The sequence below is a fragment of the Adiantum capillus-veneris genome, chromosome 28, assembly GCF_014529385.1.
Source record: "Adiantum capillus-veneris isolate H3 chromosome 28, ASM1452938v2, whole genome shotgun sequence".
Classification (NCBI taxonomy): Eukaryota; Viridiplantae; Streptophyta; class Polypodiopsida; order Polypodiales; family Pteridaceae; genus Adiantum; species Adiantum capillus-veneris.
In genome coordinates, this window is record NC_140958.1 from 107276425 (window position 1) to 107348513 (window position 72089).

Genomic DNA, 72089 nt, shown 5'->3' on the forward strand with positions numbered 1-72089 from the left:
ATGTCAAACCCAGGCAAGAAACATTGGGAGGCAGTGAAAGGAATATTGAGATACCTGAAAGCTACAAAGAGTATGCGTATATGCTATGGGAGTCAGGAGCTAAGTGTAAAGGGTTTTACAGACTCAGATTATGCAGTGACTTAGACAACCGAAGGTCTACGTCAGGGTATGTCTTTACATTGGCTGGTGGAGCAGTATCATGGCGTTCTAGATTACAAGATTGTGTTACTCAGTCTACTACAGAGGCTGAATATGTTGCAGCATCAGAGGCATGCAAAGAATCAATTTGGCTTAATCGACTAGTAACAGATTTGGGAATCAAAGAAGAGATGCCTGTGTTATATTGTGATAGTCAAAGTGCTATACAATTGGCTCGCAATCCAGTTTATCACTCAAAGACAAAGCATGTGGATGTGAAGTATCATTTCATCAGGGAAATGCTCGAGGATAAGCAACTTCAGCTTGTCAAAGTTCACACCACAGAAAATCCTGCTGATCTACTTACAAAAGGACTTCCCTCAGAGAGCTTTGCGCATTTTCGCAAGCAGTTAGGTGTAGGGTAGTACATCACTTCTCTACATCTCTTGTATATTATCTTGTATAGTAGCTTCTCTCACACTTGCATCTTTTCATCTCCCACATGAGACACACGAGGCTCTAAAATGGTATTTCAATCACATTGCAATCGTTGATGTCATTTGGAAACAAGAAGAAGGACAAAGATTCCATGTTTTAGGGCTTGGAATCAATAGTGGTTTCAAGGTATCCTCAGTTGTGGCCAGCAAGTACCCCCTAATCGAAACATGGATGATCCAGATTGGGATCCTATTCTTCCAATACCATTGATAAATGTGCATGTGTACACCCTTCATGCCCATCTACAAATTCTTGATAAGTTGCTTATGCTCCATATTAATTACGTTTGGCGTATGGAGCCTATAGAAAGAAGAGAAGAGTGTATACAAGAACTTGAATCTATTCTATTGAGTGTTGGTCTACATGGGGGTGCAATTGAGCTATCAAAGGACAAGAAGGCATCTGGAAATACACAGGATTGCCCTAGTAAAGTATGTATGGGTGGTAGTAAAGCTAGGCATTTGCTTTCAAACTATTCTGACTCCCAAAGTCCCAATGAGTTTCAGTTGTGGAAAAAGGTGTGTGTCAGGACACGGGTCCTACGAGCATGGCCCTACCCTAAAGGGGGGTCACGGACCCCGGCCACGGGCCATCTAGCAGTGTGGACATGGGATCCTAGGGCTAAGAGCCTATGAGTATGGGCGGTTGGGCGGAGGATCCAGGTCTCTAGCTCCTAGGGTTCTTATATTGGTATCAGAGCTTAGGGGGAGAGCTATGGAGGAAGGGGGCCTTGCATGGCCTCTCTCTCTCTCTCTCTCTCTCTCTCTCTCTCTCTCTCTCTCTCTCTCTCTCTCTCTCGATCACAGCATGCAGTTTGCTCTCCTTCTCTCTCTCTCGTTTTCATGAGAGTTTCCATGGCGGGCAAGAGGCCGATCCAAGCCATGGGTGGGATCCCTTAGCAGTCGAGGCCGGGAAAAGAAGAACACGCAGGACCACGAGAAAGCACCCCTAGGCGGGGAAAGCGAAGCCAGGTCGCACGCTCGACCTGCACAAAAAGGGCCGCCATGGGGCTCGTTGGAAGCGCTAGAGACGGCGCTTGCGGGCTCGTCACGGGGCTGTGTGTGGTCGACAAACCCTGCACGCGAGGAGTTCTCCTCTGCAGTGCGGCACCTGCAGCCCGCCATAGCGGCGGCAACTTCATAAGGAGCTAGGTCACTTTGACCTTTAGGAGGTTGCTCCCACACGGAAGGGACTCAAGGAATCGTGGCAAGGACTCAGGACTAGGGAGGTTGGGGGCTTCGAATGATTGCGAGCATGAGCACAAACAGGTTCGAGCTGCATGCAAGGGCATGCAAGGCATGCGGGCTGCATAGCAATACCCATGATTTTGGGGTGCATGCACACCCGGTGAAGCCGAGCAGAGTTTGGATGCACGCTTCTCAGCATGCAAAGCATGCACAGACCTAAGGCGGTCCCCATGGCATGCAAGGCATTTATCGGCCATCCTCATCAATACTATCGATTGTCTTTGCCGTTCCATGATTCTAGTGTCAATGTATCATGGCTAATTGCATGTAGAATCCAGGGAAGTCGTGTCAATCATCCTTGCCTTGCTTGTCTTCGTTCGAGCATGCCTTCCATGTCGTCGTTGTTCTTCATGGCTTCCTTGATGCAAGTTTCTTCTACGTCGAACATTATAGCCAAATTTCCATGGCAAGGGAATTCTATGCAAGTGCAATTCTTGCTTGCATTATAATTTTTGCAAATACAATTTTTGCTTGTCCAAGGCTGGAGGCCATGGGTACCATGGGGGTGAAAAATCAAGATTCTTGATTGCGACTGTACAACTGCCTGGATTGTACACATGGTACGAGAGGCTATGAGCTGCGACAACTATTCCAACTTAAATGGAAGCCTACAAGATCTTTGCAACGCGATCTTGGTGACGAATCTAGGCAGTAGATCTTCCTCCAGGAAGATCACGGATACTTGGAAACTATTGGAAAGGCAAGGCCTATTGTTCAACTTGATCAAGAGTGCACAGATGCTCGGCATGGCCGACTATTTGTTACCATTCAAGTCGTCGATAGAAGTATCACTTTTTCCATCTTCCATGAGTGGAATTTGAATTTTTTTGTTGGGACAAGGTTCCTAGGCCAGATGCTCTTGATGATCGATTCGATACTCAAGGTAGCTCGAACACATCGGCCCTGGGCCGACAAGACAAGTCAATACGCGTCGCTGATGAGGTAAGCATTACTTTTTGATTTTTTATTGGCAGTTTCAAGAGCATACAGCCTGGCTATGGCATGGACCGGTCATGTTCGGTGCCATACATATTTTTGAATGTCTGTGCAATTTAGACCAATAAGGCACAAGCACGGCTTGTGAATCTCACCATAAGCAACACAAGCAAGGCTGGTGCACGACATGTTGCTATTTGAATTAGCTACAAGCATGGCTTGTCCAGGATGGTGATTTAAAGCAGAGAGGTCCTTATGTGAAGTAAGGCTTCCATTTTGGCATCTTGCATTGAGATTTTCCCCGCTTGGAGTTTGCTATGAGCATAAATACTTGGTGGGATTTATCAATTTGCCTGCATGTTAGTTCATTACATGCAAAGAAGGTGTATATGATACACACGAAAACTCTTTCTTGCATAGTAGAATAGGGTATGAGTCGGATGGGAATGAGTTCTTCCATCAAAAGTTCAAGACAACTGGTTACAGTAGGATGACCAGGTTAGACAATTTTAAATTTTTCTTGTTTTTTCATGTTTTTACATTTACTTTGGAAAATATTGTATGATGTGCAAAGCAAAGTGCTTTGACAGTTTAACGTGAAGCAAGGCTTCTAATTCGTGCCAAGATACTGCTTCTTGACTGGGAATCAAGGACATTGGCACACAAGTTTGGTGGTTGTGGCTCTCACGTTTAGAGGCCATCACTTTTGCCAAGGGCTTAAAATTACGTATGCATGGCATGCTAGCTAGGTGGATTCAATTCTACCGCCACAGGAAACACGCTTCTGCTCTCACACCCGACATTTTGTGAAGGACAAGATACGTTCTGGATTGTTTTTGGGTTGCTGTCAACATACAACAACACTTATTTCACAGGCAAAGTGCCAATGCTAAGTCATTTTCATACAATCACGACCCCTGTAAGTAAGGTAGGTCAAGATGTGGTTGTGTTTTTTTGTTACCTCTCTCGATGAGAGAGTCACAGCAGAAAACCGTTGCATGCTTATAGGATAAGCTGCAAGATAGGCATAAGATGCACACAAGCAGGGCAATCAACTATACACGTCATAGTCGTTTAAGGAAAGTTCCTCATCCCAACATGCTCTTCTTTTCCCTCTTTCTTATTTCTCTCGAATAATAATGAAAACTTTTTAAGAATATTTTTGATACATGTTTTGCTCGTGAGTCAGCCTGAGCCAAGGTGCTCTAACTCTCAGCTAGGCATTGGGCAAGATGCCATCCACATTCGTATTCATCCGTTCGACGATTGACCACTAATTGCCCTAAGAGCTATGAGCTCCACAGCGGCTGGCTAAGAGCCACTGTCAGATCTGGGGTAAGACCCAACTGTTGACATTCTTTGGGTGATTGTTTTCAAGAGTGAACAGATCTACCCAGGGAAGTATACATCGACATTAATGGACAACAAGGGTCTTGTCATTCAGGATGTTTACAGTGTCATTTTTGCACTACATGTTTTCAGTGCAACACTCAAGTTGAGTTTTTTGTAAATATTCAACTCACAGCAGCTGATCTCTCCAAGGAAGTATAGATGCAGCAATCAGTTGAGACAGCATGGCTGTCCACCAGAGCTAGGCAGTTCACTCGTGTGGATTTCTTGCTCTCTCTATAGCACTATGGAGTGTCTATGGACATTATTGTTTGGGGTACGACCCGGAGCGTGACTACTAAATCACCCCATAGGCATTGAGGATCACAGTTTGATCTCTCCCAGGTAAAATTTCAAGGAAATAATTCTGCAATCTACCACACGATAACGAACGAATTCAACTTTTCGAGTTGATTCCAATCATTATGTACACGGTTAACTATGTTGGTTACCGTTGCCTGCTAGTTGAGCAGTTTCTACAGAGGGTCTTACCAAGGGGTTTGACTCCGTAGATGTTAACCAAAGGGGTTGGATTGCGCAGGCAACACCCACGGTTTCCAGTGCAAGTCGTCTAAATACGCTTGATTGTTTCAAAGCCATGCCAAGGGCATGTTGGAACAGAGTATTTTGGACCGTAGCGTCCACTATACCTTATGATGTTACGAACCTAGTTGTAGGGTTCGATTTGGCACATGTTGTCACATGGGATACAACATGGTCTAGGAACTCAAGGAGTTCAGTTTAGCCAGTGTGGAGTATGATAATGAGGGTCCCTCTCACTCTTGTCGCGGAGTGTTTGTAGTTACCTCCACACACAAGTACCAGCTCGTACTTGATGGATGTCTCTTTTCTAGATATCCTTGTTTGAGACATATTCCACATGTGGAGAATATGAGTCTCTGGGACTGACACTGGCGCCAACTATATAACAAAGTGTCGCGACGAAGTCCCTAGGTGCTGGTCGCATCCTTGGATTCGACCATTTTGAGCACACAGTATCAGGAGCAGTTTTCGTGGCCAGAAATTGTCGAGTACTAAGTACAAACTTGTTACGATTACAAGTGCTGTGAAACCACCTTGCTGGAGGGTTGTTTCTATATATAGCTAAGTATGCTATGTACATGAGAATGTCTCATGGTTGGTACCGAGGTGTGACCGGGTTGTCACATTCTGTTATGGTCCAACGTCTCGTCATGGAATTGCGGTTCGGATATGTTTGTGTTAAATGCATGCCCACTAGGTGTTATGGGTCCTAGTGTTTAACACATTTATTCGGAGCGGCATGAAACTTCATGGACATTATTGTTTCTGCAATTTTTTGCACTGTTAGTGCAATTTCTCTTGCAGATTTAGTATGGGTGCCATACAAGGTGATGGCTAAGTATGGGTGTTTGTGATTGGATGCTTGAAACTCCAATCTGCTTTCAACCTAGTTGGTTGTCTCCATTCCATATCGAGTATATGGCTGGATACTCAATGATTGAGTCATAGTTTGTCGTCAGTCGTGGGCGACTTTCTGTAAGTGGTTGGGGGAAAAGCACCTCACTCTTACTGCTGCTATTCATCCCGAGTAGGATGGGCAGTTTACAAGCGTTCTATTTAGTACTAAAGAATGTGCAAAGTGCATACGTTAAATCACACTAAAGGATATGCTAAGTGCATACGTTAGCAAGAAGTGAAACAATTGGATCGGTTACCTTTCTAGTTTGGAGTTTGCTTCATATGATGAAAGGCATGTTACGGCTACTTTTAGTCTCTGCTTGTTATTCTCAAGTTATCAACCTTAATCATCAGTTTTGATACGGTTGGCTACTGGCAAGAAACCATAGCTAGTCAAGGACTTGGTTGCTGCTGATGAGTATGTCAGCATAGTACTTTCATGGAAAGATGAGCCGAGGTTATATTGCACATTCAAGTACCTCTAGAAAGTCTGAAACTTGGGTATACATTTAGACACCTCTTCGTTATGATAACTCGTTTAACATACTCAAGTGATTTTAAATGGGGTCTTCACATTATGTTGGTTACGGGTCGGTTAACCAAGACGGTTGTACAGGGACAAAAATGTGGAAAATCAAGATGTTATTCTTGATTTCATTGAACCTCCCAATAAACCGGGTTCCGATTCAACAAACCGTTAGATCCATGAAGAATGCCACGGTGGAAAACATTAGTGTTCTTATGAATATAGCACCACTTGTGTTTTCGAGGACGAAAACTCTTCCAAAGGGGGGAGTAATGTCAGGACACGGGTCCTACGGGCATGGCCCTACCCTAAAGGGAGGTCACGGACCCCGGCCACGGGCCAGCTAGTAGTGTGGACAGGGGATCCTAGGGCTAAGAGCCTATAAGTATGGGAGGTTGGGTGAAGGATCCAGGTCTCTAGCTCCTAGGGTTCTTATAGTGTGTGACATTACCACCCACAAAGGTAATGAAGCAGCCCTAGGAATTTAGCGTTCTCATGTGTGGCAGTCTGCTGATGATTTCTTTGTCTTCTCAAAAAGGCAAAGCTAACCGATGATGAGATATCCACCTTAAAGTTTGTAATCAATAGTTTTACATCACAAATGGTGGATGCTTAGGGGAGACACACATAACACATTGCATGGTGTGTTGAACATTTGATTTTTGCAATCAAAATACATCTATATGCGAAACTAAAGTTTGGTTTTCTTTTCAGCACATTCCTTTTGCACATAGTGCATTTTTTTCTTGACACTCATGGTGCATTAGGCATCTGGAGTAGCCAAGGAATGGAGCACTCACACTATCACGCATCTATCATTCGATCTTCCTCCCTAGTGGAGCGGGGATCTTATAGGAGGACGAGTGCCATAGATGCTTTAGCCTGCTCATCAACCTCTTCAATAACTTCATTTGATTCCTCCACAATGGTCACAAGTGGTTTCTAGTTGGCCTTTTCCTATGATTTTCCCTTCTCCATGCTCTCAAGCACAAGCAAGACCAGAACCATGTCCCAAGAGTTGAATTGGGTGCCTATGCACCCCATACCCAAGTCTATGAGGTCATCCTCATCCTCTGTCCTGTAGTCCTGCTTAGTAAGCCCTTTAATAAACCTCAACAAGGGATAGAAAAAGTTTTTGTTGGCCGCATAGAGGTGTTTGAGAAAATCCGTTGGCAACCACGCCATGTCGGATCCCTCAAAGACTATTGCATATTCTTCCATGTGCTCTATCATATAGTCAAGAAAGCTTTGGAATCCCTCTACATGAAGGTTAACAGTGGAATGCATGTCAATCGTCCCCTCAAACACACTGGCTAGTTCATGTGCACGACTGGAAGTCGTATCTTTTTTAGTTGTGTGAGAAGTGCATCAAAAGATGTTGCCATGGGTTTGTTCGCAAAGAAGATGGGAAGAGAGCTGAAAGCTAGTGTTTCATGAATGTGAGAAATGAAGTTTTAAAACCTAGAAAGTCACTTTTATACTCAATGTCACATTTTAAAAGAACTTAAAATTAACGTCAAATTAACTTAAAACTATAATTATAAACAAAATCACACGACAAGCCATTGAAAGACACCATCATTAAAAGTATTCACGCTCCAACTTAAAAAACTTGCACCTTCCAATCAAAATCTTGAACAACTTAAAAATGAAAAAGAGATTCAAAACACTAGATGTATTAATGGGAGCAAAATTTCTTCAGTTACAAGCTTTTACATTAGTACATAACGGAAAACCAATGTTTTCACACAGAAAGCTCTTCTCTTTTTTGTAACGAACAACCTTTTCATTGATTACAAAAACATATTGATTGGGCAAGGTATGTAATGGCAGCTTAAATATTGCCCTTTGGAACTAAAATGAGCACACATGGAACAAAAAAGTACCCCGAATCTTCGGAACCATGGCAAGTTCAGAAGGCTTTGGATAAAGTGAACCTATCATTTTTCGAGGCCTGGGCGGCTTGAAGAGGGTATGAGGTAGTCTGTACGGAGCATGAATCGCCCAAGAGTGAATCGCATGAGGTAGTCTAAGAGTGAATCGCCCACCAAGTGGTATTTTTGTGTTGCTAATATTAGCCATGTAGTTCTTCGGTGTTTGATCTCCCTCCGTCCCTCTCTCTCCCCCTCGCATTATCCATACACACATCGCCATTGCTTTGGTCTCCCTCCTGTGAAGCTATGGCATTAGAGCTCTTGGATTACAAGAGCTCTCTTCCAACCTTAGAGAGAGATAGCGATGTTCAAGAGGCTGCCTCTGTTGGTTTATGAAGAGATTTAGGGTATGAAGAGATTTAGGCATTTCTTCTCTCACCAGCAAAATTTTTCTCATCCCCAGCAACAACCTTCTCTACAGGAAGCTTGTTCAAGCGCAAAATATGCGAACATAGCCAACATCTGGGCATGCTTGTTTTTGAAGATGCTCCGATGGGGCTGCTGTTTTGCTCAGTTTCGTGTTGGAGCCTTCCCTTATGGACGCACCTGGAAGCTGTAGCTCATCAGACTTGGATTCTAACAAGGGCTTGTCATCATCCTCACTAGAGTCTTCCCCGTCCATTTACACTCCCATGATGGTTGTCTCCACAGTAGTTTTGTGCAACCATAAGCTTTTCATATGAACCTTCCCAAAGCCATCTCTGGCAGGTCTAAGCAATGGTCTATCATACCTCAAAATGTTCCATTCAACTCCAACGCTACCAAATCCTCTCTTTATGGGCCTTGCATTTTAGTTTTGCAGCAACAAAATGGCTCTAACAGAAACATCCTAACCATAGCTAGTGAGAAAACATCACAACATTAGCACATCGATGACATTTCATTTGCAAGTGGAACAACTCCATATTCTGTTATTGCCTATCCCCTCTCCCTCTTAGCAAGAGAAAGTGCTCAGGTGGAAAGTCTGATGAACCCGGGAGAAGATGTCATTGCTCAAAGCGAATGTAATAGTCTCTCTCTTGTTGCTTTCGAAGTCAAACTTTTTGTCTAAGGTGGCATGATGCTCACATCTACACAGACCTAATTACTTATTTTGGTTATCTCTCCAGGATAATTAGAGTGCCTGCTATTAGTGCAAAAGCGGCATACATACTGCAAGATGATTTCTCTTGGAGGAATATGGGCAAAATCCCATAAATGGCTCGTGTCATCCTAGGTTTGTTAGCAAGTCTTTGCCCCTTACACTGAAGCCTTTTCTTTCTATGACTCATATTGGGTATTTTTTTTTCCTCAGGGGCTACTATAGATGCAGCAGCATGCCAGGTTGTCCACCTAAGAAACATGTGGATCAGGATGTGGATGACCCTAGTATAATGATTGTAACTTTTGTTGGTTATCATATCCATTAGTACGGCAGTAGTGGGGGTCACTTAGAAATAAAAATGTTAATGGCTAAAAGGCATGTTGTGTTAGTGTTGTGATAGTGTTGGTCAAGTCACCCTTAGATTGTTAATAGTAAAAGAAAGCAGCCTTTTATATCCTATATGCCATGATATTTATGCAATGAAGTTTATTTGTAAATTTTTTTTGTATAAAATGATGTGGTTCTTGTTCCGTTGTATTTGTGGCATGTGAAGAGATGCCTCCTAACAGGGCTCCGGAAAATATAAAATCTCAACAAGTAAAATATCCCCTTCAACCTTTAGATAGGCATACCTTGTTTATTATAGAATCAAGCTACATATATCTTGTGATGTGAAGAGATGTTGATGTGCCTAAGCACCCCAAAACATGATGCTATTCTCCAGCTCTGTTTCACTTCAGCTTTGAAGGACCTTCTATGTTGATCTTCAAAAGTGTATCCAAGGATTGTAACTCCATCATGTTTCGTAATATTGTCTTAATCTGTGTTCGTGCACTAAATCGTCTCTCACATATAGCATTAGAAGAGCATTCACCAAAGAAATCTGACAAACATTCAACATATTATGATACGAGTCTCTCCATGTTGCATTGCAAGCGATTGCAGCTGCAACATTTGGAAGACTAAAACGTATCCAACTAATAGCAGCCTGTTGCATGAAACTACAAGATTCACTAAAAATGTCATCTCATCAATCAAGGCAACATAATTTATAATCTCTAAAGACTTCCTTTTACCATAAAAGAAGCTATTTCTTTTGCCTCTAACTTACCATAATCTCGTAGAGCTTTCTCTAATACTGGATATTGTGCAAGAACTAAAATACCAAGCTTACCCAAAATGGGATTGTCAACAAACCGTTCTTGAAGAGAGGCGATAAACTTCTTTGAAAAAGAAACATGAAACTCTAAAGCACTCATTAGATCCATGCCAAAGATATCTCTCTCTATCTCAATATCCAAAAACTTTTTGCCACGAATAGCTCCTTGCAAGTAAAACAAAAAATGTTTATCCGGCCCGTACTCTCGCAAAAAAGTATAACCACTTGCATCATGAATAAGTTCATTCTCATCAACATCAGGAGGATGAATGTAAACCTGACGAATTAAATTCATATCTTTTTGAATGATGGCAGACACGGTAGTAACATGTAGAAGCTCTTTTTGAAATAACTTACTGACTAGAGACATACCTTTCAAAATGTTTGCTGAGTAAAAAAGACAATGAATGTTTTCAAAATTAGAAACATCAGCAAAAAGAGTTGGATATTTTTCTTTTATCTCCACTAGAATGGCATTAAGAGAAGAACATACCTTGCCTATTGCGGATGCACGACTTAGTTACCTCACATCAAATGTGTGCTCTAATCTCAAGATCGGACAACCAGATCCTTTTGCGTAATCCTTAACTTGTCAAGCCTCTTGTTAGAGTGATTGAAATGTGAAGCAATCGAATCAACAAGCTTCTCTAATGTTATTGCAATCGTTGAATTCTTTGCAACAAAAGAGGCATCCAAAGCTGTCCTATGAGCAACACAATGAATATATGTTAGAAATGGATTTCCAAGTTTTTTAAAAAGCATTACAACACCATTCTTTGACCTGTCATGGTCGAACACCCATCAGAACCAAAAGCGTTTAGCTTTGAAAGATCAAAATCATTTTTTTTCAACTCATCAAGAACGACATTGAAGATAGACTTGGAAGTTCCATCACTACACAAACTATGCCATAAAAGCTATAGGTGGGAATGCATTCATCAATGAGGTATGACAAATATATAATTAAGTGTCCATGCTTACTTATATCATTATACTTATCAATCAAGACACCAAAGAAAGGACATCGAGACACTTTTTTCAAAGTAGAGTTCATGAGACACTTACTTATACAATAAACCATCTCCACACAAGCCTTGTCGTCATTGTACAAGGATGTGGAATATGGCACTCGACAATCTTGCAAAAGAGAAATCATGTCAGTAAATCAATAAAATGCATAATTTTTCTTTGCCATATGATAGCAGTCATAAAATGAGTAAAGAGAGCCTCCTCTTTGAAGTTCTCTGCCCTCTTCATGCTGTTTTGAATGGTTTCCTTTCCTTCTAAGAGGAAAGCACCCATTGCATTCACATGACAATCAGTTTGACAATGAGCTTGTAAGTTACTAACCTTGAAATTTACACTAACCATCTCTTGAATATGCACTATGGTGATGAGGATATTTAAAAAAAAACTTACAATACAATTTAGCTTCCTCTTTGTTGTATACAAGCCAATCATAATTTTGTAGCCAATCATCTTGGAAAGCAGTACGCGCCTCAATTCTTCTTTACAGTTCTAACTTATCTGCTAAAGATAATGAAGAAATATCATCAGTAGCAACTATCTTCGGTAAGCTGGATGAATCTCCTTTCGTTTTCATAGAGTTTATCTTAGAAGGTTCAAGCCCTGCCCATTGAAGAAGTGTACCTTGTCGTTTCTTATTAATAACTTTTTACATCCCCTTTATTACTCTTTTTGAAATCATTTAAGTCCATCTAAAACAAGCTATAACAACCATATCAATACAAAAAAAATAGTTTAGGTTTACAAATGCCTAAATCTTTAAGCACAAGGATTTTCAACTTTATGAAAGTAATATGTAACAAGCGAAAAAAGTAGAGAAATATCTACCAGATTTAGGAGCTCAAGAATCAAGGTTGGATTCCCACCATTCTTGGAACAAGCTGCGGCAAGCTTTGTGAAATTTAGTAGTCGAGTATTGTTTCCAAAAGATTTTTTTCTGTGTTCTCTTTTTTTCTTTTCTTTGAAGCTTGGAAAGGATAACTGGACATTATTCTTATTGCAATACACTGGTACATTGTATAGTGTTGTGTGTACATACCAAAAATTAGTAAGCCAAGGCATAGTACGGTAGCAAGCCCTCTCCCTGAAGGCTCAAAGACTCAATGCTAGGGAAAACGCTGCATCATGCATGAAGCTCTAAGCAGGGCCGCTGTCTGAGGCTTGAAAGATGAGGGCAAGGCATCTGAGACTGGATGTTGTCTAAGCGCAAGGCTCTAAGGCTATCTGAGTGCAAGTGTAGGAGGTGGATTTGGCTTGAGAATCGACAATCAACAACTGCCCTGCTATGGGTGCACATGGGAGAGAGAAAATCGCCGCTCGATTGTGAGCTTTAGAGTACATAGTACATATCTCAAAATTTTCAACTTATCCCAAGATACCAGCCTGATTTCGAGTCTTGGTTTTTGAGCTTTGGAGTTGGATCCTGGAAGTCTCCATGCATATTACATAGGCTGGAGGACATCTTGTATAATATATACATATATATATATATATATATATATATATATATATATATATATATATACATACATACTAGTACGATCGGCTGCCTTCGACGGCCTCTCTCTCTTTCTCTCTCCCTCTTTATTGCGTGTCCTCTCTCTCCTTGTTTTGGATCATAGATATCATCTCGCAGCTCCCTCCCTTTCTCTCTCTCCCCCTCACATCATCCACACACAGGTCGCCATCGCTTCGATCTCCCTCATCTACAGCTATGGCGTTAGAGCTCTTGGATTACAAGAGCTCTCTTCAAACCTTAGAGAGAGATAGCAATGTTCAAGAGGCTGCATCTGCTGATTTAGAGGGTATGTAGAGACTTAGGCATTTCTTCTCTCACAAACGAAATTTTTCTCAGCCCCAGTAACCTTCTCTCCAGGAAGCTTGTTTGAGCGTAACAGATGCGACCTCGTAGCCAAGTTCAAGAAGTTGATTGGTTTGCTAAGCACATCTGGGGATGCTTATTTTTAAGGATGCCTCATTGGGGCTGCTGCTTCTCTCGGTTTCCTGTTGAAGGCTTCATTTATGGAAGCACATGGAAGCCGTAGCTCATTAGACCAGGATTCTAACAAGGGCCCATCATCATCCTCACTCGAGCCTTCCCCATCCATTTACACTCCCATGATGGTTGTCTTCACAACAGTTTTGCGTAACGATAAGCTTTTCAGATGAACCTTCCCAAAGTCATCTCTGGAAGGTCTAAGCAATGGTCTATCATACCTCACAATGTTCCACTCAGCTCCAATGCTACCAAATCCTCTCTTTGCGGGCCTTGCATTGTAGTTCCCAAACAGAGCAAAATGGCTCTAACAAAAATATCCTAACCATAGCTAGTGAGAAAGCATCACAACATCAGCACATTGATGACACTTCATTTGCAAGTGGGACAACTCCATATTTTGTTATTGCCTATCCCTCTCCCTCTTAGCAAGAAAAATGCTTAGGTGGAAAGTTTGATGAACCCGGTTTTCTTGTTGCTTTTGAAGTCGAACTTTTTGTCTAAGCTGGCCCGATGCTCGCATATGCGGGGACCTAATTACTTGTTTGGGTTATGTCCCCAGGATAATTAGAGTGCCTACTATTAGTGCAAAAGCGGTAGACATACCGCCAAATGATTTTTGTTGGAGGAATATGGGCAAAAGCCCATAAAGGGCTCACCTCATCCTAGGTTTGTTAGCAAGTCTTTGCCCCTTACACTAACTCCTTTTCTTTTGTTGACTTATATTGGGTATTTTTTTTTTCTCAGGGGCTACTATATATACAGCAGCATGCCAGGTTGTCTAGCTAAGAAACATGCAGAACGGGATGTGGACAACCCCAATATGTTGATTGTAACTTTTGCTGATTATCATAGCCATTAGTACGGTAGTAGTGGTGGCCACTTAGAAATACAGATGTTAATGGCTAAAAGGCATGTTGTGTTAGTGTTGTGATACTGTTGGTCAAGTTAACCTTAGATTGTTAGTAGTAAGAGAAAGCAGCCTTTTGTAACCTATATGCCATGTTATTTGAGCAACAAAGTTAATTAGGAAAAAATTGTTTTATAGAAAGATATAGTTCTCGTTCCATTGTATTTGTGGCATGTGAGGAGATGCCTCCTAATAGGGCTTGGGAAAATATAAAATCTCAACAAGTAAAATATCTCCCTCAACCTATCCGACCCGGCTTTCCCGAATTTGAAGAAGTTGAATCCTTTTCGAACCCAAATGAGCCGGATTTTTTTCCTTCCAATGAGTTTTCAAAAATTTTGTTGTGAAAAAAAGCCGATTACTTTGTCTTGTAATTACAACTAAGTTTTAACGTTTCTCCTTCACACCTAAAGTCCAAATTGTGTTTACTCATTACTACAACTCAATGTTTAAGACTAGTTTATAGTGTCGAATACACAACCAAAAGTTTGACAAAGCTCAAAACAACTATCAAAGAGCTACAATTGACACAACATTAAAGAACAAAGACAACCTGTCGCAAACAATCAGGCACTTTTGACTCAATTGAAGATGTCTACAATGGCTCTTGACAACCGACTTTGATAAAATACAGCAAAATTGCAAATTTAAAACATAGAGATATTTGTAAAAATAATAAGCTGTATATTCATTGTCATGCATTATAAAAATTCAAAAAGCTTGAATTTGACCTTTTTGGTAGAGAATTAAGATTCATAATTGTCGTTTCCTCAAACTGCAAGACTCTACAAAGAGACGTTTAAAAAAACCCAGAGTAGAACTTATAGTAATTGGCATAAATGAGAGAGTAGGGGGAGTGAACCCCATTACCATCGATGATGATGGCTACAGCAAGATCTCTTGGGGGAGAAGAGAAGTAAATACTCTCAGCCAAGACCAATGGCAGATTGGATTTACTCCTCTACTCTAGATGAAAAATAAATAATCAAAAGTAACAAATAAAAGTAGTAGATAGGCATACCTTGTTCATTGTAGAATCAAGCGGCATATATCTTGTGATGTGAAGAGATGTCGATTTGCCTTAGCAGTCCATAACATGATGCTCTTCTCCAACACTGTTTTAGTCAGCTTTGAAGGACCTTCTATGTTGGTCTTCAAATTGTATCCAAGGATTGTAACTCCATCATGTTTTGCAATTTTGTCTTAATCCTTGTCCGTGCACTTAATGCTCTCTCACATATAGAATTAGAAGAGCATTGCACTAGAGAAAGCTGACAAATAGTCAAAATATTATGATACGAGTTTCTCCATGTTGCGTTGCCAGCGATTGTGGCTGCAACATCTGGAAGACTAAAATGTATCCAACTAATAGCAGCCTCTAGCTTGAAACCACGAAATTCACTAATAAAGTCATCCTTATCAATCAAGGCAGTAGAATTTATAATCTCTAAAGACTTCATTTTACCATAAAAAGAAGATATTTATTTTTCCTCTAACTTACCATAATCTCGTAGAGATTTCTCTAATACTGGATGTTGTGCAAGAACTAAAATACCAAGCTTACCCAAATGGGATTGTCAACAAACCGTTCTTGAAGAGAGGCGATAACCTTCTTTGAAAAAGAAACCGGAAAGTCTAAAGCACGCATTAGATCCATGCCAAACATATCTCTCTCTCTCTTGATATCGAAGTTACCTCTCCCTTGAAAGTTGGGAGTTGAACTTGTTTTAACATTAGTTTTTTTTCCTGGGTGGGAGTGTAGAGACTTTTTGCATTACTATGAGTTTTTAATTAATGAAAATCTTTTAGTGATAACAATAATTTTTTTTTGTCATGCAATTAGTTTTCTAATCTATATACTTTTGAAATTTTGAATGAAAACAGAAATCCGACAATCACTATAACCATCTCGATTAAACTACACAAAGCATGTCATAAAACCATGGTATGTACAAGAGTTAATACAACACTGACTCATACTATGTACAAGATGGACTCATACTATGTACAAGATGGACTCATGCTATATACAAGATGGACTCATACTATATACAAGATGGACTCATGCTATATGCAATGTGTAACTCTCAATATCAAAATCCTCTTCACCACTGGTGGGTCTGACAGGGGATCAAAAAATATGACATCTTTTGGTCCCCTAAATTTTGGGCCTACTCTCATGGGTCTGATCCTACCTGGATATATTACTTTGGCTACCTGATCTACCCCATCTATAGTAATGGTCTGATCTAGATCTTCACTCCACTGAAAAAGAAAACTTCGATGGTTCGAAGTGTTTCTGTCCACTTGAGTCTTTTCAAATTGAGTGCCAAACCTTCTACCTGTCCCGCATCAATCAGGAAAATTCCGCCAAACTGTGACCAGCTGATTCCCCATGTAGGAGGACGGGAAAACATTACATCTAATAATTTCATGATGCTCTTGCAAAATAAAAAGTTATTGGAGTTGCAAGCAGCCTTGAACATGATGTTAAAAATCACAAACTTTCGGTAAGCTTGGCGGATATTTTCCTGTATTGATAGGGAATTTCTCATTTCACAATATACCATAATTAAAAATTCAATATAACTTATGCCTATTTTTTCAAAATTTTCCCTCCTAAGGTCAGAACCTTGTTAAACCGTGCTCTGATACCACTTGTAAGGACCCCAAACCCGCCGACACCAAAAACGGGATGGGACCATTGACAGGTCTCTAGGCCTACTATAGTTAGAGTCCTTAAACAAGAAAAATTTCAGGGAATTCACCCTTACCATTGACAATGGTTTAGGTTTATAGCCCTAGAAGGAGACCTAGTCCTGTCTCTCAGTGGAAACGGGACCACTAAAAAAAACCATTCCGGCCCTATAACTTCCATCATTCAGATTAAGGTTTCCCTAGCCAACGTTTTTTTCCCCCTAACATATGTGAGGGCACAGCCGTTGGTGGATTCCTCTTCCAAGTGAAGAAGTTTCTAAATGTTTTAGTGTGCGAGAATGGATAGTTACTTGACTAATCAGGTCCACCCGTCCATGATTGACAACCTTAGTCAATCCCCACTTACCACCCCGCACTCACACATGATTTCTGTGTTGTTTAATTACTACCACATTCTTTACACAATTAAAACAATCATTCTTTTTTAACTTCATAACTGAATTTCATTAAGAAAACCCTTGAAAATAGTATTGAAAACATTCTTTGAGCAAACAAACATCTTTAGACTTAAGACAAGGTACTGTCATTCTGAAGTATCTTTGACTGGTACTGGCTTGTCTCAAGACCACCTATACAGGGGTGAAAAAAAATGGCACCCATTCCTTATTTATAAAACCGGGGTGGAAAAAGCCATCACCCAAAGTTCGGGCGTCCATACGCCAACCGGTTGCCCATACAATCGGGCGGTTCCTCTAGGATAAACTTGATATCTTAAGTAATATCCACAAACACAAACAAGCACGGGGTAAAGAATCCACGCTCGCTGAGAAAATCGACTCATCCATGGCCGAATCGCCATTATTACTCATTACCTGGAGTAAAATATTTCAAGGAAACAGAGGTGTCTTGAGACAATTTGTATTAAGGATGGTCAAACATTTCTTTCCTAGGTCAATCAGTCATAACCCAATCATTTTTTTTCTATTTACAATCATTGCTCATTGGTTTCTTGGAAGTTACCTTCCATGCAGTTTATCCTTCCTAACCCTTACGTATGCAATGCTAACTTAAAAATGAACTTTAAAAGATTTAAGCGAACAAAATAGAATTCCACCTGGGATTGCTCGTCCATGTGCTGCTATGCTGGAGCCTGCAGACTTTCCTCCGTCGGCCTATGGCTAGACCCAGCCTCATGGTCATAAGTGGCTTTATTTCTTTTGATACTAATATCCTTTTCTTCGGTAAGAGGATTTCCTCTGGTTCTCTTTGGAGCCATATCGGCAGTCTTATAAAAAGACCTAATCATTTAATTGAATAATCTCTTTTCTTTCTTTTTACCCAAAATAAGGATTTTTGGAGTAAGTAGGTATCCTTGATAGTTTATTGGATGAGATATTTCTCTTGTAACTTCCTTGTACTATTAGTAAATTCTCATAATTATCATCTAATTAGCGGAACTATTTTACTCGGTTTCTTCTTAGTCTATATTTCATGAATATCTTATATTTAACCTTAGTAACTTATAATTCCTATATGCTAATGGATTACTCACCCTAGATGTTCTATCTTTAGGAATTTTCATACTTTTCCCTCCTATACTTATGGTCTAATTTAGGCAAATTTTTTCGATAGTAATTTGTTATACCAACCCTTTAGTTATGGTAGTTTTCCCAACCTTAAATAGTGATTTTGGACCTCAGGTATTTATTTGGTGATTATATAAATTCATTTACTAATTTCCTTTCTCTATTTTATACACAAAATCGGTTACTTTTAATGAAGATAAGTATTTAAACTATTTATCTGATGTTAGAATATTTATCACGGACTCCCCAAGATGTGCTCTACCACTGATAATTATCTCAAAGATTTTTGAGTTGATTTACCATTTCCCCCCTTTTATTTTCTCCTAAAAGTAATGTAATTCTACTGAGATAATTAGGTAAACTAATTATCTGAGTTTAACATAATTATCACGGGTTTTCTAAGATGTTACTAACCTTTGATAAATAACTCAAAGTATTTTGAATTGATTTGATATTTTCTTCCTTTTAATTTATCCTAAAAATAGTGTAGTTTTGCTAAGATAATTAGGTAGACTAATTATCTGAGATTAACATAATTATCACGGGTTCTCTAAGATGTGATTAATGTTTGATAAATAACTCAAAGCATTTTGAATCAATTTTCTATTTTCTCCCTTTTAATTTGTTCTAAAAATAGTGTAATTTTGCTAAGATAATTAGGTAAAATAATTATATGAGGTTAACATAATTATCACGGGTTTTCTAAGATGTAATTAACCTCTAATCATTATCTTAAAGCATTTTGAATGAATTTGATCATTTCTCCCTTTATTTTTCTCTAAAAAATAATGTAACTCTGCTTAATTAATTATGGAAATTACTCAAAAAATTATAAGATAATTATCCTAGCATAATTATAGTTTAACACAGCTCTGATAATTATCTCAACTTAATCTAAACTTAATTAGTATAATTCCTATTAATTCATGGTTAAAATTGATAATTTAAACCCTAATAGGATATAATAATTAATTAGCTTAATATCCCTAAGTTTAATCACAATAATCAGCAGAGAATATTTAATTAAGAGAGGATTTTTGAGTATATCTAGGATTAATCTTTAATTAATTAAGATAATTGTAAATAGGTTAACCTAGCTTTGCTAATTAAAAGAGATTAGGACTAATTATCGTTTAATTAACCAACTAGATCTTGATCTTTAGTGATTTTTGTGTAGAGGTCTCTTTAGATGAGAGAGAATGTGCCAAGGCTCCGAGTCTAAATTTTTATGAAGAAAAGGGGGTCTTTTTATAGTTTTTCTGGGCCTCGGGCTGTTCGTGGCAGGTTCTGGCACCTCAAGCAAGCCCCCAGCTTTTAGGTAGCACCACCTGCTACTATATCTATCCCGGGCAGGTTCCCCATAGCTCCACACTGCCCCCTCATCTTCCACAATCGATTTTGATTGATTTTACTGATTTTACTAATTTTTAATGATGAAAATTGGAATATTAGTAAACTTTAGAACCTTAGGATAAGAAAGTCTTTGTTAATAATAATTACTGAAACCATCCAATTTTATTTATCTAATTGAATTCTTAGTGTAACCTTTCAGGGCCAGTAACTTTTCCAGATTTTATCGGAATCTGATTCTGAAAATTACTAACCATAGTAAAGCTCTGGTTATGATTCCAAAAATACCAACATCAACCATGATTGAATCATTCAACAGTGGTTTTCAAGTTAATTTTACAAGCTTTGTACAATTTCTAAGGTTTCAGAAACTGGAAACCTTACAAACCTTGAAATTAACAGAACCATCTCTTGAATATGCACTATGGTGATGAGGATATTTTAAACAAAACTACAATACAATTTAGCTTCCTCTTTGTTGTATACAAGCCAGTCAAACTTTTGTAGCCAATCATATTGAGAAGCAGTACGCACCTCAATTCGTCTTCGTGATTCTAACTTATCTGCTAAAGATAATGAAGAAACTTCATCAGTAGCAAAGTCTTCAGTAAGTTGGATGAATCTCCTTTCATTTTCTTAGTGTCTATCTTAAAAGGTTCAAGCCCTGCCCATTGAAGAAGCGTACCTTGTCGTTTCTTATTAATAACTTCTTACATCCTCTTCATTACTCTTTTCGAAATCATTTAAGTCCATTAAAACAAGCTATAACAACCATATCAATACAAAAACAATAGTTTAGGTTTACAAATGCCTAAATCTTTAAGCACAAGGATTTTCAACTTTATGAAAGTAATATGTAGCAAGCGAAAAAAGCACAGATATATATACCAGATTTAGGAGCTCCTCAAGAATCAAGGTTGGATGCCCACCATTCTTGGAACAAGCTGCGGCAAGCTTTGTGCAATTTAGTAGTCGAGTTTCGTTTCCAAAAGTTGTTTTTCTGTGTTCTCTTTTTCTTTTCTTTGAAGCTTGGAAAGGCTAACTCGACATTATTCTTATTGCAATACACTGGTACACTGTATAGTGTTTCATTTACATACCAAAAGGTAGCAAGCCAAGGTGCAGTACGGCAGCAAGCCCTCGCCATCAAGGCTCAAAGACTCAACGCCGAGGAAAACACTGCATGATGCATGAAGCTCTGAGCAGGGCCGCTGTCTGAGGCTGGCCGTTGTTTGAGCTCAAGGCTCTGAGGATATCTAAGCGCAAGTGCAAAAAGCGGATTGGGCTCGAGAATCAATAGTCGACTGCCCTGCTATGTGGGCACGAGAGAGACAGAGAGAGAGAGAAAATTGCCGCTCCATTGTGAGCTTTAGGGGGGCACAATACATAATCCAAAAATTTCAACTTATCCCAAGATACCAACCTGAGTTCGAATCTTGGCTTTTGAGCTTCCGAGATGGAACTTGGAAGCCTCCATTAATACTACATAGATTGGAGGACAATCTTATATATATATATATATATATATATATATATATATATATATATATATATATATATATAAATAATATTTATAAGTAGTATGGCCGGCTGCCTTCAATGGCCTCTCCCTCTTTATCACGTGTCCTCTCTCTCTTTCTGTCTCCCTCTTTTGGAACATAGATTTCATCTCGCAGCTTGTTCCACTTGTAAAGGGGACTCCCCTCCGCCATATTATGTTAAGTAGGAATATATAATCAAAACCTCTTCAACATAATGGGAGCTTAAATATTGCCCTTTGCAACTAAAATGAGCAAGCGTAGAACAAAAAAGTACCCCAAATCTCTGGAATTATGGCAAGTTCAGAAGGCTTTGGATAAAGTGAACCTATCTTTTCTTGAGCCCTGGGCAGCTTCAAGAGGGTATGAGTTAGTCTGTACAGAGCGTGAGTGTCTCTCTCATTGTCTCTGAGGGTGAGTCGGCTGCCAAGAGGGATTTTTGTGTTGCTAGTCTTGGCCCTCTAGTTCTTTGGTGTTTAACAATGATCTCCCTCCCTCCCTCCCTCTCCCCCTTGCATCATCCACACATAGGTCGCCATCGCTTCAATCTCCCTCCTGGGCTGCTATGGCGTTAGAGCTCTTGGATTACAAGAGATCTCTTCCAACCTTCGAGAGGGATAGTGATGTTCAAGAGGCTACCTCTAGTGGTTTAGAGGGTATGTAGAGACTATGCATTTCTTCTCTCACCAGCATAACTTTTCTCAGCCCCAACAACAACCTTCTCTGCACGAAGCTTGTTTAGGCTCAACAGATGCGACCGTAGCCAAGTTCAAGAAGTTGATGGGTTTGCTAATCACACCTGAGCATGCTCGTTTTTTAAGATGCCCCAGTGGTGCTTTGCTTGGTTTCCTATTGGAGGATTCCCTTATGGCACGTGGAAACTGTACCTCATCAGACCTGGATTCTAATAAGGGCTCATCATCATCCTCGCCGGAGCCTTCCCCATCCATTTACACTCCCACGATTGCTGTCTCCACAGTAGTTGCGCAACCAGAAGCTTTTCAGATGAACCTTCCCAAAGTCATCTCTGGCAGGTATGAGTAATGGTCTATCATACCTCACAATGTTCCATTCAGCTCCAATGCTACCAAATCCTCTCTTTACGGGCCTTGCATTGTAGTTTCGAAACAGAGCAAAATGGCTCTAACAGAAACATCCTAACCATAGCTAGTGAGAAATCATCACAACACCAGCACATCGATGACACTTCATTTTCAAGTGGGACAACCCCATATTGTGTTATTTCCTATCCCCTCTCCCTCTTAGCAAGAAAAAGTGCTCAAGTGGAAACTCTGATGAACCCGGTGGAAGATGTCATTGCTCAAAGAAAAGGTAATAGTCGCTTTCTTGTTGCTTTTGAAGTCGAACTTTTTGTCTAAGCTGGCTTGATGCTGGCATATGTGAAGACCTAATTACTTGTTTGAATTATGTCCCCAAGATAATTAGAGTGTCTGCTATTAGTGCAAAAGCGACAGCCATACCGCCAGATGATTTCTCTTGAAGGAATATGGGCAAAATCCCATAAAGGGCTCGCCTCATCGTAGGTTTGTTAGCAAGCCCTTTTCCCTTACACTGAAGCCTTTCCTTTCTATGACTCATATTGGGTCTTTTTTTTTGCAGAAACATGCGGAACGGGATGTGGACAACCCCAATATACTGATTGTAACTTTTGCTGGTTATCATAGCCATTAGTACGGCTGTAGTGGCGGCCACTTAGAAATACAGATGTTAATGGCTAAAAGGCCTATTGTGTTAGTGTTGGTCAAGTCACCCTTAGATTGTTAGTAGTAAAAGAAAGTAGCCTTTTGTATCCTACATGCCATGTTATTTACGCAATGAAGTTTATTAGTAAAAAATTGTTGTATAAAAAGATATGGTTCTCGTTCCGTTGTATTTGTGGCATGTGAGGAGATGCCTCCTAAGAGGGTTCAGGAAAATTTGAAGTCTCAATAAGTAGAATATCCCCCTCAACCTATCCAATGCGGCTTCGCCAAATTTGAAGAAGTTGAATTTTTTTCGAACCCAAATGAGCCAAATTTATTCCCTTCCAATGAGTTTTCAAAATTTTTGCTGTGAACAAAAGCCAATTACTTTGTCTTCTATATTACAACTAAGTTTTAACATTTCTCCTTCACACCCAAAGTTCAAACTGTGTTTACTAATTACTATAAGTCAATGTTTAAGACTAGTTTATAGTGTTTAACACACAACCAAAAGTTTGACAACGCTCTATCAAAGAGCTACAATTGACACAACAGTGAAGAACAAAGACAACTTGTTGCAAAAAATCAGGCACTTTTGAGCCAATCGAAGACGTCTACAGTGGCTCTACATCAGACTTTGATAAAATGCTGTAAAATTGCAAATTTAAAAAATGGAGATATTCGTAAGGATAATAAGCTGTATATTCATTGTCATGCATCATAAAAATTCAAAAAGCTTGAGTTTGACCTTTTTGGTAGAAAATTGAGATTCATAATTGTCATTTCCTCAAACTGCAAGACTCTACAAAGAGACATTTAAAAAAGCACAAAGTTGAACTTATAGTAATTGGCATAAACGAGAGAGTAGGGGGATTAAACCCCATTACCATCGATGATGATGGCTACGTCAAGCTCTCTTGGGGGAGAAGAGAAGTAAATACTCTTAGCCAAGATCAATGGCAAATTGGATTTAATCCTGTACTCTAGATGAAAAAGAAATAATCACAAGTAACAAATAAAAGCAGTAGATAGGCATACCTTGTTTATTGTAGAATCAAGTTGCATATACCTTGTGATGTGAAGAGATGTCGATGTGCCTGAGCACCCCATAACATGATGCTCTTCTCCAACTCTATTTTAGTCAGCTTTGAAGGACCTTCTACGTTGATATTCAAAAGTGTATGCAAGGATTGTAACTTCATCATGTTTTGCAATTTTGTCTTAATCCTTGTCCGTGCACTAAATCCTCTCTTACATATAGCATTAGAAGAGCATTGCACTAGAGCAATCTGACAAATAGTCAAAATATTATGGTACGAGTCTCTCCATGTTGCATTGAAAGAAATTGTAGCTACAACATCAGAAAGATTAAAACATATCCAACTAATAGCAGCCTGTTGCTTTAGACTACCAAACTCACTAATAGAGTCATCCTCATCAATCAAGGCAACAAAATTTATAATCTCTAAAGACTTCATTTTACCATAAAAAGAAGCTATTTCTTTTGCCTCTAACTTACCATAATATCGTAGAGCTTTCTCTAATATTGAATGTTGTGTAAGAGCTAAAATACCAAGCTTACGCAAAATGGGATTGTCAACAAACGGTTCTTGAAGAGAGGCGATAACCTTCTTCGTACAAGAAACCTAAAACTCTAAAGCACACATTAAATCCCTGCCAAAGGTATCTCTTTCTATCTCAATATCCAAAAACTTTTGTCCACGAATAGCTCCTCGGAAGTAGAACAAAAAACCTTTGTCTGGCCCGTGCTCTCGCAAAAAAGTATAACCACTTGCATCAAGAATAAGTTCATTCTCATCAACATCAGGAGGATCAATGTAACACTGTTGAATTAAATTGATCTCTTTTTGAATGGTCGCAGACATGGTAGTAACATGTACAAGCTCTTTTTGAAATAACTTAGTGACTAGAGACATACCTTTCAAGATGTCTGCTGAGAAAAAAAGACAATAAATGTTTTCAAAATTAGAAACATCAACAAAAAGAGTCGAAGATTTTTCTTTTGTCTCCACCAAAATGGCATCAAGAGAAAAACATTCCTTGCCTATTGCAGATGCACGACTTAGTTACCTGACATCAAATGTGTGCTCTAATCTTAAGATAGGGCACGCCAGATCCTTTTGATTAATCCTTAACTTGTCAAGCCTCTTGTTAGAGTGATTGAGATTTGAAGCAATCAAATTAACAAGCTTCTCTAATGTTATTGCAATCATTGAATTATTTCAATAGAAGAGACAGCCAAAGCTATCCTATGAGAAACACAATGAATATATGTTAGAAATGGATTTACAAGTTTTTAAAAAAGCATTGCAACACTATTCTCTGACCCTGTCATGGTCAAACACCCATCAGAACCAAAAGCGATTAGCTTTGAAAGATCAAAATCATTTTTTTTCAACTCATCAAGAACGGCATTGAAGATAGACTTGGCAGTTCCATCACTTACACGAACTATGCCATAAAAGCTATAGGTGGGAATGCATTTATCAATGAGGTAGGACAAATAGATAATTAAGTGTCCATGCTTACTTATATCATTATACTTATCAATCAAGACACCAAAGAAAGGACATCGAGACACTTTTTTTCAAAGTAGAGTTCATGAGACACTTACCGATACAATAAACCATCTCCACACAAGCCTTGTCGTCATTGTACAAGGATGTGGAATATGGCACTCGACAATCTTGCAAAAGAGAAATCATGTCAATAAATCAATAAAATGCATAATTTTTCTTTGCCATATGATAGCAGCCATAAAAAGAGTAAAGAGAGCCTCGTCTTTGAAGTTCTCTTCCCTTTTCATGCTGTTTTGAATGGTTTCCTTTCCTTCTAAGAGGATAGAATCCATTACATTCACATGACAATCAGTTCGACAATGATATTTTAACTTACTAATCTTGAAATTAGCAGAACCATCTCTTGAATATGCACTATGGTGATGAGGATATTATAAAAAAAAATTACAATACAATTTAGCTTCCTCTTCATTGTATACAAGCCAATCAAAATTTTGTAGCCAATCATCTTGGAAAGCAGTACACGCCTCAATTCTTCTTCACAGTTCTAACTTATCTGCTAAAGATAATGAAGAAATTTCATCAGTAGCAACTGTCTTTGGTAAGTTGGATGAATCTCCTTTTGTTTTCTTAGAGTTTATTTTAGAAGGTTCAAGCCCTGCCCATTGAAGAAGTGTACCTTGTTGTTTATTATTAATAACCTTTTGCATCCCCTTTATTACTTTTTTTGGAATCATTGAAGTCCATTTAAAACAAGCTATAACAATCATATCAATACAAAAAAAGTAGTTTAGATTTACAAATGCCAAAATCTTTAAGCACAAGGATTTTCAACTTTATGAAAGTAATATGTAGCAAGCAAAAAAAGCAGAGAAATATTTACTAGATTTAGTAGCTCAAGAATTAAGGTTGGATGCCCACCGTTCTTGGAAAACATGCTGCAGCAAGCTTTGTGCTATTGAGTAGTCGAGTTTTGTTTCCCAAAGGTGTTTTTTTGTGTTCTCTTTTTTTCTTTTCTTTGAAGCTTGGAAAGGCTAACTTGACGTTATTCTTCTTACAATACACTGGTACACTGTACAGTGTTGCCTGTACATACCAGAAGGTAGCAAGCCAAGGTGTAGTACGACAGCAAGCCCTTTCCCACAAGGCTCAAAGACTCAACAATGAGGAAAATGCTGCATCATGCATAAAGCTCTGAGCAAGGCCACTGTCTGAGGCTTGAAGGATGAGCGCAAGGCGTCTGAGGCTGGTTGTTGTCTGAGCACAAGGTTCTAAGGCTATTTGAGCACAAGTGTATAAAGAGGATTTGGCTCAAGAATCAACAGTCAACTGCCCTGCTATGTGCCCGAGAGAGAGAGAGAGAGAGAGAGAGAGAGAGAGAGAGAGAGAGAGAGAGAGAGAGAGAGAGAGAGAGAGAGAGAAAATCGCTGCTTGATTGTGAAATTTAGGGTACATAGAACATAATCCAAAATTTTCAACTAATCCCAAGATAATAGTCTGAGTTCAAATCTTGGTTTTCGAGCTTCAGAGTTGGAACTTGGAAGCCTCCATTCATACTACATAGCTTGGAGGAAAATCTTGTGTAATATATATATATATACATATTATATATACTAGTATAGCTGGACGCCTTCGACGGACTCTCTCTCTTTCTCTCTCCCTCTTTATCGTGCGTCCTCTCTCTCTTTTTCTCTTTGGCTTTTGGAACATAGATTGCATCTCGCAGCTTGCGCCACTTGTAAAGGGGACTCCCCTCTGCCATATTATGTTAAGTAGATATATATAATCAAAACCTCTTCAACATAATGGGAGCTTAAATATTGCCCTTTGCAACTAAAATGAGCAGGCGTAGAACGAAAAAGTACCTCAAATCTCCAGGAACCATGGCAAGTTTAGAAGGCTTTGGATAAAGCGAACCTATCTTTTCCCGAGCCCTATGCGGCTTCAAGAGGGTGTGAGGTAGTCTGTATGGAGTGTGACAGTGTCTCTCATCGTCTCTGAGAGTGAGACGGCCACCAAGAGGGGTTTTTGTGTTGCTAATCGTGGCCCTCTAGTTCTTGGGTGTTTACAAGTGATCTCCCTCCCTCCCTCCCTCTACCCCTTGCATCATCCACACACAGGTCGCCATTGCTTTGATCTCCCTCGTGTACAACTATGGTGTTAGAGCTCTTGGATTACAAGAGCTCTCTTCCAACCTTAGAGAGAGATACCGATGTTCAAGAGGCTGCCTCTGCTGGTTTAGAGGGTATGTAGAAACTAGGGCATTTCTTTCCTCACCAATGGAATTTTTCTTAGCCATAGCAGCAACCTTCTCTGCAAGAAGCTTGTTCAAGCGCAACATATGTGATCGTAGCCAAGTTCAAGAAGTTTTTTAATTGGTTTGCTAAGAACATCTAGGCATGCTCGTTTTTACAGATGCCCCAGTTGGGGCTGGTGCTTCGCTTGGTTTCTTGTCGGAGGCTTCACTTATGGACGCACCTCGAAGCTGTAGCTCATCAGACCTAGATTCTAATAAGGGCTCATCATCATCCTCAACGGAGCCTTCCCCATCCATTTACACTCCCATGATGGCTGTCTCCATAGTAGTTGCGCAACCAGAAGCTTTTCAGATGAACCTTCCCAAAGCCATCTCTGCCAGGCCTGAGAAATGGCCTATCATACCTCACAATGTTCCATTCAACTCAAATGCTACCAAATAATCTCTTTACAGGCCTTGCATTGTAGTTCTATAGCAACAAAATGGTTCTAATAGAAACATCCTAACCATAGAAAGCATCACAACATCACCACATCGATGACACTTCATTTGCAAGTGAGACAACTCCATATTGTGTTATTGACAATCCCCTCTCCCTCTTAGCAATAAAAAGTGCTCAGGTGGAAAGTCTAATGAACTTGACAGCAGATGTCATTGCTCAAAGCGAAGGTAATAGTTGCTCTCTTGTTGCTTGTGAAGTCGAGCTTTTTGTCTCAGCTGGCCTAATGCTCGCATCTGTGGAGACCTAATTACTTGTTTGGGTTCCGTCCCCAGGATAATTACAGTGCCCGCTATTAGTGCAAAAGCGGCAGACATACCATTAGATGATTTCTCTTGGAGGAAATATGGGAAAAATCCCATAAAGGGCTCGCCTCATCCTAGCTTTCTTAGCAAGTCTTTGCCCCTTACACTGAAGCCTTTTCTTTCTATGACTCATATTGGGTCTTTGTTTTTTTTGCTCAGGGGCTACTATAGATGCAACAGCGTGCCAGGTTGTCCACCTAAGAAACATGTGTAATGGGATGTGGATGACCACAATATACTGATTGTAACTTTTGTTGGTTATCATAGCCATTAGTACGGCTGTAGTGGTGGCCACTTAGAAATACAGATGTTAATGTCTAAAAGGCCTGTTGTGTTAGTGTTGGTCAAGTCAAGCTTAGATTGTTAGTAGTAAAAGAAATCAGCCTTTTGTATCTTATATGCCATGTTATTTATGCAACGAAGTTTATTAGTAAAAAATTGCTATATAAAAAGATATGGTTCTCATTTTGTTGTATTTGTGGTGTGGGAGGAGATGCCTCCAAACAGTGCTCAGGAAAATTTAAAAATCTCAACAAGTAAAATATGCCCCTCATCCTATCTGACCCGGCTTCGCCGAATTTGAGGAAGTTGAATTCTTTTTGAACCCAAGTAAGCAGGATTTTTCCCTTCCAATGAGTTTAAAAAAAATTTGTTGGAACAAAAGCCGATTACATTGTCTTGTATATTACAACTAAGTTTTAACTTTTCTCCTTCACACCCAGAGTCCAAACTATGTTTAGTCATTACTACAACTCAATGTTTAAGACTAGTTTATAGTGTTGAACACACAACCAGAAGTTTGACAAATCTCAAAAAAACTATCAAAGAGCTACAATTGACACAATAGTAAAGAACAAAGACAACTTGTCACAAAAATTCTGGCACTTTTGTGCCAATTGAAGGTATCTACAGTGGCTCTTGACAACCGACTTTGATAAAATGCTGCAAAATTGCAAATTTAAAACATAGAGATACTCATAAGAATAATAAATTGTATATTCATTGTCATGCATCATAAACATTCAAAAAGCTTGAATTTGATATTTTTGATAGAGAATTGAGATTCATAATTTTCATATCCTCAAATTGCAAGACTCTACAAAGAGACGTTTATAAAAGCACAAAGTAGAACTTATAGTAATTCGCATAAACGAGAGAGTAGGGGTATTGAATCCCATTACCATCGATGATGATGGCTACAAAAATCTCTCTTGGGGGACAAGAGAAGTAAATACTCTCAGCCAAGACCAATGGTAGATTAGATTTACTCCTCTACTCTAGATGCAAAAGAAATAATCAAAAGTAACAAATAAAAGCAGTAGATAGACATATATTGTTTATTGTAGAATCAAGATGCATATACCTTGTGATGTGAGGAGATGTTGATGTGCCTTAGCACCCCATAACATGATGCTCTTCTAGAACTCTGTTTCAGTTAGCTTTGAAGGACCTTCTATGTTGATCTTCAAAAGCGTATCCAAGGATTGTAACTCCATCATGTTTCACAGTTTTGTCTTAATCCTTGTTCGTGTGCTAAATCCTCTCTCACATATAGCATTGGAAGAGCATTGCACTAAAGCAATCTAGCAAATAGTCAAAATATTATGATACGAGTCTTTCCATGTTTCATTGCAAGTGATTACAGTTACAACATCTGAAAGACTAAAACATATCCAACTAATAGAAGCCTGTTGCTTGAAACTACAAAATTCACTAATAAAGTCATCCTCATCAATCAAGTTTAGAAGAATTTATACTCTCTAAAGAATTAATTTTACTATAAAAGAAAGCTATTTCTTTTGCCTCTAACTTACCATAATCTCGTAGAGCTTTCTCTAATTCTAAATGTTGTGCAAGAACTAAAATACCAAGCTTACCCTAAATGGGATTGTCAACAAAACGTTCTCGAAGAGAGGCGATAACCTTCTTTGAAAAAGAAACCTGAAACTCTAAAGCACACATTTGATCCATGCCAAAGAGATCTCTCTCTATATCAATATCCAAAAACTTTTTTCCACGAATAGCTCCTCACAAGTAAAACAAAAAACCTTTATATGGCCCACACTCTCGCAAAAAAGTATAACCACTTGCTTCAAGAATAAGTTCATTCTCATCAACATCAGGAGGATCAATGTAATACTACTGAATTAAATTGATCTCTTTTTGAATGATCGCAGACACGTAGTAACATGTACAAACTCTTTTTGAAAGTGACTTACTGGCTAGAGACATACCTTTCAAAATGTGTGCTAAGAAAAAAAGACATTAAATGTTTTCAAACTTAGAAAGATCAGCAAAAAGACTTGGAGCTTTTTTTTTGTCTCCACTAGAATGGCATAAAGAAAGAACATACCTTGCCTATTGCGGATGCACGCGTTAGCCACCTGATATCAAATGTGTGCTCTAATCTCAAGATCGGGCACGCCAGATCCTTTTGAGTAATCCTTAAATTGTCAAGCCTCTTGCTAGAGTGATTTAAATGTGAAGCAATCAAATTAACTAGCTTCTCCAATGTTATTGCAATCACTTAATTCTTTCCAATAGAAGAGATAGCCAAAGCTGTCCTATGAGCAACACAATGAATAGATGTTCGAAATGGATTTACAAGTTTTAAAAAAAGCGTTGCAACACCATTCTCTAACCCTGTCATGGTCGAACACCCATCAGAACCAAAAGGATTAGCTTTGAAAGATCAAAATCATTTTTTTTTCAACTCATCAAGGATGACATTGAAGATAGACTTGGTAGTTCCATCACTTACACGAACTATTCCATAAAAGCTATAGGTTGGAATACATTTATCAATGAGGTGGGACAAATAGATAATTAAGTGTCCATGCTTACCTATATCATTAGACTTATCAATCAAGAGACCAAAGAAAGGACTTCGAGACACTTTTTCAAAGTAGAGTTCATGAGACACTTACCAATACAATAAACCGTCTCTACACAAGTCTTGTCGTCCTTGTACAAGGATGTGGAATATAGCGCTCGACAATCTTGCAAAAGAGAAATCATGTCAGTAAATCCATAAAATGCATAATTTTTCTTTGCCATATGATAGGCAACCCTAAAAAGAGTAAAGAGAGCCTCGTCTTTGAAGTTATGTGGCCACTTCATGCCGTTTTTAATTATTTTCTTTCCTTCTAAGAGGTAAGCATCCATTGCATTCACATGACAACCAGTTTGATAATGAGCTGTTAAGTGATTAACCTTAAAATTAACAGAACCATCTCTTGAATATGCACTATGGTGATGAGGATATTTTAAACAAAACTTACAGTACAATTTAGCTTCCTCTTTGTTATATACAAGCCAATCAAACTTTTGTAGCCAATCATCTTGGAAAGTAGCATGTACCTCAATTCTTGTCACGGGAACCGAATAATAGAGATCGATAGCAAAAGATAGAGAAAGAGATATTTGTATTGATGAATCTTTGTAGAGTTTTGATACAACAGAGGAGCAATTGAATATAGGCACACTCCATTGTACGGAGTTCGAACCTCCCGACCACCCCCGAGCTTCAGTTCGCTTGCATGCAGCGTCTCACCCGCACTCGCACTCACACTCGCACTCGCACTCGCACTCACACTCACACTCACACTCGCACTCGCACTCACACTCGCAGAAGAGGAGATCTGTGAATGATCCCCAAACGCACCATCTGTCGTTCTTTAATCCTTCTTTTCCTCAAAAAGCACGCGGCTTATCAAAATAGTCGCTTTTTAGGCATTCAATCAACTCTATTTTCGCACTAAGTATACCTGCGAGAATAAAATAAGAACGTGATCGCTAAGCGATCCGTAAAGGTTAGATTTTTATCATGACACTTTGCACAGATCCGGTTTCACAAACTGATTTCTGCATCGCTTACAAAATAGTCAAAAGAACATACTCGTGCAACCAATTCAACATGATAATCAAAGTAAAAAAACATAATTTTATACCTTCATAATCTCAATTGCAATACTCTACCATGAAGAAACAATCCACTTCTTGGTTGATAGCAGGGAGAGCTGTATGATGTTGTATGTCTCTCTGTCCCGGTGTATACTACACTGCTGCTATCTTCTGTTTGTTTTCATCATAACTTCTACAAACGAACTCAGAACAGAGCGATCCAGGTACTCAAAACGACGGGAATAGGTTTGGTCTACAAGGTAGGAGGACAGAATTACGAAAAACGTCTCTGTTTGGCTAAAAACGCAACTTTTAGGTTGCAACTCATAAAACCTCTATTTTTGGGCCTCCACTACTTTTACAACTTATTTTAAACCTACCCATGCATTTTAAGATAAAACACATAAATATAAAACATTGATATTAATAAAAATATCAATTTTACTGTTCATAGACAGACTATTTGTTATTCATTAATCTTTATCAAATCCGTCTTTAGTGTATTATTTAAAAAAAAGAATATATGTTCTCTCTTAATATCTCAACTCATTCGTATAAGCTCTATTTAATAGACTATTCAACAATCTTTCAAATCGTGCTAACGAAAGATATGCCCTGCTACATTCTTTTCGACTTTAAGAACTTCAAAGAGTAGTCATATTACATTCTCCCCTTATCAAAATTAACTCTGTCCTCAGAGTTGGTCTAAAGAGAGGAAAATTCTCTTTGCAAAACACTAAGATCAACCCATGATGCATGCTCTACTGGATAGTTCTGCCACTTAACCAAAACTTCCACAATGTCTCTATTTCTTAGATGTTTAAAACGCCTATCTAGTACTAAGTCTGGTTCTACAGTCAATGGTCCGTCATCTTTCAACTTAGAGTTGTTTTGTAAAACATGATGCACATTAGGAACATACTCACATGAAATACAGGATGCACTTTAACATGAGAAGGCAATTCCAATTTGTAAGGTAATGAACCAATGCGCTTCAAAATTTTAAATGGCCCAGCAAATCATGGAGACAATCTTCTATCCTTTCCAAGAATCAAATGAGACTTCTTAGGAATGACCTTTAAGAAAACCATATCACTAGTTTCATACTCCACAACACGATGTTTCTTGTCATAATACAGTTTATGTCTCTTTTAAGATTCTCTAATATTCCCCCTGATTTTGGCCAACTTGTTATCCATTTTCTCAAGCATCTCACGTGACAGTTCTACCTTATTCCTCGAGCTAAGAAAATTTATAGGTGTGGGACAGTTATAGCCCTACATTGCTTCAAACGGGGTCATCCTAATAGATGAATGATATGAACTGTTGTATGCAAATTCAACCAAATGCAAATATTCATTCCAATTAGATTGGTTTTCATTGACATACATTCGTAACATATCTTTTAAAATACGATTCACTCTCTCCGTTTCCGCATCGGTTTGAGGATGGAAAGCATTAGACATGCGTAACTGGGTACCTATAGAGTCAAAAGTCGCTCTCCAGAAATGAGAAGTGAACTTAGAATCTCTGTCAGACACTATGCTCTTGGACATGCCATGCAAACGAAATATCTCTTTCAGAAACAAGCGTGCAATGGTCAAAGCAGTATCAGTTATTTTCACGGAAAAGAAGTGAGCCTGTTTTGTGAGTCTATCTACCACCACAAAGATCGAGTCATACCCTCCACGAGTAATAGGAAGTCTAATAATAAAGTCCATGGATATAGACTCCCACTTCTGTAAAGGAATGTCTAAGGGTTGAAGGTCACCAGGCATCCTCTTATGTTCAATTTTAACTTGTTGACATTGAAAGCATTCACGCACATAATTCTTAACATCCAATTTCATACGTGGCCAAAAGAATGAACTTTTAATCTTTTCATATGTATTACTCAATCCAGGATGACCAAAAAAAGGTGAGTTATGACACCCATGCAGAATTTGACTCTTAAAAGAAGAATTTGCAGGAATACACAAGCGGTCATAATAATATAGATTTCCCTTATACAAGTGATATTTGTTCTCATAGATCTCACCAATATTCTCACGCAAGAATTTCAAAATAGGCATATAAAAGGAATCATTTTCAACTTCAGCATGTATCTCATCAATCAAATTGGATCGCACAACAGTCAACAATTACACATGGGCCTACGACTCAATGCATCTGCAACTTTATTTTCTTTCCCACACAAATACTTCAAGTCAAAATCATACTCAGCCAACAATTCAATCCATCTCCTTTGTCTGTTGTTTAACAATGGCTGAGTGAAAATATACTTCAAACTTTGATGATCAGTACGCAATTCAAATTTGACACCAAGCAAAAGATGACACCAATGTTTCAATGCATGAACAACAGCAAGCAATTCTAAATCATGTGTTGCATAATTCAATTCATGTCGTCTTAATTTCCTAGACTCATATGCAACCACTCTTCCTTCTTGTGTCAAAACACACCCTAGTTGTTCACCACTAGCATCACATGACACAACAAATGGTTTGCCCATCTCAGGAACTTTCAAAACACAATTTTCTGCTATTTTAGCCTTCAAGGTCTCAAAAGCAGTCTCACAGGTAGAAGTCCACACAAAACCCTTGTCTTTCTTGGTCAATTCGGTCAAAGGACTTGCTATCTTAGAGAAATCTTTAATGTGTGCTCTCTCATATTGTGCTAGACCCATAAATCTTCTTACATCTCTTACTAACATAGTCTTAACTTTATCAAGATCAATGTGAATCCCCTCTTTAGAAATCACTCTTCCCAAATACACAATCTGATCCTTTGCAAAAGAATACTTACTTGCTTTGGCATATAATTTATGTTCACGCAAAACCTCAAATGTTTTCTTTAAGTGCAATGCATGATCTTCTTCATTCATAGAATACACAAAAATATTATCCAAGAATACCAGAATGAAGTCCTCAAGATACTGGTGAAAATATTATTCATTAAGCACATGAAAGTTGTTGGTGCATTAGTCAAACCAAAAGCAAGAACTGTAAATTCATAATGTCCATAACGTGTACGAAAAGAAATCTTTGGAATGTCCTCGGCCTTGATACGGATTTGATGGTAGCCAGAACGAAGGTCAACCTTTGAAAATATTATGGCACCACTCAAATGACTAAGCAGTTCATCTATGTGAGGAAGAGGATATTTGTTCTTAATGGTCTGTTTGTTTAACTCCCTGTAGTCAATGCATAACCTATATGTACCATCCTTTTTCTTTTGGAATAACACAGGACTACCCCAAGGAGATACACTAGGTTTAATGAAACCCAAAAGGTCATCAAGTTGTATCTTGAGATCTTTAAGCTCATCAATATTGAACCTGTATGGAGATCTTGAATAAGGTGTCGCTCCTGGATATAGATCTATGGCATGGTCTACCGCTCTAGGCGGAGGTATACCAGGAAGATCGTCCGGAACACATCCTTAACTTCATGTAAGAGATCCTCTATAAATTCTGGATTTGTCTCTTTATGTTTATCCCCAGATTCTTCTTTAATCTCATTAGCAAACACAAGCAACATCTCACACAAGCAAACACAAGCAACGTCTCACACTCTTATCTAAGTCACCTTATCAATTCCATTGCCAAAACTAGATTTAGAATCTCTTTCTTTCCACAAAGAGTGTGACTTATCATCATCAAATGATTAAAGATATATTTTTCTTTCTTAACAATCAATCAAAATATGATTTTCAATGGTCTAATTGATACCAATGATAACATCATGCATATCAATGTTTATGTTATAGAAATCATCTTTATGATTTCGACTCTTCAAAGAAAAAAAAACAAATTTTCTACTAACTCTTTCGTGAAACTATTATTACCACTAGTTAAGTCCACAAGTCTTTTAACTTCTCGATTTAATTTCAAGTTTAATTTCTCAATCAATTTAAACGATAAGAAGCAATGAATACTATCCAAATCAATTAAGAAATTCAAATTTTAATCTCAACTTCTACGCATAAATTCGATCTCACAGAAGCTTTCAAAGGACGTATCAAAGACATAAAACATCACAAAGAAGGGGTAGATGACTTACCTTTATCGTACGCCGCCAAAGTCTCCAATTGAGCCATCTTGGTACGTATTGTCTTATCGGTCACCTTGCTTGAGCATTCGAAAGTCTCGTGGTCGTGTTCTCGATATTGAAAGTATAATCCAAATCTTTGAGTTCTTCAATCCACGCTTCTAAATCTTCGCATATCTTTCTTATGCCATCAAACTCTTTAAGCTTAGCCTTCGTTAAGAATGATTTGATTGTCGCTTCTCCCATATCGTCATCGTTTCTTTTGGCGGTACCCCAACGCCGCCACGATGATTATTGTTTCCAGGTGGATTAGCATGGTTTTCACCTTCATGTTGGCCATCAAGGTCTACATAGATATCAAGCTCTCATGCTGCTTTGCCCCGCAGAACCCCAGCACGCTCCCTATTTGCAATTTTTAGATCTTCTCATAGTCGCCGAATTGGTCTTCTTGCTCCTTCATCCTCCTCTCGTATCCTTCCATGTCCAGAATCAACCGCTTGCTCTGATACCAATTGTCACGGGAACCGAATAATAGAGATCGACAACAAAAGATAGAGAAAGAGATCTTTGTATTGATGAATCTTTGTAGAGTTTTGATACAACAGAGGAGCAATTGAATATAGGCGCACTCTGTTGTATCGAGCTCGAACCTCCCGACCACCCCCGAGCTTCACTTCACTCTCACTCGCACTCACACTCGCAGAAGAGGAGATCTGTGAATGATCCCCAAACGCACCATCCGTCGTTCTTTAATCCTTCTTTTCCTCAAAAAGCATGCGGCTTCTCAAAATAGTCGCTTTTTAGGCGTTCAATCAACTCGATTTTTGCACTAAGTATACCTGCGAGAATAAGATAAGAACGTGATCGCTAAGCGATCCGTAAAGGTTAGATTTTTATCATGACACTTTGCACAGATACGGTTTCACAAACTGATTTCTGCCTCGACTACAAAATAGTCAAAAGAACATACTCGTGCAACCAATTCAACATGATAATCAAAGTAAAAAAACATAATTTTACACCTTCATAATCTCAATTGCAATACTCTACCATGAAGAAACAATCCACTTCTTGGTTGATAGCAGGGAGAGCTATATGATGTTGTATGTGTGTCTGTCCCTGTGTATACTACACTGCTACTGCCTTCTGTTTGTTTTCATTATAACTTCTACAAACAAACTCAGAACAGAGCGATCCAGGTACTCAAAACGACGGGAATAGGTTTGGTCTACAAGGTAGGAGGACAGAATTACGAAAAACGTCTCTGTTTGGCTAAAAACGCAACTTTTAGGTCGCGACTCATAAAACCTCTATTTTTGGGCCTCCACTACTTTTACAACTTATTTTAAGCCTACCCATGCATTTTAAGATAAAACACATAAATATAAAACATTGATATTAATAAAAATCTCAATTTTACTGTTCATAGACAGACTATCTGTTATTCATTAATCTTTATCAAATCCGTCTTTAGTGTATTATTTAAAAAAAAGAATATATGTTCTCTCTTAATATCTCAACTCATTCGTATAAGCTCTATTTAATAGACTATTCAACAATCTTTCAAATGGTGCTAACGAAAGATATGCCTTGCTACATTCTTTTCGACTTTAAGAACTTCAAAGACTAGTCCTATTACAATTCTTCTTTGCAATTCTAACCTATCTGCTAAAGATAATGAATAAAATTCAAAGACTAGTCCTATTACAATTCTTCTTTGCAATTCTAACCTATCTGCTAAAGATAATGAATAAATTTCATCACTAGCAACTATCTTGGATAAGTTGGATGAGTCTCCTTTCGTTTTCTTAGAGTTTATCTTAGAAGGTTCAAGCTCTGCCCATTGAAGAAGTGTACCTTGTCGTTTCTTATTACTTTTACATCTCCTTTATTACTCTTTTCCAAATCATTAATGTCCATTTAAAACAAGCTATAACAACCATATCAATACAAAAAAAATAGTTTAGGTTTATAGATGCCTAAATCTTTAAGCACAAGGATTTTCAACTTCATGAAAGTAATAAGTAGCAAGCGGAAAAAGCAAACAAATATGTACCAGATTTAGGAGCTCAAGAATCAAGGTTGGATGCCCACCGTTGTTGGAACAAGTTGCGGCAAGCTTTGTGCTATTTAGTAGTTGAGTTTTGTTTCCAAAAGGTGTTTTTCCTGTGTTCTCTTTTTTTCTTTTCTTTGAAGCTTGGAAAGGCTAACTCATTATTCTTCTTGCAATACACTGGTACACTGTACAGTGTTGCATGTACACACCAAAAGGTAGCAAGCCAAGGCCCAGTACGGCAACAAGGCCTCGCCTTCAATGCTCAATGTTGAGGAAAATGCTGCATCATGCAACATGAAGCTCTGAGCAGGGCCGGCGCTGTCTGAGGCTTGAAAGATGAGCGCAATGCATCTGAAGCTGGCCGTTGTCTGAGCACAAGGCTCCGAGGCTATCTGAGCGCAAGTGCAAAAAGCGGATTTGGCTCTAGAATCAACAGTCGACTGCCTTGCTATGTGCGCATGCGAGAGAGAGAGCAAGGAAATTGCCGCTCGATTGTGGACTTTAGGGTACATAGTACATAATTCAAAGTTTTCAACTTATCCCAAGATACTAGCCTAAGTTCGAATCTTGGTTTTTGAGCTGCGGTGTTTGAACTTGGAAGCCTCCATTCATATTACATAGCTTGGAAGACAATCTTGTATAATATATATATATATATATATATATATATATATAATAAAAACCTCTTCAACATAATGGGAGCTTAAATATTTCTTTCTGCAACTTAAATGAGCAGGCGTAGAACCTTTTAGGCTAAAATTTGAAAAAGTATCCCAAACCCCCAAACCTACCTTTTCTCGAGCCCTGGTTCAAGATGCCGTTGTGAGCGAGATGGAAACACATAGAACACCTCTATAATGACCCAACACACACTCTTGGAATGATACACACACACACACACACACACACACACACACACACACACACACACACACACACACACACACACACACACACACACACACACACACACACATACACACACACACATACTATGGGGCACCACTCGGCTTACACAACCCACCTGGCGGAGACAGGAAACACACCGATGGAGCGAGAGGAGAGAGACTATCCGTTTACCCACTCCACTCCAGACACACATACACACACACACCCAAAAAACTCAGCTCAAAAGAGGAGAATTTCTAATGTTTTGATACAATAAAGCTTGGGCCAACACCAATGGGGCAAACAACTCACACAATATGGGTAAAATATGCCAGATACAATCACAAACTGGAGCAGAAGATTCACTCATATGAGAAACTTACACAGCCAAAACAGCAAAAAAACAGTGAGGAATTTGGCAAAATGGATAGCGCCATCGCGTCCGAAATGGCCCAAAACCCCAGTCTACAATGTCAAAGTGCTCAAATCCGACCCCGGATGAGCAGTTTACGGCCAAAACAGGCTCCAAAAACCCCAAAAACACAGTTGCGGCTGTTCCTCCTCTTCTCTCCACGTTTTTTCTGGTGTTCTCTATGTTTTTTCAGTTCTCACACTTAGATTTATTAGTTGGGCACCCTTGGTCTTTTAGATGACCTCAAACGGACCCCGAACATGCCAAAAACCTCGCAGTGCATAGTTGTCACCTTTTTGTCTCCATACGCATACCTGCCACTCGACTTTTTTCAATAATGCATCCCGCCACCACGTGAAGTGGCCCCAAAATATGTTCCTCATGATGACCTTTTTGCATAATTATCACAAGAAAACACCCACGTTGTGTCCGTACTCATCCATGTGCAAGTATTGACCCCATTTGGCCTCCTGACGCCACTAGATGCCATCTGACACACCTGCTTACCTCATGTCGTCGGCCCGCAGATAGCTTCCTCGAGAAGTTTTATGCGCTACCAACTCCTCCTTATTGTAGAAAAAACACACTAGTACTGGTGATAGTGAAAATCGATGCACTATGTACATGCTTTCCTACGTGTACACATGTGGACCCCATGTAACCACCTGGCTCTAGAAAATGGGCAATTCTTTATTTGATGCACCATGCATGTGTATGTACATATGCGCAATCCCTTGCTCCAAAAAACTCCTGACATATTTTGCCCATCCCCTAGCCTGCTAGAGCATTCATGCTCAGCAGAAGCAAAAAGAGATATTCATTCCACCTGGATCCCACACAAAAACACTCGGCATTCCTTGCATCAAAAGTTTAATCAAGGTTCCACCTGGTTCCCATGAAAAACCCGTAGAGATGCCATATATCAGCTTTGCATCAAGAAAACCATCAATTACTTTGGCATAGACCGACATGTGCAAATATATCTCCTTGTCCATAGCTAAGAGGTCTCCATTGATCATTTGTGTCATCAATTCCTGCTTCTTTGACAGCTCAACCTTGGTTTGCATCAGCCCTTCAATCACTTCATAAGGCCCTTCACTTTCATCTTCAACTTCATTCGCAAATGCAACTAAACCAGACTCCTGGATTTCTTTATCCATCAAAAGAAATGCAACATTAGCATCCTCATCACTGCTGGTAGTGCTATCACTGTCCTCATCAGCCACTGTGGAATAGTCTTCATCACTAGACTCATCCTGATCTTCATAAAGCTCCTCTAATTGTTTCCTCGTGTCCATATTATAAAGCTTCTTGGCACCTGTCTTTCCATAGAGGCTAATTGTACCACGTCGCCAATCTTGAACAGCTCTCACTGCACGTAACCATGGTCTGGCCAATATAATAGGATATGCTCCCAATCCCGCTGGCATCACATGAAAATCAACCACCGCCTTTGCATATATGCCTCCACTTCTAAGCTCTTTACAACACCCAAACATTTTACTTTTTGATGGTTGGCGAATCTAATCCGAAACCCTGACACCCCAGTCATTGTAAGACCCATCTTCTCAACACATGAGTGTGTTATGACACATATTTGGGCTCCGCCATCAACATAGCCTTGTCCCAAATTTTTCCTTTTATGCCACACATCTACTATTGGGCAAATGTCTGGTAGCTCATCCATCGCCAACACCTTCACTGAACCTCTCTCTGGATCTTTCTCCATTGGGTTAACCATCCTCTTCCACTGTCGCTTTAGCTTAGGCACCATCTCTATAATCTGTCCAAAAGTAACATCTGCCTTCCTGCTTTTCAGATCCTCCTTCAAGTCATAGCTTAATTGCCCATCCCCTAGTGGAAAATCTGAAACATGAAACTTGCGACGAGCCCTCCTTTTTCTCTTGGCCTTGACATCCTCGCCTTCATGGATCTTTCCCTTCTTCTTAGTAGGACCTGGGGCACTTCTTCCTTCCTTGTCCTCTGTAGTCCTCTTCCCAATAGGCATCACTAATGTATCCTCTAGCTTTGATCCCTTCTCCAAGGTAACCACACTTAACACTTTTGTCTTTCCCTTTTCCTCCTGGGTTAACCCACTCGTTCCTTCTTCTCCCTTAATTTCGATGCCATAATCATTTGACCTAGTTAGCACCTGTCTTGGAAATGGATACATGTCTCTCCCCATCCTTGGTGGCTTATCACATTGCGGGCTGATGTGGCCCAACTCTCCACAATTATAACATGTAGGCATCAGCCTCCAGAACCTACCATTACTTTGTCCAACACCATTCCTGGGTCTTTCTTCACCTCTTGGCTGATTTTCAAACCTCCCTCGACCTCAATTATTTCCCACTTGACCTAGCAATTTTAGGCTGAGATTCTTCATCAAATCTACCACTTGCCTCATATCTTTCCTTGACACATCATCTTGCATTGCTGTAGTGACCACTGCTGGCATAACCTGAGGAGTAATAGAACCCAGTGGTTCATGATGAGCCGCTGGCATGCGACCTTGTAAAGAGTCCATAGGCTGAAATTCAGACCTCATGGGCAAAGACTCCACCCTAGCTGGCTCATTTTCCTCAACTTCCACTCTTTGTCCTTGCCACCTCTAGTGCATCTTCATATGTCCTAGGCTTCTTTAGCTCCACTCTCCAACGTATATTCTCCCAAAGACCAGCCAAGAACCTGTCCTTCTTCATCATGTCAGGCGGGGGTACCTGTGGTGGTAAGGCCTTGCACATTCACTCCCATGCCAATGAAAACTTTCATATGTACGCATCTACTGGCTCACCTTCCTTTTGCACTAAAGCCTGTACTTCTTGCCACACTTTGTCAGGATCTTCTATCTTCACAAACTCCACTTCCAATCCATGCCTTAGATTGTCCCAACTAATCTTACAGGTGGATCAGCCACACACAACTCCTCTTTAAATGCTTTAGACCAAACTCGTGCATCACTCTTCAAACAGATTTGGAGAAGACGTAACATCTGCGCCGGATCATGAATCTGGTTGCTAATGCAAGCAATCTCCATCTTTTCCATAAATAATTCCACATCTTCATCACTTCTTCCATGAAACTCTGGATAAGAGAAAGCCATGGCTACCCAAATTACGATGCTTTGAGAATCCCTTCAAACACACGTGCAAGAACCCAAAACTTTTGACTGACTCAATTCCCAGAAACTTCAATGGAGCTCAACTTTAGATAAGGACAAACACATGCACATCAAATGAGTTTTCATAGTTAATCATCGGAATTACAACAGGCAAAGGGCATTCCGGTATCTCTCCTAATCTTCTTGGCCCAAACATAAAGACTATGCGCTGCTGGAAAAAAATCTTCCTGGACACATGAACATTTATCTGGATTCTCTGAGTTAAATGAAAAGGAGTGAATTGAGGTCCGTCGTGATTATCCATTAAAAGCCATCCATATAGATTCCAAGAAAGCACACCTGTCTTATCCTCTGATTTTGCCAAAATTTCAGCAGCATAACAGCATAAATGGCTTAAAAGACCAAAAGACCAGCTATCATAACTTGGTAAAATTTTGACAGAGTTTCCCCAGAAATAGAGCAGTAAGAACCAAAAATATAGACTGTATATGTATGCATAAACTACCAACAATAACCCGAGCATCAAATAGGAATCGCTAATACATAGCCTATGGCAAGGTCACGAAAAGGGTGCTCCAGCTACCTGTATCACCGAAAGGATCTCCACATTTGAGAATCCCCCAGCTCAATAAAAACTCACGCTATCGACCCTCACACGAAGGCTAATGCAAATCGCGTATAGTCAAGTCTTAGAAATGACTATCTTCCAGACCAAGTCTCAAAAATGGCTGGGACTGCCAAATAAAACCAAATATGGCTCCACAAAGGCGTACAATGGCAGTTTCCACAAGTAACATACAATCAGTAGACAATGCGCTCAAACAGGCGCCAAATGATGCATACCCACAACAACTACAAGTGACACCACTGCTAGTATATCACTGTACTCCAGCTACCTGTACCTGTGTTAATCACCTATACCTGTACCTATCCCTGTAACCTGTAACCTGTAACCAGTAACCTGTAGCCCTGAATCTCGAAGCTTGAAGCTCGAAGTAGAAGGTACTCGAAGAAGATCCTCAGTGGGGGCACCAAAAGAATGTGAGCGGGATGGAAACACACAGAACGCCTCTATAATGACCCAACACACACTCTTGGAATGATACACACACATGCTATGGGGCACCACTCGGCTTACACAACCCACCTGGCCGAGACAGGGAACACACCGATGGAGCGAGAGGAGAGAGACTATCCGTTTACCCACTCCACACACAGAGACACACATACACACACACACACCCAAAAAACTCAGCTCAAAAGAGGAGGATTTTTGACTTTTTGATACAATAGAGCTTGGGCCAACACCAAGGGGACAAACAGCTCACACAATATGGGTAAAATATACCAGATACAATCACAAACTGGAGCAGAAGATTCGCTCATAGGAGAAACTTACACATCCAAAACAATAGAAAAACACTGAGTAATTTGGAAAAATGGACAGCGCCATCGCGTCCGGAATGGCCCAAAACCCCGGTCTACAATGTCAAAATGCTCAAATCCGACCTCGGATGAGCAGTTTACGGCCAAAAAAGGCTCCAAAAACCCCAAAAACACAGTTGCAGCTGTTCCTCCTCTTCTCTCCACATTTTTTCTGGTCTTCTCTCTATTTTTTCAGTTCCCACACTTAGCTTTATTAGTTGGGCACCCTTGGCCTTTTAGATGACCTCAATCAGACCCCGAACAGGCCAAAAACTGAAATGGCAGTGCATAGTTCTCACCTTTTTGCATCCATACGCACACCTGTCACTCGACTTTTTTCAATAATGCATCCCACCACCACGTGAAGTGTCCCCAAAATATGGTCGTCATGATGACCTTTCTGCATAATTATCACAAGAAAACACCCACGTTGTGTCCGTACTCATCCATGTGCAAGTATTGACCCCATTCGGCCTCCTGATGCCACTAGATGCCATCTGACGCACCTGCTTACCTCATATCGTCGGCCCACAGATAGCTTCCTCGAGAAGTTTTACGCACATAATTATCACAAGAAAACACCCACGTTGTGTCCGTACTCATCCATGTGCAAGTATTGACCCCATTCGGCCTCCTGACGCCACTAGATGCCATCTGACGCACCTGCTTACCTCATGTCGTCGGCCCGCAGATAGCTTCCTCGAGAAGTTTTATGCGCTACCAAATCTTCCTTATTGTAGAAAAAACACACTGGTACTGGTGATAGTGAAAATCGATGCACTATGTACATGCTGTCCTACCTGTACACATGTGGGCCCCACGTAACCACCTGGCTCTAGAAAATGGGCAATTCTTTATTTGATGCACCATGCATGTGTATGTACATATGCGAAATCCCTTGCTCCAAAAAACTCCTAACACCGTGAACGAGTCTCTCTCTCTCTCTCTCTCTCTCTCTCTCTCTCTTCGGGGTGAACTGTTCTTTTCTTAACTTGCAATTTGAGCTTTGGCATTTGTGATATCCTTGTTTCTCAGGGGGAGGGAGAGAAAATATTGGAAAAGTGATCACTGGTAATTTCAACATTCTCTTTGGGGGAAGAGACATGAGTTCCATCTTCCTTTCTCAAGTAAGGGATGAAATCCCTGCATTTAATTTTTTTTAAAGAGAGACCATTTTATTTATTGGTCTTATCTATTTTTTCTGTCCAAAATTGTCTGGTCCAAGAAAGGACACCCTGGGCTTCTAGAAGTTCTTCCTTTCTAAGCTGGTTTTTCAAGTTATTGAGCTCAAGGGATAAGTGATCTAAAAGATAATTTGATTAAAGCAAAGAAATTTGGTTGTTGATCATCATTCTTCTGTTAGATCTAATTTCCTTAGCTTTCTTTTTGAAAAGAGTAAAAGCCTTTTAAGTGCCCTTTACGTTACGTCCCAAGTAGTAAATGAATTGTTATGCATACTAAAATCACTTTCAAAAGCTACCTTAACCTTATCTTTGATTAATGCAAGTTTAAAGAAAGAACTATCTAAATGAGGCCAACCAGCTTTGAAGGAATGTTCACGTTTACGAAGCTCAAACAATAGAGGTTTGTGATTAGACAACAAAAATAGAAGAATCAATTTTACTGGTCACCATCCAATGTGCTTGTAGAAGATCAACTATCATATACATCCTGTCAAATATATCATGTCAAGTATGGCTGCTCCGTTTCCCTTCTGATTGTTTGCACAGGTGAAACCAGTGTTTTTCGAGGTGTCAACCAAAGTGTGTATGCTTGTCAATGCTTCCCAACTCCGCTTTTCGTTCCCTTGAATGACTTATCCCAAGGATTTATATTTGTCATTCAAATAAATAACCATATTAAATTCCCTTATAATTAGCAAAGGAGCATTAAGTGAATTGAGTTATGTCCAGATAAAGGTCCTCTCAGAGATAGAGTTTAAAGCATATAGACTGACAACTGTGTAGTTGACGGGTCCGTTAGAGTAACAAAAACCAATGTCCCTTTTGCCCAATTTTTATTTCACTGAAGTTTCTCATGTTTGAAATTGACTACAATAACAAATCCTACTTTACCTACAAAGTGGCTAGAAGAAAACCACTTATGGTTCCTACTAGTTTTTTGAAGGTTAGAATCTAGAGAGAAACCTTTAACCTTCATGTCCTGCAAACAAATGAAATTTGCAGTTTAAACAAAAACTAGCTATAGATTGACTCATTTTTTAGATGATTTTGATGGTTTAACAAAAGAGGCTGAGGCTCTATTAGGGTCTACACTTTTATCTTTCTTTGTTCAAGTGCTCTTTATAAGCTATGACCATTTATGTTCGGCTGACCAGTATGTATTCACTTTGAGCATTCAATAAATCTATAAATAAATACCTGCAAGAGAAAAATACTCATTCTTTCATGGGGGGAGATTGCATCCAGTGCCTATGTAATTCTTCTTTCCTCTCCTCTCTTCTCTCCTGTCATACCGGTGTAGCACTCTGCGTTAGGAGATGCACCTATACGTGCTCTCTCCCTCTATCTCGCTCTCTATCTTGCTCTTTGTCTCTCTCCATTTGCATATAGCTCCGATTATGTGCAAGTGTGATTAGCAAGTATGCCAATCTGTTGTTTTATGCCATGAAGTATATTGTTTTCAATATTTTGCAGCAAGACCTTCCACGCCTCCATTTGTAGCAGATATCTTCTTTAGTTTTAGTTTGTCAATGGGTTTCATTTCACATCCTTACATATTTACATTATCTATGAATTAATTATAATCATCCACTGACATTAAATTTTCAGGTCATGAACATGCCAAGAGCTAATGTGGTTCTTGGACATGAGTGGTTGTACTATCTTGGACCTACTATAAAGCATAGCTATTGGCATAACACTCTTTAGTTTGAAGCTAATAGAAACCATGTTTTTCTTTTTAAGAGTGTGATGTACCCTCTCTTCTCCTGTATGTACAACCAAGCTACAATTATTACATCACACAAATGGAATATAGAAATTTTATCTACGTTACTCTATGTCTCACTTGTCTATATATGAAGATCAATGTTTTAATTTTGATTTTCTTTTTTCAAAGCGAAGAGCTTACTCAAGACTTTCATGATTATAAAGATGCATTTATTAATTGTTTGCCTACCTCTTAAGTAAAAAAGTCAACATAGTATAATGTACAACTAGACAATAGATTGATAAGTAAATGAACATATAGGCTAATTCAGTCCGCATCTAAGTAACTAGAATGCTAACTTTTTTATTAATTAAGTAAGGATTTTATTTGAACTAATTCTTATCCATGGACATCTCCAATGTTCTTGATCAAGAAGAACGATAGCTCTATGTGCATATGCATAAACTATCATGGATTGAGTAAGGTTACAATTTTAAAAAAATTCATTTGCCCATAATTAATTGATTTCATAAAGATTGATTTTAGGTCTGGATATCATCAATTACGAATTGACCCAAGTGATACTCCTAAAGATAGATTTTTGCACATGGTTCAATCATTTTGAATTTCTTGTTCTTACTTTTGTATTAACAAATGTTCCATCTAAGTAAGGATTTTATTTGAACTAATTCTTCTCCATGGACATCTCCAATGCTCTTGATCAAGAAGAACGATAGCTCTATGTGCATATGCATAAACTATCATGGATTGAGTAAGGTTACACTATAAAAAAATGTCATTTGTCCATAGTTAATTGATTTTTGACCAACTCGAAGGGGCTAGTTATTTCATAAAGATTGATTTTAGGACTGGATATCATCAATTACAAATTGACCCAAGTAATAGTCCTTAAGGTAGATTTTTGCACATGGTTCAATCATTTTGAGTTTCTTGTTCTTACTTTTGTATTAACAAATGTTCCATCTATGTGACATTTATGGACATGATCTTATGACCTTCTTTAATTAAGTTTTCAATTGAATTTTTGGATGACATCTTCATTTATAGAACCCGAAGAGTAACATTTAGAGCGTCTCAAAAAAGTATTTGTTTTGCTTAGGTAGAATGCACTATGTACCAAGAAGAGAAAGTATGCTTCTATGCAATTAGAAGTATAGTATTTGGGCATTTTACTTTTTTCAAAGGTCTTAAGATGGATCCTAGTGAGGTAGAGGATATTTTGAAGTGGCCTCCTTCCAAAAATTTGGAAGAGCTTCAAATCTTTTTTAGTATAGTTGTATATATTATTGCAAGTTTAATTACATAGGATAGCTATGCTCAAGGTAATCAATTTATTTGTAAAGGCAAGCATCAAATTAGTTTCAATAAGCTTAAGACATCTTTGGCTACTACTACTCCTTTATTGAACATCGTGGATCCTACAAAACATTTTGTTTTGGAGACAGATGCTAGTAATAAAGCAATTGGTGCAATTCTACTTCAAGATGGTAGCCCTATTTCCTTTGGAAGTAAGAAGTTAAACAATGCTTAAGAGAGTTATTTTACATACAAGTATGAAATATATGCCATTATGCATGCCCTTTGTAAGAGGCGGAATTATTTGCATGTTGCAAAGTTTTAGATTGTATTTGATCATGAGAACACTAAATGGTTTACAAAAATAGATTTGAACATTCATTACTAGTGATAGCCGTTTTTTGGATATCCGTATTTGCCACTGTGAGCTACCTCACCCTACCAAATCACCCAAATACTGTGGCTATCCTCACCCTTTCACTGTACATAAGCTTGTGTGAGTTAGGGGGCCTTTCCCCATATCGCCTTAAAAATCCTCAATTAGCTAGTCACTAAGCTAGTTGAGCCAAAAATAATAATAATGAAAAAAAGAAAAGTATATTATGATATTTTTGTGTGTAAATATTTCATTGCATATAGGGCCTAAATATAGGGATTTTTTATATTTATTTTGGTATTTTATTTAAATATTTATACCTAGGTGTGTGTTTTATTAAACCTATGTACGCATTCTTTCATCCTCTTCCACCATAAGTGTAATTTTTGCCAATGTGTACATACTCTAACCTCATATTTTTCTTTTATACAAGTCACCCCTACATTTTCACCCTCACCCTTGTGAAAATTAAATATCGTTTTCTACTTCCTTAGTCACGTTTATTATATACTTTTCATTTACTTCCATACATTTTTCTCTTTCACCCAAAATAATACAAAAGAGAGACCATATCATATGATTCCAATATCTTTTTCCATATCCATAATTCTTCGTTATGTTTTCATTATGTACTCATTATTCTAACACCATGTGCTCATTGAGCTAAAATCCATGAATAGTCCACTTTATTCACCAATATTCCTCCTCCGTGCATGTGTATAGATAACCTGGATGCTTTGTATCATGATATGACAAAGACGGGTCTCACTCTTAGATGCATCGTGCAAAATCAACAAAGGAGGGGGCCACTAAAAGACTTCTGCAGGCATTAAAAATAGATTTTTTAATGAGATTTTTGCAAACTATTTCCGCTCAAAACTTGAAGAAGTGACCAAAAAACAAAATGTAGCCCACAAGTTGAATAATCATTTCAATTTCTTGCATAATTTTTGGAGATATCACCGGTGAGATAGAATTTTTTTAGTGGATCCCAGTCTACCCACTTTTCTCACAAAGTAACCCATAGTCTTCTCTCACCTCCTTTCCTACTTCAACACACACACACACACACACACACACACACTCATTCCTCTCCATCTCTCTCTCAAACCTGTAACTTTTATGGCTTCTTTCATCTTCTTCACCATTCCCATCTTTTCCTTACTCCATAGCTCAAAATGATCATCTATACACACACATATAGCTCAATTTCTCTCTCTAGAATCAAACTCGTATTACCATAACCTCTTCATCATTTCACAAAAAGAGAAAAAATCAAAAAATAAATAAACTCAAGCTCTAAAAAAGGAGTAGTTTGATCATGAAAATTTTAACTTTTCCATGGTCACAAGAACTACACCGATAGAGTTCTACAACCACTCATTCGCTGGAAGAGATAGGTGGAAAATTCTCTTTTCATCTTGTGATTTCCATCAAATTGTGTATATTATAATCCTTGTCTTACCTTTTATCATTGTATAAATCACATAATGCACCTTGAGTGCATATGTCTTGCATTCTCACTTGGTCTATAACAGATAGACTAAGGGAGAATATGACTTTTTTCATCGTGTTTAAACTTATTTTGATGCATCTAGTGGTAGCCATTTTTCTGCATTTTGATTTTGGAACAACAAGCTACTACCCTTCATCCTTGCAATAAAACATATGCTCTTGGGTAGGTTATCTTCACAAAGCAACAAAACATTTTACCCAAGGCACATGTTTGAAAAATTCACCTTCTCTTCTCGTTGTACACAGGTGTATGTGCATTACCAATTATTTTCAAAAAAGTAAAAATAAATATAAAAACCCAAAAAATATTATTGTCCACTCTGTGCGTGTAGATATTTGCTCTTACATTGGGCCTAACTATATTATAATTTTTATTACTCTACTATATAAGAGTTATGTGTATATTCTTTTAGGTGTGCGTTTTTACTAGGCCTAAGTAAGCCACTTCACATTTTTACCATCCATAATATATTGTAATATCCTCCACAAATACATCTCATGCATTTGATGTCCTCACTCAAACCTTTACTAAGCTAGGTGTGACTCCACTCTAACAAAATTCACAAAAATCCTTTCACTTCTTCAAGATGATATTTTTCTTACGTATTACATCTATTTTTCTTTACAACGAAAAATCAAATTCACAATAGCCTACCATGCTAATAAATAATTGAGGGACACTTATTTTATTTTATTTAGTTTTGTGTTTTTATATTTTTAGCTCTTTATCATAAAATCCTATCACAAGTCAATGCACTAGGTTGTTTGTTCTTTCCTCTTGTATATATTTTATTTAACCAAAAATTCTCATCCATACATGTGTAAATGACATCTCAATTATCAATTTCATGCTATGATGCATGGAAGGACACACTCTTGTAGCCACATGGAGGTTCAACCAAAAAGGGACCACAAGAAGACTTTTGTAGTCTTGAATTATATATATTTTTGTGAAAGTTTTGGTGTCCACCTCTACTTCAAATTTGAAAAATCCATCAAATGAAAAAATGTAGTCCATAAGCTGAATAATATCCCTAAATTTTGTCATGATTTTTGGAGCTACTACCAGTGAGATATTTTTTTTTGGTAGAGTCTTGTCTCCTCACTTTTCTCACAAGTCACCCCTAGTCTTCTCTCACCTCCTTTCACACTTCTACACACACACACACACACACACACACACATTCCTCTCCATCCCTCACTCAAACCTGCACCTTCCAATGACTTCTCTCACCCTCTTCACCATTATCCTTCCCTCTCACACCCATAGCTCTCTTTTGAAGCTCTACCTATTGATAGCCGTTTTTCGGCTCTCCATAATTGCCATAGTAAGTTACTCCACCCTACCAAATTCACCCAAACGCTATGGCTATCCCTACCATTTCACTGTACATAGGCGTGTGTGAATTAAGGGGCTTTTCCCATATCTTCTTAAAAACCCTCATCTAGCTAGTCACTGGGCTAGTTGAGCCAAAAAAAAAAAAAGTATATTATGGTTTCTTTGTGTGTAAATATTTCATTGTATATATGGCCTAAATATAGGGATTTTTTATAATTATTTTGGTATTTTATTTAAATATTTCTACTTAGGTGTGTGTTTTATTAAACCTATGTACACCTTCTTTCATCCTCTTACACCATAATTATATTTTTTGCCAATATGTACATACTCTAACCTCATATTTTTCCTTTATACAAATCACTCCCACATTTTCACCCTCACCCTCGTGAAAACAAAAAATTGATTTCTACTCATTGGTTACGTTTATTATATTATTTATTTGCATACCTTTTCCTCTTTCACCCAAAATAATTTAAGGAGGGACCATATCATATGATTCCAATATCTTTCCATATCCATAACTCCTGCATATTTTTATTATTATTTTTATTATTATTTTTACTCATTATTCTAACACCATGTGCTCATTGAGCTAAAGTCCATGAATAGTCCATACACTAGTCCCACCATGTATATATTTCTTTATTCACCAATAATCCTCCTCCATGCATGGGTCAAGGGCAACTTGGATGCTTTGTATTATAATATGACAAAGGAGGGGCTCACTCTTGGATGCATTGTACAAATTCAACAAAAGAGGGGGCCACTAAAAGACTTTTGCAGGCATAAAAATATGCTTTTTTGGTGAGAATTTTGGCACCTATCTCCACTCCGAATTTGGAGCGGTGGTCAAAAGAGAAAATGTAGCCCACGCTCTGAATAATCACCTCAAATTTTTTCATGATTTTTGGAGCTACCAGCGGTGAGCTATGATTTTTTGAGTGGACCCCAGTCTGCCCACTTTTCTCACAAGTAGCCCTTAGTCTTCTCTCACCCTTCCACACACCTACTCACTCTTACACATCCCTCCCTCTCCTTCCCTCACTCAAACCTGCAATTTCCATGGCTTCTCCCACCCTCTTCACCATTATCCTTCTCTCTCATCCCTATACTTCTTTTATGAACCTCTACATACATACACCCTCTCCATGTCTCTCTCTATTGCTTCTATGTTACAATTTCATTTACCTCTCCTAAAATTATCTAAAATTCAGCATCTTAACCATGATAACTTCTGCAAATTGAGAATTTTTCATCAACAAATCCTTTTTTCATCGTGGTGGTCAACCGTGGCGGCGGCATAAAGAAGCGAAGAAGAAGAAGACCAACGGTCATTTTTTCCACAATCTACACAAGGGTGAGTTCAAGCTTCTTCAAAGCTTCACCATCTCAATGATTCTCTTTTAATTCACCCCTCTTCCTTCATCAAATCAACTCATCCTACCCATTGTAAATGTATCACTAACAATTCTAGTGATTATTACCACTAACAACTAACTTCTCTTGTAAAAATGCACCCACACTATCAACATATGGAGTAGGCAACTGCACAAGTAAACCAAATTCACTCACTTCCATGGAAGTTTCTCTCCTTTCACCACATCAATAATTCTCTTACTTGAGCCCACATCCATGTGACTCAAGAGAAAAGAGAGACCCCATCCTCATTTGACATTCATAAAAATTCATAATCCTTGATCTTTCCTAATAAAATTGATTAAGCTTAATCCTAATCAAGGCTTATAAAACCTATAAATAGAACCCATTCCTCCTTGTAAAAGACATCACTATACCATTGCACACTAGATTGAGCGTACCACACGCCAGTTCTATCTTGGTTGTAAAGAAAGAGTAAGCTTTCTATACACCATCACCTTGGTGCATAGAAAAGCTGGAGATAGTTTGAGTGAGTGCGAGTAGAAGATATTCTTCCTACCATTGTTGTATCTACCCCAACATCAATGAATTGGTAGTTTTGGGTGCAATTCATGTCCAAAGGCTCACGCTTCTCCTCCAATTTGGCTTGGCAAACTCATTCAGCTTCATAAGGTGACTTGTTTCATTGAAGGTTGTTGTTTTGTTGCTTGTGATTCATTGGCTATTGTTTGGCTACCATTGTAAGAGGGTGGATGGTGAGAGGGCTCCCATAACCTTAAGACAATGTGCTAGTGATGCTATAACCAAATCTTGTCACTTGATTCCGCAAGCTCTAAGTTCCTTTTTGTGCAAAATATAAAGTTGAAGCTAAGTTGTACACCATCTCGCTCTCTCTCTCTCTCTCTCTCTCTCTCTCTCTCTCTCTCTCTCTCTCTCTCTCGTGTTTTAGTGTGTGAGAGTGTTCCATTGGTGTTAGGGTTAGTGTAAATTCCTTGCTTGTTTGTGGGTTGCTCTAACGATTCTCCTCTTTTGTGTCCTAGTTCGCTCTTGAACTAGGTGGTGCCCCTTGTGTAGTTGGGATTTGGCTGTGGGTTTGTTGTTTTGGTTTGTGTTGTGTTGTGCCCCAGCCCCATTGAGCAGCACGGGAGCCTTGAAGGGTGTCTAGAGGTTGCTCTTCTTGTTGCCCGCCCCGGACCGCCTCACTATATACACCATCTCCTTATTTCTCTCTATTACTCCCATATTACAACTTTATTTCACCTTTTTAATAATTCATAAAAATTCAGTAACCTAACCATGCTTAACCTCTTCAAAATGCAGGATTTTTTATCATAAAAAATCCTAATTTTCTTTGTGGTGCTCAACGATGGCGGCTCGGGGGGTGCACTATGTAATCATGTTAATGTATAACGTGAGTTTGATTGGAGGAGTTTTAAATTGTAAAAATATAGGCAATTTAACACAAATACATTACAATAAGGGGGTTTATCAATTTTGAAAATATTTCTTGAAATAAGGAGTCATTTTATTCATTAAGATATGTTAAAAAAGAGGGGTTTTTAAAATACCTCCCGAACGTATGTTATATAGGGGGGTATTGAATCGTGAACCCCCAAGTATGGTGGCAACGTGAAGAGAAGAAGAAGAAGAAGACCGAAGGTCACTTTTGACAATCTATGCACCGATGAGTCACAGATTCTTCAAGGATTCACCATCTCAAAGGTTTGGCCATCTCATTCACCCCTCTTTACTGATCCCTTCAAATCATTTTGTGCCTTGTATTTATATTACTAACATTTTCTTAGTGATTACTGACATTAACTGCTAACCCTCTCTTGTAAATTTCACCCACTCTACTCTACCTTGGAGTAGGCAACCTCACACAAAAAATCACTCACCCCTCTGAAATCTTCTCTATTTCACCTCAATAATTCTCTCCTCTTGAGCCCCACATCCAAATAATCTGGGTGTAACCGTGGTCCAAAACTCTCTCTTGAGTCTCTCCAATTCAGTTTAGCAACCTCATCTCCTTTGGTTTAAGGTGAAGCATTCTCATTTTGGGCTTCTTTTGTAGCGTTTGCTTGTATGCAACTCAAGAGATCTTGTGTTTTTTTTGTTTCTTGGAAACACATTGTAAGAGGGTTGTGTGGTGAGAGGGCTCCCATAACCCTAAGATAATGTGTAGATTGCAACATCATCAAGCTTAAATGTGTTTCTTGACCCTACTCTAAGCTGTTTATACATCTGCAAGAATTATTAAAATTGAAGCTAAATCCTTGCACAAACTCTCATTGTGGGTGCTCTATGTGTGTGTGTGTGGCCTTGGTATTGGTACTAGTGTACACTTCCTTCTTGCTTTTGTTGCTCAAGGATTCTCCTCTCTTGCGTCTTAGTTTTCTCTCTAGCTAGGTGGTGCCCTTTCGCTTATTTGGATGTGGGTTTGTTGTTGCTTTTTCTTGCTTGTGGTTTTCCCAACCCCAATTGCGCAGAATAGGAGCCTTGAGAGGTGTTTAGAGGCCACCTTTCTTGTTTCCCATCCTGAACTGCCTCACTATGCTGTGGAATTTTGTTTGAAGGTTTACTCCTTTTCCAAGCTATAATCCATTGAAGCATGGAAATAAGTAAGATATATCTCTAGTCCAAGATAAGATCCATTGAAACATAGAGAGACTCTTTCCTGACCTTAAGGTAAAAGTTGAGGCGGGTGCACCTGCTACGTTTGATGCAGCTGAAACTAGGGCTGCTGAGAAATATAGGAAACTCAAGTACTTAAGGGGGAGGTTCCAATAGAAGGTGTTATACCCAAAGGTAAGTCACAAGCATCATCATGTAAGGAGCTTCTTGAGGTAGCGGCGGAAGTGATTGAGAAGTTAAATGAATCTTTAAGTAGCTTGTCAATTCATCTTGCACAAGCTGTAGGTCCAAAGGGACAAGCAAACAAGTCTGAAGAGCGAGACCCATGACCTAGGAGAGTCTTGCAATGTTGGAATTGCGGTGAGTCTTGACATGGGATGTATAATTGTCCTTGGCCCCGTGGGGAGCTAGGGAGACCTAACTTGAATTACCCAGTGATGAATGCAGGTGAAGGAACTAGTGAGCAACCACGGCTTATACAAAGGCCAAATGGAGCAAGACCACCTCCACAAGGAGTGGAAGGAGTTCCACCTTTGCCAGACCCAAACGTGCATGTGGTAGAGGTGACAAATTCAAGAGAGGTTGACATGGAAGCAAATGGCATTAAGCGTGGCCGAGGGAAAGGTAAGGAGAAAGAAGGAGTTACATCACAAAGTGACCATGGACGAGAAAAGAAGGCAAAGGAGACCAAGGAAGCTAAGAGGACGCGACGTCGTATCAACCTCCAAGACTTTCCTCTTCGACATGGAATGGCTCCATACAACCTGTTGGAAGACATGAGAGGTAAGGGTCTTGATATCTCATGGCCTCAATTTCTTGCATTGAGTCCACAAGTTAGGAGGGATTTAACAAGGGCAGTTAGCACTAGGAGAAAGGTAAAAGAGAGTGTGCCTGTTGTAAAAATTGCACAAGCTGAAATGAATGAGGACATTACACCTGTGCTAGATTGTTACATAAAAGGGAGATTGGTTAGGAAAGGTCTAGTGGATGGGGGTGCACAAATTTGCATCATGACAGAGGGACTTATGCAAAAACTAGGCATGCAAATCCATGAGACACCTGAAATTAAGGTCAAGATGGCAAACAATAGCAAGGCTAGGTGCGTACGCATTTGTAAAAATGTTTTTGTGGAGGCCTTTGGCATTAAGAAGGCAGTGGATTTCTATGTCATGTCTACCAAAGGAAATGGTTACCCATTTATCCTAGGGAGACCATGGCTAATGAAAATGCGAGCTTTGCAGGATTGGGAGAGTGGAAAGCTAATTTGTAGGAACGACAATCATAAGAAGGTTGTCTTTGACATGAAGGAGCAACGCCAAGAGGAGCTCCATGAAGAATCATCTCAAAGTGAGACGGAAGAAGGTTGGACCGATAACACTTCAGAATATGAAAGTAGCGGCAGCATTACTGAAGAGGAGTCTTCCACCGAAGTCATGGGGGTAACGTTTAAGCCAACCAACCAAGAGACCTCTTGTCAAGGTTTGGAGGAGGTAGGTTCCCAAGAGAACCAAAAAGTGGAAGATGAAAGAATGCTAGAAGGTATGCTATCTACAACACTTACAAAGGATGAAAGAGAGGAGTTCAAATGTGTGCTAAGGAAATTTCCTAGGCTTTTTGCTAAAGACTACACTGATGTGCGTGGAGTAGATGCTGTTCAACACAAAATTGAGTTGAAGCCAGAGGCCACACCTAAGGCTCAGAAGCTACGAAGGCTAGGAGTCATCAAGGAGCAGGATTTACTCAAGGAGGTAAGAAAGCTTCTAGCAGCAGGTTTCATTTATCTAGTGGAGAATTCAGAGTGGGTCTCTCCCGTTGTTGTCCACCTAAGAAAAACGGAAAGTGGAGGGTGTGTGTGGATTACCGTCCACTCAATGAGGCAACAAAAAGAGATCACTTTCCCCTCCCATTTCAGGATGAGATACTAAATGAGGTAGCTGGTCATGAGAAGTACACTGTGTGTGATGGCTACTCAGGCTACTTTCAAATAGGTATCGCATTGGAAGATCAATTGAAAACAACCTTTATCACTCCTTGGGGTTGTTATGCTTTTAGAGTCATGCCATTTGGTCTGACAAATGCTCCTGCAACATTCCAACGTTTCATGAACATGGTGTTTCAAGCATTCTTTGGAAAGTCAATTAGGGTGCTCATTGATGATTTCTGCATTTATAGCTCAAAATCATTGCATCTACAAAGGGTAGAAGAAGGTTTAAAGAAGCTCTACGACATGGGAGGTCAACTCAACCCCGACAAGTGCCACATAGGTGAGGATGAAGTGATCTTGCTCGGTCACAAGGTTTCCTATAAAGGCATTGAGGTGGATCCTTCAAAGGCAAAGGCTCTTATTGAGCTCCCATCACTGAAGAGTTTTAAGGAGGTCATCTCTTTCATTCAGAAGGTGAAGTATATGTCACGCTTCATTCACTTAGCCTCGGAGTTGCTTCATCCTTTGCAAAAGTTGACACAACAAGTAGAATTTGCATGGTCTGATGAGCTTGAAGAGTATTTTTGTAACATTAAAGTCATTTTGTCAGAGCTACCAATACTCATGCCTCCTTGTTGGGAGTACACATTCTTTGTTAGCTCTAGTGTTGGAAGGGAAACAATTGGTGCTGTGTTGCTACAACAAGATCCCCACAGTACAAGGATGCGACCCATCTACTTTGCTAGTAGGGTCATGAATGCTTTGGAGAGAGATTACACAGAAGCTGAACTCATGATTCTTTCTCTCATGTTTGCGGTGAGAAAGTTTAGATCCTACCTGCTACCAAAACCTTTTGTAATTCTCACTACAGAAAATTTGTTCCCTTGGGTGTCATCTCAAATGAATCTTAGTACTAGGATATCAAAGTGGATTATGGAGTTGCAAGAGTTCCAATACTCTTTCAAGGTAGAAGATAGTGTGCGTGCACAATTGGCAGGGATTCTCACTTATAGGGTACATGAGAAGAAAATTAAGGTGCCTCAAGTAAAGACCCTACCATTGCCACCACCAAAAAGTATTCCCAATGCTTTTACCTTGTTCTTTGATGGAGCTTTTCGACGAGCCACAGGGAAAGCAGGGGGAGGGCTAGTGTTGCTCAACCCAAGTGGAGAGGTGGTCATGAAAGAGAAGGTCAATCTACTAGGTTCAACTAGCAACAATGAAGCAGAATACGACACACTACTTCATGGTTTGAAGATGTGCATTGGCCAAGGGATAAAACGTCTCATGGTAAAGGGAGATGTACTTCTCATTGTTAAACAGATTTTAGGCATTTGGGCATGCAAGAATGAAAGCTTAAGGACAAAAGTTCATGCCATTCGTAGGATGTTTAATCAGTTTGAAGAAGTGCAACTATATCATATTCCGAGGAAACAAAATGAAGATGCCGATTTACTTGCACAACAAGCAGTTACATGTGTTGAGAGAGAAGTGCAGGTCATCATGGTGGCAGCAGATGTCAAGCAACCGAGATACCAGGGATTGGAGTCATTGGCTCCCATTATTGGCTACATTTTGGAGGGTGAGTTTCCACAAGACTTCACGAAGGCTCAGAAGAGGAGACTCATGAAGAAGGCAAGTTTCTATCTCTTCCTAGAAGGCTCCCTCTATCAAAGAGGGAAGGATCAAGTGTGCAGAAGAGTACCAACTATCGAGGAAATTCCAGCCATTCTAAAAGGTTTGCATGAAGAGGCATGTGGTGGTCATTTTGCCCAAGAATCAACTGTGAAGAAGATTTTGCTTGCGGGGTATGTTTGGCCAAGCTTGCATGTGGATGTTCAACATTGGTGTAAAAGCTGTCACAATTGTCAGATAAATGGAAATAGAAGGTTGGTGCATGGCCCGAGGCAAATAGTGCTTGCAAATGGACCCTTTGAAAAGTGGGGCATTGATGCTATGGGTCCTCTGCCTAGGACAAAAAATGGTAAACTCTACATTCTAGTGGCTGTAGACTATATGACTAGGTGGGTGGAAGCTTAAAGTGTGGCAAGAGTGAATGAGAGGACAGTTAGCAAGTTTGTGTACAATCACATTTGTTGTAGATTTGGCACACCTTTGGAGATTGTTTCTGATAATGGTCCAGGGTTTAGGAAGGGCTTGCTCACAGAAGTTTGTGAAGAGCTTCACATTCTACATCGTCATAGCACACCATACTACCCACAGACAAATGGTTTGGTGGAGAAGGCTAATGGTGTCATTGCAGAAATCATTAGAAAGATGGTGCAAAACAACACAAAATTATGGGATGACTTCTTGGATGGTGCCTTGTGGGCATATCAAACCACATATAGGGAAGCCACGGAGTTCACACCATTTCACTTGGTCTATGGTCAAGAGGCTTTGCAGCCTATCGAGCTCAACATTCCAACAATGCGACTTCATGGCAAAGGAGCACAAGATGATCAAGAGGTATGGATGGATTGACTTCTTACGTTAGTGGAGCTTGAGTGGAACAGAGAAGCAGCATATGAGTGCTACAAGAGGAAAGCCACACAAGCGAAAGAAACGCACGACAAGAAACTGAAGGACAAAGGCATCAAGGAAGGAGAGCTTGTGCTAAGGTATGACAATCGACTTGACAATCGTTTTGATGCCAAGTTTGAAACTAGATGGCAAGGGCCATACATAGTCAAGAAGGCTTTCAGTTCTAGTTACTATCAGCTTATGGACTTGAATGGTAAAGAGCACTCCAGGAAGGTAAACGGGTATCGCTTGAAGCCCTATTTGAGTCGCCTTCTACCAAAGGATCTACCAAAGATCTGTCCAAAGGCCACTGCCTCATGTAAGTATTGTTACATGAAGCATGAGTGTAACTCCAACCAAAATTTTGAGGGGCCAAACAATGAAGATTTCGTCAAGGACTCTGAAGCACTCTCTTTGGAAAAGATGCTCTATGATGGTACATGAATATACCATCATCCTGGGGGAGGGCTATTGATAGCCGTTTTTCAGCTCTCCATAATTGCCATAGTAAGTTACTCCACCCTACCAAATTCACCCAAACGCTATGGCTATCCCTACCATTTCACTGTACATAGGCGTGTGTGAGTTAGGGGGCTTTTCCCATATCTTCTTAAAAACCCTCAGCTAGCTAGTCACTGGGCTAGTTGAGCCAAAAAAAAAAAAAGTATATTATGGCCTCTTTGTGTGTAAATATTTCATTGTATATATGGCCTAAATATAGGGATTTTTTATAATTATTTTGGTATTTTATTTAAATATTTCTACTTAGGTGTGTGTTTTATTAAACCTATGTACACCTTCTTTCATCCTCTTACATCATAATTATATTTTTTGCCAATATGTACATACTCTAACCTCATATTTTTCCTTTATACAAATCACTCCCACATTTTCACCCTCACCCTCGTGAAAACAAAAAATTGATTTCTACTCATTGGTTACGTTTATTATATTATTTACTTGCATACCTTTTCCTCTTTCACCCAAAATAATTCAAGGAGGGACCATATCATATGATTCCAATATCTTTCCATATCCATAACTCCTCCATATTTTTATTATTATTTTTACTCATTATTCTAACACCATGTGCTCATTGAGCTAAAGTCCATGAATAGTCCATACACTAGTCCCACCATGTATATATTTCTTTATTCACCAATAATCCTCCTCCATGCATGGGTCAAGGGCAACTTGGATGCTTTGTATTATAATATGACAAAGGAGGGGCTCACTCTTGGATGCATTGTACAAATTCAACAAAGGAGGGGGCCACTAAAAGACTTTTGCAGGCATAAAAACATGCTTTTTTGGTGAGAATTTTGGCACCTATCTCCACTCCGAATTTGGAGAGGTGGTCAAAAGAGAAAATGTATCCCACGCTCTGAATAATCACCTCAACTTTTTTCATGATTTTTGGAGCTACCAGCGGTGAGCTATGATTTTTTGAGTGGACCCCAGTCTGCCCACTTTTCTCACAAGTAGCCCTTAGTCTTCGCTCACCCTTCCACACACCTACTCACTCTTACACATCCCTCCCTCTCCTTCCCTCACTCAAACCTGCAATTTCCATGGCTTCTCCCACCCTCTTCACCATTATCCTTCTCTCTCATTCCTATACTTCTTTTATGAACCTCTACATACATACACCCTCTCCATGTCTCTCTCTATTGCTTCTATGTTACAATTTCATTTACCTCTCCTAAAATTATCTAAAATTCAGCATCTTAACCATGATAACTTCTGCAAATTGAGGATTTTTCATCAACAAATCCTCTTTTCATCGTGGTGGTCAACCGTGGCGGCGGCGTAAAGAAGCGAAGAAGAAGAAGACCAACGGTCATTTTTTCCACAATCTACACAAGGGTGAGTTCAAGCTTCTTCAAAGCTTCACCATCTCAATGATTCTCTTTTAATTCACCCCTCTTCCTTCATCAAATCAACTCATCCTACCCATTGTAAATGTATCACTAACAATTCTAGTGATTATTACTACTAACAACTAACTTCTCTTGTAAAAATGCACCCACACTATCAACATATGGAGTAGGCAACTACACAAGTAAACCAAATTCACTCACTTCCATGGAAGTTTCTCTCCTTTCACCACATCAATAATTCTCTTACTTGAGCCCACATCCATGTGACTCAAGAGAAAAGAGAGACCCCATCCTCATTTGACATTCATAAAAATTCATAATCCTTGATCTTTCCTAATAAAATTGATTAGGCTTAATCCTAATCAAGGCTTCTAAAACCTATAAATAGAACCCATTCCTCCTTGTAAAAGACATCACTATACCATTGCACACTAGATTGAGCGTACCACACGCCAGTTCTATCTTGGTTGTAAAGAGAGAGTAAGCTTTCTATACACCATCACCTTGGTGCATAGAAAATCTTGAGCTAGTTTGAGTGAGTGCGAGTAGAAGATATTCTTCCTACCATTGTTGTATCTACCCCAACATCAATGATTGGTAGTTTTGGGTGCAATTCATGTCCAAAGGCTCACGCTTCTCCTCCAATTTGGCTTGGCAAACTCATTCAGCTTCATAAGGTGACTTGTTTCATTGAAGGTTGTTGTTTTGTTGCTTGTGATTCATTGGCTATTGTTTGGCTACCATTGTAAGAGGGTGGATGGTGAGAGGGCTCCCATAACCCTAAGACAATGTGCTAGTGATGCTATAACCAAATCTTGTCACTTGATTCCGCAAGCTCTAAGTTCCTTTTTGTGCAAAATATAAAGTTGAAGCTAAGTTGTACACCATCTCTCTCTCTCTCTCTCTCTCTCTCTCTCTCTCTCTCTCTCTCTCTCTCTCTCTCGTGTTTTAGTGTGTGAGAGTGTTCCATTGGTGTTAGGGTTAGTGTAAATTCCTTGCTTGTTTGTGGGTTGCTCTAACGATTCTCCTCTTTTGTGTCCTAGTTCGCTCTTGAACTAGGTGGTGCCCCTTGTGTAGTTGGGATTTGGCTGTGGGTTTGTTGTTTTGGTTTGTGTTGTGTTGTGCCCCAGCCCCATTGAGCAGCACGGGAGCCTTGAAGGGTGTCTAGAGGTTGCTCTTCTTGTTGCCCGCCCCGGACCGCCTCACTATATACACCATCTCCTTATTTCTCTCTATTACTCCCATATTACAACTTTATTTCACCTTTTTAATAATTCATAAAAATTCAGTAACCTAACCATGCTTAACCTCTTCAAAATGCAAGATTTTTTATCATAAAAAATCCTAATTTTCTTTGTGGTGCTCAACGATGGCGGCTCGGGGGGTGCACTATGTAATCATGTTAATGTATAACGTGAGTTTGATTGGAGGAGTTTTAAATTGTAAAAATATAGGCAATTTAACACAAATACATTACAATAAGGGGGTTTATCAATTTTGAAAATATTTCTTGAAATAAGGAGTCATTTTATTCATTAAGATATGTTAAAAAAGAGGGGTTTTTAAAATACCTCCCGAACGTATGTTATATAGGGGGGTATTGAATCGTGAACCCCCAAGTATGGTGGCAACGTGAAGAGAAGAAGAAGAAGAAGACCGAAGGTCACTTTTGACAATCTATGCACCGATGAGTCACAGATTCTTCAAGGATTCACCATCTCAAAGGTTTGGCCATCTCATTCACCCCTCTTTACTGATCCCTTCAAATCATTTTGTGCCTTGTATTTATATTACTAACATTTTCTTAGTGATTACTGACATTAACTGCTAACCCTCTCTTGTAAATTTCACCCACTCTACTCTACCTTGGAGTAGGCAACCTCACACAAAAAATCACTCACCCCTCTGAAATCTTCTCTATTTCACCTCAATAATTCTCTCCTCTTGAGCCCCACATCCAAATAATCTGGGTGTAACCGTGGTCCAAAACTCTCTCTTGAGTCTCTCCAATTCAGTTTAGCAACCTCATCTCCTTTGGTTTAAGGTGAAGCATTCTCATTTTGGGCTTCTTTTGTAGCGTTTGCTTGTATGCAACTCAAGAGATCTTGTGTTTTTTTTGTTGCTTGGAAACACATTGTAAGAGGGTTGTGTGGTGAGAGGGCTCCCATAACCCTAAGATAATGTGTAGATTGCAACATTATCAAGCTTAAATGTGTTTCTTGACCCTACTCCAAGCTGTTTATACATCTGCAAGAATTATTAAAATTGAAGCTAAATCCTTGCACAAACTCTCATTGTGGGTGCTCTGTGTGTGTGTGTGTGGCCTTGGTATTGGTACTAGTGTACACTTCCTTCTTGCTTTTGTTGCTCAAGGATTCTCCTCTCTTGCGTCTTAGTTTTCTCTCTAGCTAGGTGGTGCCCTTTCGCTTATTTGGATGTGGGTTTGTTGTTGCTTTTTCTTGCTTGTGGTTTTCCCAACCCCAATTGCGTAGAACAGGAGCCTTGAGAGGTGTTTAGAGGCTGCCTTTCTTGTTTCCCATCCTGAACTGCCTCACTATGCTGTGGAATTTTGTTTGAAGGTTTACTCCTTTTCCAAGCTATAATCCATTGAAGCATGGAAATAAGTAAGATATATCTCTAGTCCAAGAAAAGATCGATTGAAACATAGAGAGAAGAAAGGTCCACCACTTGTCCAAGCTATGCATGGGTAATTGATATAAGGACCACTACATTTTCACCTATACTATGCTCTATCATGGATGGTTTCATATCCCACCAATTTTCCAACCTATTTAATATGTTGTATTATGGGGGTTTGGTTTCAAGGTACTTCACTTGTCTAAGGTGGGTTCCATTGAAGCATGGAGAGAAACAAGGTCTACCACCTATCCAAAATATGCTCCATTGAGACATAAAAGCAAGGTCCACCACTTGTCCAAGCTAATGTAACAAATGAGTGTTGGTTTCAAGGTGTACCACACTTGTCTAAACTAGTCTCCATGCAAGATCCCCCACATGTGTTTTAGGGAAAAACTACTCCCCTGTTCATACTCACGAGCACGACACAGACAACATACTTATCATCCGATGACACGACTAACCCGTAGGTGCACGTAAGCAATCTCGCTAGCTTGTCAGGCTGAGACCAATCTACACATATGCACTTTTATGATGCATCAATCACTAACCCTGGTAGAATGCAACCCACTCTATCCCTAAACGCTCACAACACAGTTTACACGTCCAAGGAACTCGGAATCGCATCAAACTTACTAGGCACCATCCTCTCACTAGGATATACTTACCTATAAGTCTAATCTCACCAGATTGAACCCTAGTTATCTCGAATACAGTCGCGATAGACTAACAGGTCATAATCCAAAAGTGGGCGAAACTTAAGTTTATGAGTATCTATGTGTAGCTAATCTCTTTCTCATTCCATAAAGCACTTGATTATTGAAAACAGACACCGTTTGTGCTACTTACAAGCAAAACAAGCTCGAGGAAGGATCGATCGTGATCAACTCGAAACGGTGAATGCGTAGCGTGGGCACGTAGCTCTCGGAGAGACTACCACGATGGTGTGGTCGTGTCGTGAATCCGTTGAGGGAGAAGCACGTAGAGAAGAGGATAAGACACACTCACTCTCTCTCTCTCTCTCTCTCAGACTCGTACGACACAGGATTAATATTCAAATGTTATTCAAAAATGGTTCTAAGGTGACTTTTATACTTTAGTCACCTTAGCTCAAAAATGTACATGGGGTTCTCTTACTCATTATTACAAAGTGGGAACAAATCTGAGTCCTAACTAACTGATTAATCTTTACATAACCCAGACGAATGGATCAAAATGATAAGACGTCTTTGGCATAAAATGGGAATTTGATATGCTTTACAAGATGGGCTCATTACAACATTTGGACCAATGGGGCTCCAACACTCCCCACCTCCTAATTCATGTCTACCACGACATGATTGTCTGTGTCTTCATTGTCGTTGTCATCTTTCTTGGTTTATTTGATGTAGAAATGCATCATATCGCATAGACTCGCTTGCCATTAATGGGCCAAATTTTTTTGACTTGTACATGAAGAAGCCTGTGTAAAATGCTTCTTCAAAGGTTTGAAGATGGTAGCTTGGCAGAAACATTAGCCGTTTGAAGTAGGCATACAATACTGGTTCTGTCGGTGGCCCACTTAGATCGTATGACAACTCTGAGATGCTTCTTTCAGTATTCATATACTCTGATGTCCAGCTTTCTGAGAAGACTGTGAGACATGCCAAAAATGTTCGAGCTATTTTACATAGCATCTTGCAGGATAGGTCGGGAGAGCCTCCGAATTCTGCGATGGCACCTTGTAGGGTTTTCACCATGTAAGAACCGGATATTCTCTCTCGCTCTACTGGCCCTGGCATTACTGGATAATTTAGCCATGTCAGATTTCTGCTCTGTAGTGCTTTATGTTGGCTGTAGGTGTATGTTCAGGGAGTTAGGCAAAAAGTTTTGTCATTCCTCAGCTCAGGCGGTGCGTTGACTAAGTGGATCAGGTTATTAGGATGATCCAAGAGCCATTGATGCCTCCACTTTGGCTGGATGTCTACTATTCTGTTTTGCTGTTCCCGATCCTGTAATTCTCCTTCAAACACTGGCACTTGTTCTTATTTTTCGAGCTGCCGTTGATGTGTTAGACTTTCGTACTTGAGCAGAGCATAGGGTAACATAGGTGCATTCCATTTCTGCTGCTGTTTTGCCCGATCTGGAAAGCCCTTGTAGCAACTCCTTTTTGAGTTGCATTTCCTTGTACCATATCATTTCTGTTTGTTTTTCCATCTGCTCGTCCAGCCTCTGCTCTTCCAATTTCGTGACTGAATCTTCTTTGTCTCTTGGTCTTTGGAGCCGGTTTGATCAGTCCGTGTATCTGGTGCCTCCTGTTCATCTAAATCTTCCTCGTACTCATCTTGACCCCCATATACTTGGGCGAGTCCAGCCAAATTCGTTGTTGCTTGCTCCAGGTGCACTCGTACCTGTCCTTGGTGTTGCCGTGCAGGTTGTAGACTTGCGATTTGCGCGGCCATTGTTCTACTATTGATTTGTAGAGCTTGAAATTCCATTTCTTTTTGAGCGGCAGACTCCTCTAATTGTTTTAACCTGATGTGGAAGTTTTCATTTTCTTCCCTGAGTGATTTGGAAACAATGCTTTCCATTTCACTGTCAGGAGCTGGTCCTTGTTGTTGTTCACTTTGTAAGTCTGAAATTTGTCTTTGTAGTTGATCTTCTGCTCTAAGTGCACTTTCAGCAATCATTAAACACTGTTTTCTTTCCAACTCCAGCTCCCTTTTCAGTGCAACCACTTCTTCTTGTGGCTGGACTACCGGTGGTGTTGGTAGCGACGTTTTATGCTTCTTAGCTCGTTCGATTTCTCTTGCTTGTATATCTGTTAATGCTCTCAAATCTTTGACTTCAATTTGTAAGTCATCGATGACGACTTGCAAACTTTTGATGGTCTCCAGCGCATCTTGCTTTTCTTTTTCCAACTTTTGGATGTGTTCATCTCTGTCACTGGCATCTTCAAGGAATACGTTTATTGTATCCTCACATATGGCACTGAAGTCTTCCGACTCCTGTAAATTGTCTTTGAGGAGATTTACTGTGCCTTTGAGCCCCAAGAGCTTAGCATCTCTGATGCTGATCAGCTTTAGAGTGTCCTCCCTTTGCTCTTGCAGTCTCAGAACTTCCTCATGGGTTTTTTGTAACTTCATTTTGTTGGACCGGTTCTGATCAGCTAACCATTGACTGTGCAGTCTTGTTTTGTTTAGTATTGTCGCCATTGACTGCAAATCTTCATCTATAGTAGCTTCCAACTCAATTTCTTGAGAGGAGGAAGCTTTATCTTTAGTCTGATCCACCTCCTTTTGCTTGCCTTTATCACTTTGTGATATGGTTCCAGTGTTTGGGTGTCCATCTGTTCTTTCTTCTTCTTCTTCCTCTTCTTCTTCACTTGGAGGTGTGTGAACTCTGTCATCTCGATGTGAACTTTCTGAATGCGAAGTAGAGTCAACAGGTGGGCTAGATTGCCTCTCACTTGTATCTGGCCTTGGAGATGGCGGCGGTGTTTCCTGATCACGTGAAGTTGGCTTCAAGTGATCTCTCAAAGTTTGGAGATCCTCCTCTTCTAGTAGCAATTCTGGTTCGTCCCTAGCATTTCTTTCTTGGATGTACCTCTCGAACCAGTCCAACTCAAAAGCTGGGTTGTTTCTATTCTTCGTTCTCAATGTGTAAGTGCTACTAGAAGGTTTCCAAGTGGCGCCTACATCGCCTCGTAGAGATCTTTCTAGAGCAAATCCTTCTAGCATCCTTTCCATTTTTTCTATCTTCTGCAACCTGGTGTTGTTTTCCATTTCCGCTTTCCGCTTCTTTAGTCGGGCATCTTCCTCTTGGGTTCTTCTTTCTTCTTCCATCTTTTCTTGTGTACTTCTTGTTACTCTTTCCAGCTTGCGTCCTCCAATGGTGTTAATAGAGGCCGGTACTTTCGTTTGTGATCTGTCTTCGATATTCTCCCTTAATACCAGCTAGTCGTTCTGATGAGGGGCAGGTGGCAACTGATGTGCCGTGCCTATGGCATGGTATATTACTATGGTTAGGACTTCTCCTCCTGCAATGTAATTTGGTCTGTCCTGCCTTAGCTTTGTCATTTCTTCAAACAGATATGACGTGTGATCTATATAGAACTCATGGGTCATTCCCATAGCCCATGTCAGTGTGGTTGAGATGCTCCCGTGTGGTGTAGTGTATCTTGGCGGTCTTTTGTTGTAGCTCAACAAACATTAACTGTAGATTTGTGTCAGTTCTCTTACTTCCGGGTTTGCTATGAGTTCGAAAGAAGGTAGTTTGGACTTTCGCAAGTAGATTGTGAGGTTTTTCCTTCTTTCTCTCATGTTGGCTCCTTGATCTGACAATTTCAATGCCTCTTTGATGATCTCTTTGGTGATCTGGATCTCCATCACTTGGTTATCCATGCCTGCCACTCTGCAAGTTCCATCTTCTTGGATGGTCTCTATTAGATGTTGTACCCTCTTGAAATCTATCCCTACTGGTGGTAGTGATACAAAGTTCCACAAGCCAACTTTTTTGAGCCATGACCTTTGCGGTGATCTTTTCAAGTAATTCTCTGCATCCTTGGGAATCATCACTGTATCCACTAAGTTTCTTTTGTCATCCACATATGAACCTTGATAGATTTGAAAGGCTGCTACCTCTTGCACATCTGCAGGTATCCAGGTGGCTGATGGCTTTAAGGAATTGGGTAGAAGTGCATAGAGTATTGCACCTTCCGTTGCCAGGTTCTTGCCTTTTCTTTTTCCCAGAGAAACCTCCATAGATCTTGTATTCACAGTTAACAATTAATGCACAAACATAGTACTACTCTCCTAAATTGATTACCACTTAATCATGCATCTAGATGAGCCTTCTTAGTCCCAAGATTAGTTAAGGTAAAATGTTAGCAAATAGACAAGCTCTTCCATTGTGCGACTTTGGCGGCTTCAAATTGATGTTGTTGGTGAAGGAGAACAAGTCCAAATGCCTTGAAATTTGGTGTGGTGTATGCTCACAAGGCATGTAAGGTCACTCTATAAGCCCAGGCTCAAAATCTGTTCATTTGCAGCTTTTTCTCAATCTATCGCGATAGACTAACCTTTTTTTGACCAAGGTCCTATTTTGCAGTTGTGCCTCCACCAATTGGTTTCCCATACCTTGCACATGATCTGATCTCATTTTCACCTCAAATGAATGTCAAGTGACCCCTTTTTAGATCAACTCCTACTTTTCCAGATTCTTGCCAAGGAGATGTTGGTCTATCTCCTTCATTTTGTGTTGTTTTGGGCTCAAACTTACTGGGTGGTCCTCTTGCATCATGTTGAAGACAACTGATAATTCAAATTTTTGATAAGATGGTCCAGTATCCCTCTGCTTAGTCTATCGCGATAGACTGGTACTTAGTGCCAATTTGTCATTTTTTGGCTCTGTGACCATCTGTCTGCCTTCTCCCAGTTGATGCAAGCTTTCTTGACCCCTCACGTGAGAATTTTACCTATCTGCCCTTGAGATGTCCTGTTCTGACTTTGATTTGTCTGCATGTCTTTCTCAGGTTGCCATATGAGTCCATCTTGTCACCAAATTTGGTGTACTGCCTCCATGTGCTTCCCCAAGTCTAGCTTGTAAAAATTTTGAAAAGTCTTTTCCCCAATAATTGGTGTAGCAAGTCTATCGCGATAGACTAAGTTTTTGGCCAGAAAAGATCCTTCTTGCACTTTGACTTGATATTGGTGGTTAATAATCCTTGTTAGCACCCCTCATGAAGCTAAAGTCAAAATTTCACTTGTCTAAGTGTAAATTCAAGTCTTATCGCGATAGACTAGTACTTGGTCATTTTTACCAGTTTTTTCTTGATGTTAGTTGACCACCATGGTTTTAATAGGATCTCGTAGACACACACATCAAGTTTTAATCAATTTAGCAGAGTGTACTCCCTGTTTGCAGCACTTAGCTGGTCCTGGAGTCGAAGTAGACCACTTAGGTAATGGTTGCGGTTTCTTTTGGTCATTGTATGATTCCAACTGTCTTTTATTTCCTTTTGACCTTCCACCCAAGCAGTCAGTTGTTGTTTTGGTGTTTACAACACCCAGAACGACATCCTTCTGGTCTGTTGCTGGCATTTGCCCTAGTGGAAGAGCTTTTCTCTCGAGTGGACACATTCCATCTCGTAGTTGACCTCTTTTGGATGTACCTTGTTGAATTTGGTGTCATTTTGTCACTTGGTCGGTCCTTTAGAGTATCGTGACGCTTTGTGCGGTTTTCGTCAGATAGGGACTTTAGGCTCCGTTTTGACAAACTTTTTCATAGTCTAACCCTTCAGTCGGTTTGTCGAGGTTATTGGCTTGCTGTCTATGAATTTTGGCTCATTTTCGATCACCTTGGTTTAGTTGCCCTTTTGCAGGTCCTGTGAAATTAGGGTTTTCTGAGCGGCTTTCTTCATGCTTTCCGAGGTCATAGGCTCGATCCCTAAGCTATAGACATTGTGCCTTTCGATTTTGGTTCCATTTGGTGGCCTCTAGGTCTCCCTAACAACCGGTCTACCGTATGTGTGCACAGGTTGTGATTGTGATGCCGGCGAGGTTTTGCGACTAACTGAAGTAAACAACACTTAGAGTCAGTGTTGACGAGGATACCTCTCATATCTGATGTCGATTTGGTGACCGTGCGCGATGGATGAGCTCCTGGAAGTCTCAACTGCTGTAGGGAGCTCCCTCTCTCTCACTATGGAAAATGACTCAAATGAGGGATTTCTAGCCTAGCCTCTCTATATGTAATCAAGACTTCGACACCAAATTTTCCAATCTTTTACCTGTGGTTATAACTTTTTGCGAGATGCGGTTTAGGCTCGCAAATTTCCTGATTTGGACTTCGGCTGCTCCAGTTTTACTAGTTTTGTAGATTTCTCCTGTTGGAGGTCCCTTCATGACGGTGGTCATTTTGCCCTGTCACCTTTGTAGTCCCTATTTTTTCAATGTCTTCTTTACCTTGCTCTGATCAGGCGTCTCTTCTTTTGTGTTTCCATCTGGATTACAGATTTTTTTCTATAATTTTTGCTAGAAAATGGCTAAAATAAAGCAAATAAATCCCAAAATAACCCAAAAATAGCAATTCTAACCTAGAAAAATACCATTGAAAAGCA

At 39.5% G+C, this 72089-nt stretch overlaps 7 pseudogenes; 4 read left to right on the plus strand and 3 right to left on the minus strand.

Annotated features, from left to right (window-relative positions):
- The first annotated feature begins 8354 nt into the window (after positions 1-8354).
- On the plus strand, positions 8355-9159 carry LOC147421052 (uncharacterized; annotated as a pseudogene).
- Positions 9160-9803: 644 nt separating this feature from the next.
- Positions 9804-12069, minus strand: LOC147421053 (uncharacterized; annotated as a pseudogene).
- A 1022-nt stretch (positions 12070-13091) lies between these two features.
- On the plus strand, positions 13092-13802 carry LOC147421054 (uncharacterized; annotated as a pseudogene).
- Positions 13803-21980: 8178 nt separating this feature from the next.
- On the plus strand, positions 21981-22794 carry LOC147421055 (uncharacterized; annotated as a pseudogene).
- A 1035-nt stretch (positions 22795-23829) lies between these two features.
- On the minus strand, positions 23830-26405 carry LOC147421056 (uncharacterized; annotated as a pseudogene).
- A 1407-nt stretch (positions 26406-27812) lies between these two features.
- On the plus strand, positions 27813-28664 carry LOC147421057 (uncharacterized; annotated as a pseudogene).
- A 1351-nt stretch (positions 28665-30015) lies between these two features.
- Positions 30016-38591, minus strand: LOC147421058 (uncharacterized; annotated as a pseudogene).
- Between the last annotated feature and the right edge of the window lie 33498 nt (positions 38592-72089).